General features: G+C 46.9%; 1 long non-coding RNA gene across 1 annotated transcript; it reads right to left on the reverse strand.

Annotated features, from left to right (window-relative positions):
* Positions 1 to 20,315: 20,315 nt before the first annotated feature.
* On the reverse strand, positions 20,316 to 44,851 carry LOC123574367 (uncharacterized). Its single transcript, XR_006699219.2, has 3 exons — positions 44,676 to 44,851; positions 30,748 to 30,998; positions 20,316 to 20,605 (listed from the first exon to the last, which is right to left on the reverse strand). It is a non-coding gene; the product is annotated as an uncharacterized lncRNA (long non-coding RNA).
* Between the last annotated feature and the right edge of the window lie 27,238 nt (positions 44,852 to 72,089).

The raw sequence follows: 72,089 nt of genomic DNA on the forward strand, positions 1-72,089 counted from the left end.
ACTTAAGAAACTCAGTCTTAAGTCTCAACCTCCTTCACCTCAGTTTCCTCAGCTGTAAAATGGAAACAGTAATAGAATTTATATCACATAGCTGCTATGAGGATTAAATGAGGTTGGTACCTGGCACACAAATGCCTAAAAATGATAGTCATTGATATAAAAAGAACAGCAACAACAATATGACCTTCTTTTTACCTGTCATGTTTTCAATCAGGGACAGCTCTTATTTGAGGTCCTGCCGTATGATATGGACAATGATAACATGAACAGGTACCAATATTTAGAGGTCCTAGGATGTCTCAGGTGCTGTTCTGAGCAACTTGTTCACAAGTACTGTCTCATCAGTCCTCACAGCAGCCTGTGAGGGGAAGGAAGTGTCACACGATGTAGGAAGTGATGGAGCTGGGATTTGAACCAAACATGCGTGACTTCAAATGCTTGCTCTTGATCTTTTGGAAGGTCAGTGGCCTTCAAAATTCTTTGAACACAACCCACAGTAAAAAAACAAAACACAAACAAACAAACAAAAACAACAACAACAACAAAAAACTTTTCCACAAGACCCAGGATCATACATATACACCACACACACACACACACACACACACACACACCACACACACACACACACACACACACACACACACACACCCCACACACACACACACACCACACACACACCCACACACACCCCCCCCCACACACACCCCCCCACACACACACCCCACACACACACACACCCCACACACACACACACACACACACACACACCACACACACACACACACACACACACCCCACACACACACACCCCACACACACACACACACACACACACACACACACAGACAGAGTTATTAGTAGGTTCCACAAAATGATACTCTTATTACATATGATGCATATAATGTTTTATTCTGTTCTATTTCCTTTTTCAAAGAAATTATTCATGACCCACTCCATTGTAATCCAGCTTTGAGACTCCCATTTTGGAAAATGCTGCCTGCACCCACCGCTGTGTGAGAAAGTCTGTGTGCCTTCTCATTTGACCATCCCCCCTGCCCCGGAAGGCAGGTAGTGGTGTGCCATCGTACAGGTGAGGAACTGAGATTCAGGGTGGCGTAGTGATTTGGCCCTGGCCCCCGCACATCCCCACGCTGGTACTGACCACGCAGCTCGTGAGTGCTCAGGTCTCAGCTGTCCCTCTGCCCCCATAAGGTCCATGAGGGGAAGCCCCATGTTGGCCTTGGCTCTTCATGACGGGGTGACCTTAGGCAAGTTATTTCAGTGCTCTGAGTCTTAGTTTACCTGTCTATAAAATGTGATAATTCGGGTTGTCCCCTTCTTCTTGCTGCAGCCCAGAGGGGTCCGGAGGGCGGAGAGGGGAGTGCCTCGCGAGGGGCTCTCACTCCCTGCAGGAGCCCTCCAGACTCTTCTCTGTGGTCTGATGTTGACTGGATTTCCCCTCTTTGTTCCCTAATTTTGTCTTAAAATCACCTCTCTCCTTCTCTCCTCCTTTTTTTTTTTTTTTTTTTTTGAGACGGAGTCTCACACTGTCGCCCAGGCTGGCGTGCAGTGGCATGATCTCAGCTCACTGCAACCTCCGCCTCCCTGGTTCAAGTGATTCTCCTGCCTCAGCCTCCCAAGTAGCTGGGACTACAGGCACGCGCCACCACGCCCAGCTAATTTTTTGTATTTTTAGTAGAGATGGGGTTTCACTATGTTGGCCAGGCTGGTCTCAAACTCCTGACCTCATGATCCGCCCACCTCGACCTCCCAAAGTGCTAGGATTACAGGCGTGAGCCACTGCGCCCGGCCTCTTCCTCTTATTTTTAGGTTTGTATTATCTACCTATTTTTTTTTTAATCTCATATTCCTATTTGGATCCCTTTTAATCAATCATCACATTTTGTATACTTTAAAAAAAGTATTTTATTATCATTTTAACATTTTGAATGGGAGAAACCCTTTTAGTTGCTTCAAGTGAATCCTTCTCACTTTACATATTTTTATGTAAAACTAGCACAGGGATGTTTGGGGACTGGGGCCAAATCGCTACTTCGATTCCTCACCTGTACAGTGGCACACCACTACCCGCCTTCCGGGACAGGGAGGACGGTCAAATGAGAAGGCACACAGAGACTTTCTCACATGGCGGTGTGAGCAGGCAGTGTTTTCCCAAACAGAGACTGAGTCTCAAAAATGGGTTACAATTTAGTGGGTCATGAATAACTTCTTTTAAAAAGGAAGTAGAACAGAATAAAAACATTATAGGCCAGGCACGGTGGCTCATGCCTGTAATCCTGACACTTTGGGAGGCCGAGGCAGGTGGATCACTTGAGTCCAGGAGTTCGAGATCAGCCTGGGCAACATGGTGAAACCCTGTCTCTACTAAAAATACAAAAATTAGCCAGGCATGGTGGCACACACCTGTAATTCCAGCTACTTGGGAGCCTGAGGCGTAAGAATCACTTAAATCCGGGAGGTAGAGGTTGCAGTGAGCTGAGATTGCGCCACTGTACTCCAGCCTGGGTGACAGAGTGAGACTCTGTCTCGGAAAAAAAAAAAAAGAATAAAAATATATGCATCATATATAAGGGTGTTATTTTGTGAAACCTACTAATAACTGTGTATTTTTATTTCACAATTTCTTTTTTTAGATTAAATTGAGTTTATTATTTATAAACTCACTATTTTCTACTCTTGAATTATTTGTAACGTGTTTTTGGAAAATTTTTCATCTTATTCTCATTCTTTATTTTGACCTTTTACAATTCTCTTATCCTATCTTTGTCATCTGACTCTGCTGTCTTTTTTTCAGAGATGGTATCTTGCTGTGTTATCCAGGCTGAAGTGTCACGGCACAATCATGGTTCACTGCAGCCTTGAACCCCTGGGCTCAAGTGATCCTGTGCCTCAGCCTCCTGAGCAGCTGGGAATACAGGTGCATGCCACTATGCCCGGCCATCTGACTCTGTTCCTTGTTTTCCCCTTCTCTTATTCCCTTTTTGTGATTCTTTCCACCTGGGAGTGGGCATTTACCACAAGAAACAGGATGAAAGGATGCAAAGGAAGTCATAAGAAGGGCCCCATTCATACCTCAGGATAATGGGGCACCTTGGCCCCCTATATTTGTATTGTCAATCTGACATGCCCATTTAAGGAAAGGGCTTCAAATCCCTCACCCAGGCAGTCTCACAGTGAGCTCTCCCCAAGCCACAGTCCTCAGTGTAGCCACAGGACTGATCCATTGGACTGGAGTTACCTCCTGGCCATTTATGTCAACCGAGCCTCAAGAAGGCCTGACCTCTTAAACCTGCAGTCTTCACTGTATCAAGTTCATGAGGAGTGATCGTGTCAACAGGGTGATGCTTGTTGGTGTCACCTCCTAATGTTACTCAATTTGCCCACTTCTTTCCCCCTCCCAGTTTCCAGTTCAAGTTCACCTTGATTGAGATTCAGGTTGGAATGGTGATTTGGCCCCAGCCCTGAGACATTGCCATGCTAGCGCTGACTATGCCAACTTGTGAAGGCTTGTGTCTCAGCTGACTTGAGCAACAGCTTCTGGACTTTTCCACCCAAGTCCACTGTCTTCAATTTCTCTTCACCCAGCAGCTGAAGCCATCTTTTTTGGAGCTCCATCTGATTTCATTTGTCTGCTTAAAAGCCTCCAAACTTTGGCCTTAAAGCCCTTCTCCCCTCCTCCCTCCAACTTCACGCTGTTTCCTCCCATTATGTCTCCTGCTGTGTCTCTTTCAGGACCCTCTGAGTGCCTGGCACTGGGCTGGGCATTGGAAACGCAATGAACACTCAAGGAGACTGCTCAGAGCCAAGCCCAGAGTTGGCCACTGCAAGGCCAGAGAGGAATCAGACTGAAGCCACACCTTCAAGGGGCCCCACAGACCCAGGGAAAGATGTACCCTCCTCCATAGCCTCCAGGGACAAGGAGAAGAGATGAGGGACATCCTGCTGCCAACAGGCAGCTCCATGGTGCTAAGGACTTTCAAGGTGCTAAGGGCTCAGGGCCATGTACACAGCAGAAGAACTCTAACTAGAGATGGAGACCTGAGGCCAGACATGTGCTGGAAGCTGACGTCAGAGTACAGGGTAGGAATAGGGGCCAGGAAGAGGAATGAGGATGGAGAAAAGTGAGGCAAGTGGCCACTAAGCCAAGGTGAGTGAGGCTAGGCAAAACAACTGGAGGTCAGGACAGACAGGACCATCCTCCCTGGAGAACACGAACCAATTACATAGGTGCATGGGCGAGGCTCATGTGCACTGGGTAAGGCCCCACCATCCTCAGCAGGAGGGTTTGCCCAACAACCACCTCTCCATTACTTACTCTATCCAAGACACTGGACTGTACCACCTCCTGTTTTAGTTTCTGCAACAGAGGAACACACTAACCTAGGATTATGGAAAAAGCATTCAGCAGACTGCCATTTCCAGTAATATGGCAAATTGGGTTACTTAGACCAACCTTCATGGTAGAGACAACAGAAATGGTGAATAAAATTTAAAATGTCTTCTTAAAAGCATTTAGGGGCTACAAGATAGTAAGAAGTTACCAGGCCAAAAGCTAAGTGAAAGTAGGGACTCTGAGAGCACTGAAGCTACTTGTGCCCTGTGGGCATTTGCTTAACCAGCAAACCTGAGCTTCAGTTTTGATACCATGGAGGGCTTTGGGGAAGAGAAGATAAAACCCAGTGTTCAGCAAAGATGAGGAATCTAATAGGACATCCTCCTTCATAAAGGTGGGACTGCAAAGGGAAAGTCTCAGTAAGTGTGAACCAGAAAGAAGACTACCTCACCACTCCCACACCCAGGGGCTTCAAGAAAAGTTATCAGAAGAACAGGAAGGAAAACAGCCATTCATGAAAATTAGATTTACAGCCCAAATTTACATCACCTCAACGGTCAGAATAACCATTATGATTAATTTAATTTAAAGTAGTCTTGGACTGTCTTTAGGGTACCTGGCAGAAGCTACTCAGATCTTTTCAACCCAAACCTCAAAGAAGTACCAAAAATAATTTTCCTGAGGAAAATGAACAAACAACTCAGGCCAAAAGTAACCAAGAACTTGAGTACACAAGGAAACAAGGCTCCAAGTGAGAAGAGCAGAAACAACAGCAGAAACATCTGCAAGATTTCAGATATTGGAATTATCAGGTACAGAATATAAAGCAATGATGCTTACTATTCAGAAGGAGGAAAAAGACAAGATTGATAATATCTACAGGGAACAGGAAAGTGTTTAAGAGAGAGAGAGAGACTTAGTAGATTCTAAAAAGAAGGAAATATCACATCTAGAAATGATAAATAATCAAAGGAAACACTCAGTGGATAAGTAAAACAGCATATTAGATATAGCTGAAGAGAGAATCAGTGGACTAGATGAATCCAACAAAGAAAGAAAAAGAGATAGGGAATATGAAAAAAAAAGTTAAGAGATATGGGAGATAAAAATGAAAAGATATAATATACATCAAATTAGAACTCCAGAAGGAGACGAGTGAGAGAACTGGACAGAGTTAATAATTCAGAAAATAATGGCTAAGAATTTCCAGATCTGAAGGAAGAAACCAATTTATAATTTTAAGATCAATAAATCCTATAAAGGTTAAATAAATGAAATACACATGTAGATTTGTCAGAGTGAAACTGGAGAACACCAAACACAAACAGAAATGTTGTTTTCTACAAGCAAGTGATTTATTTCTACAGGATATATAACAGTACATATAGGACTCACATTTTTTTTCTTAATATATAGGACTAAGAAGATTCAAATATTTTTAAAACTGTCAGTGAAAGGGAAAAACTAGATTACAACATATTCAAAAGATAAAAGCTAGATTAGCAGGTTACTTTCAAAAGCAACAGTTGGGAGCCAGAAGACAAAATTTTAGCATGTGTTGAGCAAAAATAACCACTGACCTAGAATTCTGTAGCTAGTGATAGTGTCTTTCAAGAACGAAGTAAAATTAAGGCTCTCAGATAAAAAGGAAGAAGAAAATTCCCACCAGAAGTGCCTCAGGAAAGGCAATGCCAAAGTTTGGACTAAAGGGAGAAGGAAAATGATTCCAGGACGAGGAGCTGAAGTATAAAAGCAAACAAAGAACAGGAGAACTGGGAACTACGTAGAAAAGACTAAGTAAGCATTAACTGCTTTAAGCGCTACTAATAATGTTATGTGGAATTAAAAGAAAAGATAGAATCTAAAATATGAAAACATCAACACATAAGTCAGGGGTTAAATGGATTTAAAGTGTTCCAAGTCCTTTTTATAGTTTAGGAGAAAGAGAAGGGTATTGATTTATATTAGCTATTGATAAGTTTTGAATACATGTGTTGTAATTTCTAGGTGAACTATTAAAATAATAGAAATAGAAAATATATCTTTCAAATTGAGGAAGTCATTCTGAATGGTCAAAAATATTTCATTAATATAAAAAAGGCAAAAAAGGAGAGCAAAAGAAACATAGGCAAGGTGAGTCATGCAGAAAGCACAAAATAATGTAGAAGAAATAAATGCGGCCGGGCGTGGTGGCTCAAGCCTGTAATCCCAGCACTTTGGGAGGCCGAGACGGGCGGATCACGAGGTCAGGAGATCAAGACCATCCTGGCTAACACGGTGAAACCCCGTCTCCACTAAAAAATACAAAAAACTAGCCGGGCGAGGTGGCAGGCGCCTGTAGTCCCAGCTACACAGGCGGCTGAGGCAGGAGAATGGCGTAAACCCGGGAGGTGGAGCTTGCAGTGAGCTGAGATTGTGCCACTGCACTCCAGCCCGGGCGACAGAGTGAGACTCCGTCTCAAAAAAAAAAAAAAAAAAAAAAAAGAAATAAATGCAAATATACCAAGAATTACATTAAATGCAAGTGGATTAAATGTTCCTGTTTAAAACACTCCAGATTGTTGAACTGGGGGTTGAGGATCTTTTTCCAGGGAAAGTCACCCTCTTAGCTATTGGCTGGAGGCCTAAGTTCTTCACCCCATGAGCCTCTCCACTGGCCAACTGAGTGTCCTCAAGACATGGTTTCCCTCAGAGCAAGAGATCAAGAATGAGGAAGTCACAGTGCCTTTTACAGATGTTGGCATTTCCTCTCTGGGTCTCAGTTTTCTCACCTGCATAGCGGATAAGTTGGACAGATTATGAATGGCAAGTGGGCTTCATCTTGTCATAGAAATGCATTTATGCAGTTAGAAGGGTTCTTAGACTGAACCTAAAGTCAGAGTTATAAAGTGCAGCAATTGATTAGCAGGGGAGCAGGAGCCTGGCAGCTTACTTCCCATGTGTATTTTACCCAGACTGAAGGAAGGATCATGAAACTCAGGGGAAAGCCTCTCAGTTTCCCTCCTTGACTAGATAGAATTCTTTTGTCAACCCAAGCTCCTTACCTTATCAGTGGCAAAAGCAGCCACTCTCCTTCTAACACAGGGGCCTTGTCATCCCAAGCCCCCATGTTTGACATCACTTAACTAAGGAGCATTGACCAGGGCTCTTGGGATAAACCTGGGTTCAGATCTTGTTTCTCACTTCACATCTGTGTGACCTCCTGCAATTTATTTCATCTGTAAGCCTCAGCTTTCTCAGCTATTAAATGGAGATTTCTCCAACTGAATGAAACATGGCATCTAGCCAACCAGTGCAAGAGTCATTGGCTCACACACCATGAGCCTGTCCTTGAGCTAGTGGTGTTTTGGAGGATAGAAAGAAATGGCCTAGAGTCCCTGCCTTTGAGGAACTTGCTGTCTATTTGAGGAGACAAACTATATGACACTATCAGAGAACATTTCAAGCAAGTACAAGTAACAAGCACAGTGCCTAACGATCTGGGGCAACTGGATATGCTCTAGGGGTTCTGAAGGGGGGTCCCCAGATCAGCATCACCTGGGAACTGGTGAGATATGCAAATTTTCAGGCCTCCCCCAAGACCTCTGAATCTACCACTCTGGGACCGTGTCATAACATGCCCTCTCAGAGACTCTGATGCATGCTCAAGTTTGGGAAGCACTACTCTGGGAATTTAGGACACAGAGGGACCAGGAGAGGCCTACTGGAGGATCTGGAATTTGATTCATAAAGAATGCCTGCTTCGATGGACAGAAGAAAGAGCAAAGGCAATTTCAGGGAAAGACAACAGCCTGAGCAGCGGTAAGGAGGCAGGACAACTCGGCATGCGCTAGACACAGCGAGGGAACCAGCTGTATGGAACAGAAAACAAATGTCAGGAAAAGTAGCAGCTCACACTGAATAAGGAGGCCCTCAAATGCCCAGGAAGGAGCTTGGCCTTGGCAGGGCAGGCCATGAGGAGTCAGGACAGGTTTTTCAGGAGAAGAGTGACAATAATCTAGTACCTCTTCGAGAGCCAGCAGCCACAGTCCTTTCCCAGGTCTCACTGCAATCCTAACTCAGACAAATACCTCTATTCACTGGCATCCTCCCAAGAGACCTCAGCCACTCGGCAAGGAGACCGCGAGTCAGGGAGGTCGGTTTAGCCCTGCTCCCTCCCACAGAGGGCCTCCGAAGCCCCAGCCCAGCACAGGCCTGAGCTGCTCCAGCAACCACCGGCCGTGAGCAGGTATTGAATTATGAATGGATGTTGCCCAGAAATAATTGCAAACATTATTGCCCCCCACACATGTGTGTCCTCCGCGGGGCTACAGCAATAGATTTTGTTGCTTTAACACTCCAGGGTCATTATAAATTAGAGCTAACACATTAACAGTGGGTCAAGGGACATGGGGAGAGGGAATCCCGTCTGCAAGCTCTAAAAGGGACAGATCCCTCAACGGTGTACGTTGGTTACTCTCAACTGTTCCTTTCTTTTGATCTATTCCACCCATCCCTATTAAATAACTAATTATTTAACATCTTTTAAAGCTTTGTTATATATTAGAACAGGCAGGACACAAATGAGTGCTTTTAATAATATAAAAGCCCATTAGCTTCATTTACTCTTAATGTTAAAATAAACATGAGGCAATTTAGATATACTATTCCAATTTCACGGAAACTTTGATGTTTTTCTTCTCTAGTCACATAATTAAGGGAAAAACTACTAATGATATTAAGTTTGTACAGTGTTAATGACAGAAACAGGCACAAGCTGAAATTGCAGCCATTAATATGAAAAAATAAAATATTTAACAGGGTAGATAGATGAGTGCAATTTTAATAAACCAAAATGAAGAAAATTAATTTTAGAGAGTTCCACAGTCTTTCACATGCTACCATTACACCAGTTGTCTAATATATTATTTTTGTGGTCTGGATTATTTATTGATGGTCCGGAGGAATGCCCTGGTTTTTGCATATTGTTTTGTGGATGGTGAAGGTTTTGCCTTTATTTGTTTAATTCTCTTCCTATTTCCTTCACTCTACCACCAGTCCCCAAACTGCAGTGGTTCTCTTACAGTGTGTGCTTTGACAGTGGGCCCTTGCCAATAACATGTAGGTGAGACACAAGGGATGGGGCAAAGTAACCTCCTGAGGGGGCCCAACAGGGGCTGGGTGGTCACAGGGGCTGAAATGTTGGGGTTGCCTCAGAGGTGACAGTGGCTACCCTGAGTCCGAATGGGGACAGCCACTGCTTTGTCTTCAGCTTGTCTTTGTGGATCATCAAGGAGTCTCTTGGGAGGCAGGGTCCTGTTCTCCAACTTGCCACGTGTTATGTGTTAACAGTGTTTGCCGAAAATGTATGTCCACTCAGGACCTCAGAATGTGACCTTATTTAGACACAAGGTCTTTGCAGGTACAATGCAGGTAAGAATTGAGGTGTGATCATACTGGATGAGAGTGGGCCCTAAGTCCAATGAGAGTGTCCTCATCGGAGACAGAAAGGACACCCAGAGACACAGAGAGAAGATGGAGGCAGAGATTGAAGTGATGCTGCCACAAGCCAAGGAACTTTCCCGAGGCCACCAGACGCTGGCACAGGCAAGGAAACATTCTTCCCTAGAGCCTTCAGAGGGAGCACGGCCCTGCTGATACCTTGATGCCAGACTTCTGGCCTCCAGAACCGTGAGACAGTACATTTGTGTTGTTTTAAGCCATCAGGTTACAGCAACCACAGGAAAAGAATGTCTGCTACAGAGTAGCCCCAGAGAAATGAGCATCCCTGGCCATCTCATTAAGGCCATGGAAAGGCTCAAGGAGCAGAAAGAGGAACAAAACTGTTGAAAAGGGAGAGAATGCAGAAGCAGAACTAGAGCCAGCTTTAAGGAAAGGAAGTCCAGCTGGCGGCAGGACATGGCACCCGTAGCACGCACAGCATGAGGCTACAAAGCCGTAGCAACAGGAAATCACTCAGGCAACCCGAAGACATCAAGAACGACCAACCCAGAGAAACAGGGAGGAGCTGTGGGGCCTGGGAGTAGGTACTAAGCAGGTTATCGAGCTGGTGGCTTGAGCCCAGGCAGGTAAGGTGCAGAGCCTGGCTCTCTCTGTGAGGCACAGGGTGCAGCTGGGGTTTTTGGGTGGAGCATTCAAAACCTGTTTGTCGGAAAAGCAGCATGCAAGTTGATGGCCAATAACGGTAGCTAAAAGAATGCTTACTGTGTGTGAAGCAGGCCTAGCATCAGCACAACCCAAAGAGACAACTGGTTTTTTGTTTGTTTGTTTGTTTTTCAAGACAGGGTCTCACTCTACTCGGGCTGGAGTGCAGTGGCATGATCTCGGCTCACTGCAGCCTCAAACTCCTGGGCTCAAGGGATTCTCCTGCCTTGGCCTCCTGAGAAGCTGGAACTACAGGCACATGCCACCATGCCCAACTAATTTTTTTATTTTTATTTTTTGTAGAGACGAGGTCTCCCTGTTTCGCCCAGGGTGGTCTTGAAATCCTGGACTCAAGCGATCCTTCTGCCTCAACCTCCCAAGGTGCTGGAATTACAGGCGTGAGTCACTGTGTCTCTGGCCCAGATAACTGGTTTTGATACCCTTACATTGTAGATGAAGAAACGGAGGATAGGAGAGGTGAAAACTGGCCTGAATTAGTATGCTGAGGGAGGGAACAGATACTTATGCCCAGGAATCTGAGCCAGGGTCCCAGTCCCTCAAGACCACACTAGCTGTGAGGGGGGCTTCAGTTCAATCTGATTAATGTTGGCCAATGTAGCAGCCCTGTGCATGACACTGTGGGGGACAAGAGCTGAATACGATAAGGCTGTGTCAGTACAGAGGCTGATTCATAACAGAAAAGCAGACCAGGAACAAGCAGCTCACACAGGGAGATATCTACTTTCTCCCATGCCAAGAAACCAAAGTCAGGCAGCTCCATGCGTTTTTAGTTCAATGCTTAGTGATGACTTCCATGATTCAGGCACTCTCCATCTGTGTCAGTTACTGGGCTGTTATCTCAGTTTCAAACTCACCCTTCTACACTGCTTTGTGACACAAGGACCGGGACTCTACAAACCACATTTTTGCTTTGCCAGCTGCTCCATGTTAAATCCTGGCAATATGGGGAGCTGGATCCCTCCAGCACGGCTGGAGGAGGGAGAAGGACTTCCTGTGCCTTCCTAAGGGTTTTACTCTTCCTGTCAGCATTGCTCCAGCAATGCTTCTTCGCCTCGGCAGAGGCAATTCCTCCTGATAGAAGGCTAAATCTAATCTGCTGCTTTTTCAACACACAGCCTCATTGCACACTGCCTCAGAGTCTGGGTCTGCCCTGCTGGGCTCATCCTCTAAGCTCAGGGACACCCACACCAACCGTGCAGCACCTCCTTCTCAGAGGTCTCCTTCTCTAAGTAAGTGTTAGTGACTCCCACCCTTTTCTTGTTTCTCCCAGCCCTACAAGTAACATCTGCTTCTTGCAGTTGCTACCTCCCTTTTCACCCAGCTAGTTACCTAGTTGACATGCTTTGTCCCTAGTTAACGTGATTCATAATAAATTCTCCTTGTTAACATAACTGATATGGCTTCTGACCCCTGCCTGGTTCTGCCCTCCCCAATATGCTGGTGACATCACACCTCATGGTCACATGGTGGCTGCAGCAATCCCAATGGACCAACGTTGAACAGGTCCAGAGGCAGAATATTACCTCTTTCCTCTTGCCCCATGTCTTTTTAAGCACAAAAGAAACACTCCTGCAAGTTATCCTAGCAAATTTCCCCTCACATTTCACCAGCCAGAATCGGATCTCATGCCCTCTCCTCAGTCAATCCCTAGCAAGGGGAATGAGAAACTGTGATCAGCTTAGACGAATCAGGATCCATCTCCCTGGGGCTGGGGCTGTGGTCACTCCTGTGGCCAGGCAGAAGGGGACCAGCTGAACAGGCTGGTCAGGCTCTGCAAGAAAGGAAGAAAGATCGAGGATGGGGACGGGTCTGATCTGCTGTGACTGCTCCACCATCCCGCCCTCTAGCGGGAGATGCTGGCACCTACAGATCCTGGTGGTAGGTGCTAGGATGGGCTAGGAGCAGAGGACTGGGCATGAGCTCTGCAGGAGATCCAGGAAGGTCTCACAGATCAGGTGGGGTGTGAACTGACACTCCAAGCCTGGGTAGACTTTCCCAGGCAACAGGTGAGGTAAGACTTTCCAGATAAAAGATAAGGCCTGTGTGAAGTCACAGGTGGGTGGTGAGAATGTGACACAACTGGGAACAGAAGGTGATTGAGTGTGATTTGAGCACAGTGGGACACAGGGGATGTGGCCTTCCGAGTCAGCAGGGATGGAACAAGGAAGGCCCAGTAGGGCATGTGGAGGCCTCGGTGGGTGGCTACAGTGCCTGCTTCAGGTCTGTAGAGGATGGAACCAGGGTTGCGGATCTGGAAGAAGGGCCTATGGGAGGTGAGCACCTTGGGGGCAGAGAACATAAGGACCCCACAGCCCCCATCTCTGATCCTATCCCTTCCTTCCTCCCTCCCTCCCCTTCTCTTCACACAGGCATTGCCTTTGTTGATATCACCGAACAGAAACCAAAGACGTAGGAAGTATAGGCTCTGTCCACGAGGAACTTAATGCCTTTTTTCCCTTTCATTTTTTTTTAATTGTAGTAAAAAATACATCTGATGCATCATCATAATCATTTTTAAGTGTACATTTCATTGACATTAAGCATATTCACATTATTGTGCAACCGTCACCACCATACATCTCCAGAACTTTTTCATCATCCCAAACTGAAACTCAGTACCCATTAAGCACAAACTCCCCATCCCCTCTTTCCCCATCCTCTGGCAACCACTACCATCCTACTTTCTGCTCTGAGTTTGACTACTTTATGGACCTAATATGAGTGGAACCATACCATATTTATCCTCTGTGTTTGGCTCATTTCACTTAGTGTAATGCCCTCAAGGTTCACTCGTGTTGCAGCCTGTGTCAGAATTTCCTCTTTTTTAAGGCTGAATAATAATCCACTGTATGGATATGCCACATCTTGTTCATTAATCCATCTATGGACACGGGTTGCTTCTGTCTTTTGACTGCTGTGAATAATGCTGCTATGAACATGGGTGTACATATACCTGTTTGAGTCCCTGCTTTCCATTCTTTTGTATATATACTAAGAAGTGGAGTTGCTGGATTGTATGGAAATTCCATGTTTAATTTCTTGAGGAACCAACATCCTGTTCTCCACAGCAGCCATACCATTTCACATTCCTATTGGCAATGCACAAGCGTTCCAATTTCTCCACATCCTCATCAACATTTATCTTCCGTTATTTTGATAATAGCTATCCTAATGGACATGCGCGGTACAGTTTAGCTTTTGAGCCAAGGCAAAGCCATGGGAAAATGAACCAATAATAAAGCAGTTGAAATATCAGCAGCCATGAGGGGGAGACAGGGACTGAGCAGATAATGGAAAAGAGGCGTCTGGGAGGGGTGAAGGATGCCTCAGATCCTGGAGGACATGGTATCCCATGGCAACCTTGGGGGCAAGCTCAGCTTTGGTCACTGCCTGGTAGAAGGGGGCATGTGGCCAAGAAAGGGGAGGGCAGGTCATGGGTGTTGTGTGCCGGTGGGGAAGGCCATGAATTCACAGACAAAGCCTGGCCCCAGGGCTTGTCAAAACGGAACAATATTCCCAACGAACTCTTGCCCAACCTGCAGACCCTTTCCAAGGTCTTGCTTTCCAGGGCCTCTTCCACATCCTCCCTTCTCTCTCTTCCTCAGTTACAGTCCCAGGGCCTCCATCAGAGTCTGGCACACATCAGGACCTTAGGGAATCATTATTAATGGAAGGAAGAAAAGATACGTGAAAGATGGTGTTAGCCCCCATTTCACAGACAGGGAAACTGAGGGTGGAGCTGATCTCATTCCACGGAATTGCCGCCCAGCCTGGGTTTTCGTGATGCTCCCTGAGCTCTGAGCTCACTGCTGGCTACAAGGAGAGGAAGCGTCCCCTTCAGACGTCTGTTGCACAAATGCTGCTCACAGGTAGTGCCCCAAACCATTCTACTTCCCTCTCTGCCCACTCTCTCCCTGGGCCATGCCAACTGGTTGCAACATTTCAAATGAAACTCCCCATGCAGAGACAGGATGCTATGATTTTTCACCTACCCACCCATTACAGAATATACTTACAGAATTAATTAAATAATTTACAGGAATTAATAGAATAAATTCCTTTCACTTGCATGGAACCACTTGTTTTGGGGCTCCACATATGCATGCACGTGTGAGAGTGTGAGAGAGAGCCCCCCACAGCTCAAATTGTGGACATAGTCATCTGTTGGCTTCCTCGACTCTGCTGGCCAGGAATCAAGCCCTCACCTGGAGAGCAGGATTCCACTGGCCTCACCCAGGCATTTAGGCTGTAATGTATAACAGGCCATGCATGATATCCCCGATCTCCACTGAGATGGATCCACAGGCCAAAGGGAAATGCATGAACTACTTTAACTGTTTGGGAATCCAGCATAATGAACATCCAAAAGTGTTTTATTCCTAGCTCACTGTTGCTTGCCTTTTCTTATATGACATTTAATTTTTTCTTACATTAATTCTTGCGTGGGAATGTTTCCATAATTTCAGGTCCGAGGAAAGGGCTAAGTCTCTCTGTCAACAAAGGGCTCAAAGTTTCACAGATTTGAGCTAGGCACAGTGGCTCACACCTGTAATCCTAGCGCTTTGGGAGTCTGAGGCAGGAGGATCACTTGAGCCCACAAGTTTGAGGCTGCAATGAAGCATGATCATGCCATAGCACTCCAGCCTGGGGTGACAGAGCAAGACTCTATCACCAAAAAAAAAAAAAGTAGATTGAAACCATTTGGCATTTTTCATGACATGTTCACTTCTGCTTATTAAACCATGTCAAGGAGGATGGGCAAGGATAATTTTGAGACTTGACAACCTGGGTGATGAGGTATGAGGGGCATGGTGGCAGAAAGAGCCCTAGTTGATGAGTCCAGCTTCTCTTTTCCAGCTGTTGTTAACTCTTGGTGTGACCCAGACAGAGTCACTTCACCCACTGATATAGTTTAGCTGTGTCCTCACCCAAATCTCACCTTGAATTGTAGCTCCCCTAATTCCTACATGTTGCGGGAGGGACCCGGTAGAGATAATTGAATCACGGAGGTCGTTCCCACATATTGTTCTCGTGGTAGCGAATAAGTCACATGAGATTTGATGGTTTTATAAGGGGAAATGCCTTTCACTTTGCTCTCATTTTCTCTCATCTGCTGCCATGTAAGACACGCCTTTTGCCTTCCGCCATGATTGTGAGGCCTCCCCAGCCACGTGGAACTGGGAGTTTATTAAACCCCTTTTTCTCTACAAATTACCCAGTCTCAGGTATGTCTTTATCAGCAGTGTGAAAACGGATTAATATACCCACTTTGGGTCCTGGTTTTTGTAGCAGACGTTATCAGTGCCCCATGAATATCCCCTGTGTTTCTCAACAGGCACTATTGACACCAGGGTCCGAATAATCCTTTGTTGTGGCCCTTTCTTGTAAACTGGAGGATATTTAGCAGCATCTGTGGCCTTCAGATGCCAGCCAGACCCCTGTCCATGCCATGTCCTCAACTTAGCTCCACGGCAAGGCTAAAACTACTTAAGTACAATTGAGTGCTATTGCCCTCTCAATGCATGGCCACAGCCAAGCTCAGCAAGGGTTTGTTCACTCACCAATTGCCTCAACAGGGAAAGCAAAGCAACAGGGGCAAGGAGTATCTGACCCAGTGACCCAGGGGAGCACCCAGTGGGTATAGCAAAGTGGAGAATGGAAACCAACACTGACTGAGCATTAAACTTACATTAGGCATGTAACATATATCATCCAACTTCATCCTCAGGATAATTTTTTGGGACCTCTGTTTATAATCTCATCTGACAAATAGTCAGTAGCGACTCAGAGATTATACAAGGTCACACAGATAGTAAGGCACTGAGCTGGGATTTGAACATTCATCTGCCTGGCTTCAAGATTCATGTTTGTTCAACTATGCCATCAATCAGTCTCAGAAAATCTGTACTTGTGGTTGTGTGATATAAGTCAACGTGAGGTTAAGATTTATCAAGCTAAAGATAATTTCAAAGTCATCTAGTCCAGCTACTCATTTTTACTGCTAGTAAACTGAAGCCCACAGCAGAAAAATGACTTGCCCAAGGTTGTGGCGGAGCCAAGACCAGCCCTTGGCTCTGGGTGACATCAAGGCCCAACCCCTTTCCTCTGTACCATACTCCAGGGAGAAGAAAGGTCGTGGACTTGGGAAATCAGGGAAGCTCATCCAGAAGGGAAGAACTCTGGACTAGTTAGGGAAGGGAAGGGAAGTCTCCAGGATATAAACTTTGTTGGGGCACAGAGAACAATACCACAAAGCGTGACTTTTTGGCACACTGAGCACTTTGCAGTAAGAAAAATAGGAAGGCCTTAATAGCTGCCTAAGTTTCTAACCTTCTCTTGTTTCTCTTCCCACAACCCCAGTGCAGAGGGAGGCTGTTTCTGAAAATTTCTTATCTGACTAAGGAAACTTCTTTCCAGAAGAAATGCAATTGTCTTAAGATCCCCTCCCCAGGAATCTCATCAAATAACCAGGAAAGATTAACCACTGGAGGAGAAACTAAAAGTTATCACCAGGCCCAAACAGGCTTTTCATCTGTTCTTCTGAAGGCACCTCCAAAAGGCTGCCTGGGAGTCTTTATCTGCATGATGAGACAATCTCTGCTCACAGTGAAGTCATGCCCCTCACTTTCCTGCCACCTCCCCCAGAGCTCAGATGAAGTGTGTCTCAGGCCATTGTCCTTTGGGCTCATCCATTTCCCCCTGAAAATCATTTACCATCCCTCACAATCACCTACATTCCCCCCATTTCTTTCTCCCCTATCAAGAGGGTGTTGAAGCCTCAACCATCTGGGTCTTCTTTGAATCTCACATTTTCAGGACTGCTATGTTCACATACATGTAAATAAATTGTTAAGCCTTTTTCTCCTATTTGTCTGCTGTCAGACAGTTCAGCAAAACATCAGAAAAGACAGAAAGAAGCTTTCCCTCTGCCCCATGACTTCATGCCAGGTAACAAATATATACTATCTCATTTAACCCTCTCACAGGCTCTTCAGATTGCCCCTATTGTAAAATTGTAAGAAAAGATATGAAGATTTTTGAAATGAGAAAGAAGAAAAGAAAGAAAGAAAGAGACAGAGAGAGAGAGAAGAAAGAAAGAGAGGAAAGAAAGGAAAGAAAGAAAGAAGGAAGGAAAGAAAGAAAGGAAGGAAGAAAGGAAGAAAAAAGAAAGAAAGAAAGAGGAAGGAAGAAAGGAAGAAAAAAGAAAGAGAAAGAAAGAAAGAAAGAAAGAAAGAAAGAGAAAGAGGAGAAAGAAAAAGAAAAGAAAGAGGGAGAAAAGAAAGATTACTGGATGTCCTGAATAGTAGACTTTTCTGGGTTATCTGTACCTTTTTGTCTTTGAGCCATTTTACAACTCTATACATTGTAGAAAACTAATGATAATAAAAATGTTCTTGTCTATAAAGAAGCAAATAAATGTTGTTTGTTGGAATGCAATTGATTATCGCCCTAAGGATACTGGCCAATTTTGCAACTATTTATGGATTCATTTCAAATTTCCTATATGTGTGTATGTGTGCTCTTTTGTATTCTCCTTTGGACTAGTTTTTAACACCTTACTGGTTCCTTCATTAATTAGTGAGTTAAATAAAATCTTTTTGACACTTATTCATCTTTATATTTGTATTAAAGTGACTTCTTTACCATATTAGTCTATTCTCATGCTGCTATAAAGGACTGGCTGAGACTGGGTAATTTATGAAGGAAAGAAGTTTGATTGACTCACAGTGCCACATGGCTGGGGAGGCCTCAGGAAACTTACAATCATGGTGGAAGGGGAAGCAAGCACGTCCTTCTTCACGTGGCAGCAGCAAGGAGAAGTGCTGAGCAAAAGGGAGAAAAGTTCCTTATAAAACCATCAGATCTCATGAGAACTAATTAATTATCATGAGAAGAGGATGGGAGAAACTGTCCCCATGATTCAATTATCTCCACATGGTCCCTCCCACAACATGTGGGGATTATGGGAACTACAGTCAAGATATTTGGGTGGGGACACAATTATCCTTTAACATAGATGCCAAAACTTAAAATTTAAACCAGGTGCAGTGGCTCATGCCTATACTCCCAGCTACTCAAGAAGCTAAGGCAAGAGGACTCCTTGAGCCCAGAAGTTTGAGGTCAACCTGGACAACATAGCAAGACTCCATTTAAAAGACAAACAAACAAGCAAACCTTAATGTTTAAGTACCTTGCCCAGAGTCATAGCTTGTAAAAGCTACAGACTAAGTCCCAACATCCTGTTCTTTCTGCTCTCTGCCCCCATACCCAGCTTTACAGCCTTCCTTCTTATAGCTTCTTATTCGCAAGGGTTATGACTGTGTGGTCATAACTCACTAATTAGTGAAGGAACCAGTAAGGTGTTAAAAGCTAATTCAAAGGAGAATTTAAAAGAGTTTTGGTTTCCTAAGTTTTCAACTGAGGACTCAAAACCTAACCCTGCTCAGCTCAGTTATTCATGTAGAGTCCTCTATATGGACGTACTTTGAGAAGAGTGAAAGCCCCATGCATGACTAAGTGTATTGTGATAAAGGAGACTCACGGGGCTGTGGACTTGGAATTAGAAGATCTGAGGGCAAATTCTAGCCCCACCACTTAGCAGCCCTGTGACCTTCATGAAATCACTCAATCCTGTCTTGGACTCTCAGTTGCCTTTGCTGTCAAACGGGGACCCCATCTGACAGTTATGCTGCCAATATCCCAGAGATATTTTAAGGACGGAGCAAGATAATGGATGTGCAAGTGCATTATAGACTATGGAATGCAATAGTGAGGTTAAGCATTAGTGTGATTATTACTGTTGTTAATGTCCTCACTCCAACTACTGCAGAGGGGAGGGGTGAGGAAGTTTGAATGCAGGAGCTCCTGGCCCCTCTCCCTGTGGCCTACTTCTCTGGGGACAAACCAGGGCTGTTAAGAGCAGGGGCTCCCACCTTGGACTCCCTGCCCCTCACCCTCCTCTCCACAACCCTCAGCCAAGCCAGCAGCAGTGGTCAAGTCCACCTTCATCTGGAGGTGCTTTCCCAGTGAAACCTGGGCCAGGGATACATTTTCCCAGGTCCCGCAGACACTGCTAAGCCAGTACAGATGTTCAATGAGAAGACCATTCACAAAACCCTTGCATCAGCTCATCCGTGCTTCCCAGTTACTCATAGCTGCATGATTTCTGAGCCCTGTCCACCTGGATATTTCCCTGAGATGACTTTTCCAGGTGTGAGCTCACTCAAGCCCAGCCAGCCGGGCAGGTGTGGAGTTCCTACCCAGTGCTGGTAAGAAGAGTGGGAGGAGGCCTGGCTTCCCACCCTCACCCTCCACCAGGAGAGAGCATCACAGAACTTCAGGGGCAAAGACAGGCAAAGGTGATCAAGGCCAAAGGACTCCAGCTCCAGCTGCTAGGTATCAAAATTACGTGCAAGAGCTTTCAAAAATTCAGATTAGGCCAGGCACGGTGACTCATGTCTGTAACCCAGCACTCTGAGAGGCCGAGGTGGACGGATCACTTGAGGTCAGGAGTTCATGACCAGCTAAACCCAGATGGTGAAACCCTGTCTCTACTAAAAATACAAAAATTAGTTAGGCATGGTGGCGCACGCCTGTAATTCCAGCTACTCAGGAGGCTGAGGCAGGAGAATCGCTTGAACCCAGAGGTGGAGGTTGCAGTGAGCCGAGATTGCGCCACTGCACTCCAACCTGGGCGAAAGAGTAAGACTCTGTCTCAAAAACAAAAACAAAAACAAACAAACAAACAAAAAACACAATCAGATTAGAGAGCCCACACCCTCTACGTCAGAACGTGAAATGGTGAGGCCAATAAGATTTATTTTTCAAATCTTCCCAAGGCTTCTAGTGCCCAGCAGACTAGTTTGCAAACCAGCCTTCTAAAGCAATCTTCTTTCTATTATTAAGAAGGAGCCCATGACACAGAGGTGTTAAGTTCAAGGTCTCTTGGGTCAGCTTTTGGATCCACTGTTGCAAAGGGACAGGTTCTTAGGGGGCTGGCATTTTCTCGGAGTGAAGCAGGAGCTGCTGCAGGGGCTGAGAAAGCGGGAAGGAGCTTTTTGCTGCATTCCAGAGCAAATCTGGCTGTGAACAAACGAGAAAGAGCTTTAGTGTAAGCCGGGCTGAATGGATAATTAAACAGATAGCAAAATGGAATGCAGTTGCACACACCTCCCGGGAGCTGGCTGGGGGGAGATAATATGCTTTCCTGTCGTCAGAAGGCACAGGAGGAAAAACAACTGGGCCTGGCCGTTGGCCATTTAACAATATTGCTTTTGTAAACAAGTTGAAAAATCCAATAACTGTAAAACTTATGGCATGTCCTTAAAAGCCTGTTGCTGTTTTCCCTATAAACGGAGGAGCGTTTCCGACTGAAGGTGTTCTAATTAAACAGTTCGCATCCCCAGGGGCTGCGAGGTCATCCTAGGGAAGGAGGGTCTGATCCCTCCTCGTGGCCTCAGGACCACAGGTGGGGGTGGCCAGCTCGGGTTGCAGCCAGGCAGCGTTTTGTTTGCTTTGTTAGTCACTGTGCTGGATTGTAGCTGAACAGCTCTCTTCCTTCCTGTTGTCTACAAGGACTCCAAAGAGCAATCCAGCACAAACTCAAAGAAACAAACTCTTACCATAGAAGCAGGGCAGTGAGTGCCCACCAAAGAGGCAGCCCTTCAGGCTGGGAAGAGAGAGAAGTCTGGATCCGTTCATCAGGAAACACTTTGGTGATGCAAGTAACAGAAAGGTAGAAAGTCTGGTTCTAGGCCTAGAGGAGCTCACAGTCCTGATGGGAAGAGAATGCACTCACACATGCACACTCACGCACACTCTCACACATACACCTTCACACATGCACTCACACACGCTCATACATGCAGACTCAAGCACATGTTCACATATGTTCTCACACACATGCACAGGCTCACATGCTCTCACACACACTCATGCACATGCTCGCATGTGGTCACACTCACACTTATGCACAGGTTCACGCACACTCTCCCACATGCACACTCATGCACACGCTCACACGATCACACTCATGCACATGCTTCAAACTCATGGCTGTGTTCACATGCTCACACACACATGCACACTCTTGCAGACATTCACACATGCTTACACACATGCATATGCTCACACATGCTCACACACACAAACTCACACATTCGCACACACACAATGCTCACACACACATATGCTCACACATGTTCACACACAAACTCACACATGCACACTCATGCACACATTCACACATGCTCACACACATGTACTTACACTCATACACATGGTCACACACACATGCACACTCATGTACATGGTCACACACATGCTCACATACACACACACAGGGTCACACATGCTCCCACTCACACACACTCATGTTCACTCACACACTCATGCTCACTCTCACACACACACTCACACACTCATTCATACACACACACATCCTAAAAAGAGAATCAAGGGGAAGGAGCCCAGCACTGGTAAGTGGAACAGATAGGTGGTGGTGGGCAGGGGGCAGGGCTCCGGAGCTGGGGGGTCTTTGTAAAGGAATGACAGAAACTCAGGGCTGGGTGGGATTCCAAAGGCCACTTGGTGCCAAAGTCAGCTCTCACTTTCTTCCTCCCCTTTTCTTATCTACGTGGATCACGGCCACACTTCACAGGTAATGGGCACAGTCCTCTGCAAGACTGTCCTCACTCCAGACATCAGCTGCAAGCTCACAGGTTCCGCAGGCCACCCACGCTCTAACCAGTTGGCTACAAATTTAGGAGTTCCCATGATTACCCTCAGGTTTGATCATTAGCTAGAAAGACTCACAGGACTCAGAAAGGCACTATATTTAAGATTATAATTTTTTAAATTGTAGTAACATACACACAGCACAAAATTTACCATCTTAGCCATTTTTAGGTGTCCAGTTCAGCAGTGCCAAGCACACTTGCATTGTTGTGCAACCAATCTTCAGAAGGCTTGTCACCTTCCAAAACCGAAACTCTGTACCCATCAAACAACCATTCCTCCTCATCCCTCCTTCCAGCTCCTGGCAACCACCCTGGAACAAGCAGTTTCAGTGTCTATAAATTTGACCCTCTCGGTGCCTCGTATAAGTGGAATCCTACAGCATTTGTCTTTTTGGCCATTGTAGTGTTATTATAGCAGAAGGTTACAAATCAGAGCCAACCAGAGAGAGAGACATGTACGCAAGGTATGGGTGGATTTCAAATGCAAAGCACCCACCACACACTGAGGGACACATCACCCTCTCAGCTTTGAATGTGACCAACTGAGAAGACTGCCGACCAGGGCAGCTCACCCAAGCTTCAGTGTCCAGAGTTTTTACTGGAGTTTCACATAGCCGTAATTGATGGAATCACTGCCCATATGATGGAATTCAATCTCCAGCACACCTCCCCTCCCCAGAGGTCAGGCTGATATGCTATGACTCAAAGCCCCAGCTCTCTAATGCCACGACTGCTTTTCCTGACATAGCCCATCCTTATCCTGAATTATCTCATTAGTGTAAATGATGGAGGGGTCCACCGTGAGTCATCTCATCAGCAGAAGCTACCAAGTGTGGTCTAAGAGGTTCACAGTGAATAGAAACAATAGGGCCCTATAACCCTCATGGGGGATCAGGGATGTTTTTCTAACAGCCCATCAGCCCTACTGCCTTGGTTGAAGGGTGACCCCCAAATATATTCCCACATCCAGGAATGTGTGAATGTGAGTTTATTTGGAATAAAAGGTCTTTTCAGATGTAATTGAGAATCATGCATGCACTCACACATGCTCACGCTCACACACATGCACAGGCTCACATGCTCACACACACACTTATGAACAGGCTCACCCACTCTCACACATGCTCATACTCGCACACGCACAGGCTCACATGCTCACACCATGGGAAGACAGAGACAGGAGTGATGCTGCCACAAGCCAAGATGCCCAGGGCCACCAGAAGCTGGGGGAGTGAAGGAAGGATTCTCCTCTAGAGCCTGCAGAGGGATCCCAGCCCTGCCGGCCTTGATTTGGGGCTTCCAGCCTCCAGAACCATGAGAGAATCAATTTCTGTGCTTTAAGCCACCCAGTTTGTGGCGATTTGTTACAGCAGCCACAGGAAATGAACACAGAGAGCCTAAATGATACCCCACACATGCCATGGCCTCCCCTCAAGACAGACCAAAAGAGGGACTAAAGGGACACTGAGGCAGGCACCCAGGCAGAAGGGACGTGAGAAGCTGGGGCAGATGGTGGCAACGCAGCCCACAGGCTTCTCCATCTTCTCCTTGGCAAGAGAAGCCCCCGGCCTCTGTTGCAGACTCTCCTCTGCACAGCCACCCACTGTGGGAAGGGCTCCGTTCTGGTTAGTGAAAGCTATTCATGGTAAACCTGCCTCCTTTGCCAGTGATGAGTTAAGGGATGGGCATATGTCCTGGTCAGTGAAATGTGAGAGGAAAGATTTCCTGGCTTTTACAAAGGGGTGTTGGGGAGGAGACAGTTCCTTCTTCTCTCCTGTACCTGTCAGGGCGGATGGAGCCACAGCAGCCACCTTGTGACCATGAGGGCAGAAAACTGGCTCACTGAGGAGGGCCGAGGGAAAAAACAGGAAAGAACTTGACTCCCTGATGATGTTGTCTGGCCCCTGATTCACCAGTCCCGCCCCCCGGACTTCTTGTAGTGGAGATAATTAATTCCTTCTTTTGGGGCCTTTTGGGCCCTGGACTTCTTGTAATGGTGATAATTAATTCCTTCTTTGGGGGCCTTTTGGGTGAGACTTTTCTGCTACTTGTGGCCAAAGCACCTTTACTCAATGGTTTTCAAACATTTTCAACCAAATCTCATTGTGCAAATATTTTACATTGGAATCCAGGTCCATACAGATAACTGAAACAAATAATTCACAAAACAGTATGTACAACACATTCGGATATTTTCTATCTATTTTTCTTTTCCTTTTTTTAATTACTGGTCACAACCTAGCATTTATTGATTGATTTCATGATCCACAAGTAGTCATGACACACAACTTGAAAAGCACAATCTGGGAAAAAAAACCAGAAATATTTGCCAGTGAGAGAGAGAAGTAAGTTGCCCCAGTGCAGGCAAAATCATACAGATCCTGCCCCAGACACTGAGATGGTGTTTTCAGGCACTGGTTGGGCACAAAGAAAGACAGAAGTGGAGAGGGACACAGGGGGTGAGTCAGAGAAACAGGGAGACGGAGATGGAGGAAGAGCCCTGCTTAGCCGGAGTTGCACACCCACAGATGCTGACACGGTCCCCTGAGAAGGGCAGAGTGGAAGGCAGGCAGAATCAAGTGGAAAACACAGAAGCCCGGGGTTGGGAAGGAAGAGACAACGAGATACAGGAAATTAAAAGCGAAATGCAGAGACAGAAGAGCAAGCAGGCTGGAAAGTGGAGGTTCTAAGGCCAAGACCCAAAGGAGACACACCCCATTCTAAACCAGAGCATGAGGGGCCAGTGCATGGGCCAGAGTCTTAGTGACCAGAGTCCAGCTGCAGGACTGGGCTCAGCCACTGATGAGCCTGTGGCCTTGGTCAAGTCACTTCACCTTTCAGCCTCTGATTCCTTCTCTGGGAAACCCAGCTAGCAGTCCCTCCTTCGCACGAGTGTGGAGAAAGTCAGGCTGCAATGCGAGCCCCAGGACTTAACAGCCTGTAAAGGATGGATGGATGTCCGTCAGGAAGGGCGGTCCACACAGACCCCTGCCCTTGGCCGGACAGAGAGTCTTTCGCTGCCACCCACCCACGGCGTCCCCAGTGTCCCTCTCCCGACAGTCGCCTCCCCCACTTCTCTGCCCAAAGGAGGGAAACCCATTTCCCTGGGAACAGCTGTGTTTCCTCAACAAACAAATGTTCCCTTAAAACGTTTCTGAGGAAGAGCGGATGGTAATGAGCGAACATCTGGCCGAGCGGCACACTTTCGTTTTTGGCAGCTCCGGAGCCCGCCAAGTGACTATTCCCTAATGTTCACCACATCCCAGCCCCTGCTATTCCCAATCAGGCTTGTACCACTACGCCTCAATTAAGAGCAGATGTGGGGCTGAGCGAACGAGGAGGAAAAAACACCCTTCCCCAGCCATCCCTCTGCGCTGCTCAAAATCCAGGGAAGTGGTCTGAGAACTCACAGCGACTCCAGCTTCTGTCTTTCTAATTCATACATCCATCCATCCATCCATCTGTCCATCTGTCTGTCCGTCCATCCATCCATCCAGCTTCCCCTGCCGTGGCCTTTGGAGATACAGATCTGAACGTAAGATCCTTGCCCCCTGTCTCCTAGATAGACATTCTTCTTCCCTATAATACAGGCATTGGCACACAGGCTCTATGAAGGGCCAGATAAAAAAATATCTGGCTTTGCAGGCTACATGGTCTTTGTCACAACTCTTCAACTCCACTGTTGCAGTGTGAAAGCAGCCATGGACAATATATAAATGAATGGGCATAGCTGTGCTCCAATAAAGCCTTATTTACCAAAATGGTGGCAGGCTAGATTTAGCCCATAGATCATCATCTGCTGACCCCTGCTATATGACAATATCCGAAGTTGAGGTAGTCACATCTTGGGGTATCTGCTTTAACTGTCCCTCACCCACTGCACTTCATAAGCCCTACTATCTCCTCCCCACCCCACTCTGGTGGACTCAGTTGATTGACCCACACTGGGAAGACACAGGTGGTGATACCCAATCCAAGCTGGGCTACTCAGAGTCTTTCCCCAGGCCTTAGGAATTGGACCAAGTGGGTCAGTTGGGTCTGCAGCTGATTTACACTGGGAACCGAGGGACCACCATCTTCTTCCTGCCTCCTAGACAGAGATGCAGAGAAAAGTGGGCTGTAGACAGTGCAAAACTGCTTTGGTCTGAATATTTGCCTGTCCCCTAAATTCATGTGTTGAAACCCTCACCCGCAAAGTGATGGTATTAGGAGGTGGGGCCTGTGGCTAGATCATGAGGGTGGAGCCTTCATAAATTGGATTAGTGCCCTTATAAAAGAGACCCCAGAGAGACCCTTGCCCCTTTCATCATGTGAGGACACGGTGAGAAGGCACCATCTCTGAACCAGAAAGCAGGCCATCACCAGATACTGAATCTGCCAGCAGCTAGGTCTTGGACTTCCCAGCCTCCAGAACCATGAGGAATAGATCTCTGTTGCTTATAAGCCCCCCAGTTTATGATATTTTGTTATAGCAGCCCTATGGTTCTAAGACAGGAATGAAATAACCCATGTGGAAAGAGGCTGCCTGGCATCCTAATGCTCTTTCAGACTGTCCCATCCTGTCCTGAGCCCTGCCTACATTCTGGCCCTGTGTTCCCCAAAGCCCTCTGGATCCTTCTTGAAGAGTCTACTTTTCTGTTTATACTGGCTAAATTGGTGCTTCCTTCAATTAACCAAGCAAGGCATTCTGAACCACTTTCTGCCTCTGCACTCCATTCATACAATTAATTGGCTTTTGTGCCAGGACTTGCCCCGCAGTAGATACCTATGCAACTAAGATATGTCCTTGCCCTCCAGCAGCAGATAGGTAACAAAATAGGGAAGATGGACATCTGTGTTCCTCACTTTTGCACAACCCACAGTGTACTGATAAGGAGTGCATAAACCGCCAAGGAGGAAGGGGTATGGATTAGCAGGTGAAGGAAATCTGAGAGTCTTGGCAGAGGAGGGACCATCTGTAGGCCTTGGAGAGTGAGTTGACTTTGGGCAGAAAAATAAAGGGGAGGAGGTGGTGCTTGAGTATAGAGCAACATTTTCCAAATTAGGTTCATAGAACACTAATCCCAGGAGGGGTTTTGTGGTATCCATCTTCCCCTTCTTTCTTACCCATAGACTTCTGATTCCATCCAACTGATAATGTGCTCCTTAGAAATACTCGCATTCCCAGGCTCCTTTGCAGCTAGAGTGATCATGTGATACTTTTGGCTAATGAGATGTAAGCAGAAGTCAGCTGGAGGATGATTCCAGGATATAAAGGTTCAAACTCACCTTTGCACCTTGCCTTCTCCTTCTTCCTGCCTGGAATGTAGCTGTGGTGCCTGAAAGGGCTGAGACCATTTTGCAACCATCAGGATGAAAGCTACATGTTAAGGAGGGCAGAGCAGGAAACTGGAAGGAGTCTGGTTTCCCAGTGCCATGTCTGAGCCACCACATCAGCCCTGGACTGCTTATTTCTGTACAGGTTCCTAGCCACTACTGAGGGAGGTGATTCTTTTATTTGCAACTCAACAAAATCATTTCTAACAAATGCAATGTTTAATGATAAAAGAGTTCTAAGGACCAAATCAGTTTGTGTATATGAATTTCCACTGTCAGAGAGTCACAAAATAGGTTATTACAGGTTCTGAGAAACCTTAACGTGAAGATCACTGTCTAACCCAATGTTTCCCAAAATATTTGTTCACCAACACCTCCACTGCCAGGATGCCAATGGGCATCCCATGGAACACACTTCAGGAAACAAGCTATAGAGGAAGGAGTATGGGCTTCTGAGTCAAGAAAAATCTGGGTTGTAATGCTGCGTGGCTTCAGGCATCTCACGTAACCTCTCTGAGCCTGAGGTTCCTACTACATAAAACGAGGGAGGGACATTACAGTTTACAAGTAATCCAGGTAAAGGACTCGGCACCGTCTGTGTCTCCCAGTCAGTCATCAACGATTCTCATTAGCTGCTAGGATCATGTTTTGGAAGGAACACAGCATCAGAGACAGAAGTCCCTGGTTTGAGTGATGGTTTGCCGCTTTCTTTCTCTGTGACCTTGGGCCAGTGGTTGCACTTCTCCGAACCTCCGTGTTCTGAATGGCAGAGGAGGAATTATAATGTCTACTTGGGCAAGAGGAGATACGTGGAAAAGCCTGGCCCAGGGAGGACATTCCCCCAGTGCAGGAGCCCAGAGCTCTGCCACCAGACCCTGCCTCCAGTCCCTGCAGGCCAGCCCTCTGCCCCAAAAAGGCTACAACATTTGGCTTCTGCATTTTCATTTGTAAGGCATCTGCCTCGCCTCCCTGCCCACTTGTCTATCTTCCCTCAGGGATCGCTACTGAACCCTTCTGGGAGCTCCCCAGTGCAGAGCCTCCACTTCAGCCAGCTGTCTCCTCATCAGTCTGCAGCGCCCAGTGCAGCCTCCCAGCCTCGGCTCAGGCCAGGGTCCCCTCCAGCCCTCCCAGGCAGCCACATCACGAGGCTCAAACAAAAGCACAGGTGCGTGGCCTGAAGACCCAGACTGCATCTTCACGCTGTGTGTGAGGCCTTGGGGAAATGGCTTCCCCTCTGAGCCTCAGTTTTCTCCTCTATAAAAGGAAGCGGTTGCAACACATGGAATTGAAAATGAAGATGATGAGACTGCCTTCACAGAGTTGTGAGGAAGATTAAATGAAGAGAAAAGCATATCTGCACGTGCATTGATGACAACATGCAATATTCATTGGTTACTATTATTTACATTTTATTTTCTCAGCCTTACTTTTGAGGCCTTTCGTTCTTCTTAGTTCCCCTCCCCCCTCTTCAGAGTGAGCTTGACTTTTTATTTGACATGTACTGAGTGTTAACTGTGTGCTGGGTACCCTGTTCGTATCATCTTATTTCATCTGCCCCCACATTCTCTGAGGTAAATCCTCTTTTTATTCCTATGCTCCAGTTAAGGAAACAAGCTCGGAGAGGCTAAGTCATTGGCTTGGGTCAGATGGCATATATATAGCAGATCTGAGGCTTGAATCCAGGTATTCTGGTGTTAAGGCTTATGCTTCTCACTACAGCACTATCGTGCTTCCCTCCCGGCTGTCAAAACCTGTCTATCAATCCTGACCCCAGGTGAATGAGGCCAATATTAACTTGCTCATCTGTCTCAGGAACAGATCTCATGCCTTATTAGTCATTGACATGTTAGTGTGAACTGAAACCTACTTTCTGAAGTTCTTTTCTGACTCATCTCAGGCAGAGGTCCCTGCTGCCTCCTTTGCACCCCCAAAGCTTATGTAATTCCCCAGCATAGCCTTGCCACGTTGCATTGCAATGGTACCTGTCTGTCCCTCTGAACTGAATTTGTGGATTGGTCAAGGATTATATGTATTCATCTCAGTGTCCCCAGTGACCAACACAACACCTGCCACTAAGCAGACACCCAATTAAATCTGATGAATGAACAAATGAAGCGAGTTAATCATACCTCCTAATGAAAGCCATATGCATAAATGAATCTTGAGGCAGTTTTCATTTTAGTGAAATGACAGTGATAGGTACTTAGAGTCGGGGCTGGTCCTACCAGGAAGGGGCTATAAATTAGGGAGCCCCCAAAGTTCCCTTCTATTCCCAGAAACGCTCCCTCACCTCATTGCTGCTCACTGTTCGAGCTTTCCTTTCACTGTGGGCAGATTTTCCTTCCCCTGGGAAGCCCTCTCCCTTCCTTTAAACTTCTGTTCAAGTCCCACCTCCTTCCAGAAGTCCTCCACCCAAATCCTGATCCATCCCCCTTGTCTCTGAACTCCTGGGTTCGATTGCAGCTCATTTTGCAGCCAGACACTAACAGAAACCAACCATGTATTAAACAGGGAACACATCGAAAGGCTCTTAAGCAGTGCTCAGGGCTGATGCGAAGGTGGGAGACTCAAGCATAGGAAATGAACAGGGGTGAGGGAAGCCAGGCGTTCTGTCCCCAGCTGGATCCACACTGCAGGGATTACCTGGTGAGGTGGCCGCCACTGGCCTTGGGCCTTGCTGCGAGGATGAGCACAGAACTGCCTTACTTCTTCTCATCACTCACTTACAATCCACCTCCAGCTTGGAAGAAGCAAAGGGGCAAGCTTAGATCAGATGCCCGCATCCTCGGCACAGCAAAGTGGGGCTCTGTTCCGTCCAGGGCCACACACCAGGGTGTGTTGCACAAATACAGCAAGGGCTCGGGACCACGGGAGTCCACCCCTCTGGCTGCCCAGCCTTCATGCCCATCCCTCTCCTGTTCTTATGATTTGCCAAGGCGTGAGTAATGACCACATGCAAGAGGTTTTTAGGAAGCAAACTCAGCAAGGCTTGCAGATGAATTGGATATGGGATGAGGGGAAGTACTAAAGCCGCCTCCTGGGTTTCTGGCCTGCAGAGCTAAGGGGATGGAGATGTCATCACAGAGGTGGGACCACTCAAAGGGGACTTAGTGTTGGAAACAGGTCAATAGCTCACTCTCCATACACCCGCTCCAAAGCTCCCAGACTCACCTCTTCACCCAGAGCAGTTTATCCTGACTCTGCTCCATGCTGTCCTTTGGCCACACCACTTTACCAGGCCAGTATTTCCCATTTATGTTCCCTCTTCCTCAGCAAGCTCTCTCTAACCTCAGCCATTAGTGCTTTTTCTTTCTTGAGCAATATATAGCCTGTAATCCCAGCACTTTGGGAGGCCAGGACAGGTGGATCACTTGAGTCCAGGAGTTCAAGACCAGCATGGGCAACCTGGCGAAACTCCATCTCTACAATAACAACAACAAAAAATTAGCCAGGCATGGTGGCATGAGCCTGTAGTTCCAGCTACTTGGTGAGGCTGAAGTAGGAGGATCGCTTGAGCCTGGGAGGTCAAGGCTGCAGTGAGCCAAGATCGCATCACTGCATTCCAGCCTGGGTGACAGAGCGAGACCACATCCCAAACAAACAAGTAAACGAAAAACAATACATGTAGGCCGGGCACAGTGGCTCACATCTGTAATTCCAGAGCTTTGGAAGGCTGAGGTAGGAGGATTGCTTGAAGTCAGGGGTTGGAAGCTACAGTGAGTTACAATCATGCCACTGCACTCCAGCCTGGGCAACAGAGTGATACTCTGTCTAAAAAAAAAAAAAAAAAAAAAAAGGCCAGGCACGGTGGCTCAAGCCTGTAATCCCAGCACTTTGGGAGGCCCAGGCGGGTGGATCATGAGGTCAAGAGTTCGAGAGCAGCCTGGACAGCATGGTGAAACCCTGTCTCTACTGAAAATATAAAAATTAGCCGGGAGTGGTGGTGCACGCCTGTAATCCCAGCTACTCAGGAGGCTGAGGGAGGAGAATCGCTTGAACCCGGGAGGTGGAGGTTGCAGTAAGCTGAGATTGTGCCACTGCACTCCAGCCTGGGCGAAAGAGGAAGACTCTGTCTCCGGGCGGGGGGGCGGGAAGAAAATCCAACATTATACTTTATTGCATCCCTACCATGCACCTGGCACTGTACTGGGGGCTGAACTCACTTCCCACCCATCCTGCCTATGGGCTGGGGAGGCAGGGGCAAGCTTGCTCATCACAGGCAGAAACTCAGGTCCAAAGCTTAGAAAGAAACTCACCCAAAGGTTCACAGCCACCCACATCAGGGGCTGGACTCAGACGAGCATCTTTGTCCCTTGTCCCAGCACAGCCCACCCCATGTGGGGCTGCTTCTCTACAGCCGCTGGGAAGAGAAGCTTTTTCTAATTGGCTAATTCTGTGGGGAAAGTTGAGGGGGTGTTTGGGGGCAGGTAGGGATTGGCGTGAGAAGGGGTGATTGAGTCTGCCTTCATTCCGGGATCCCCAGGCCAGGCTTCCTTCTGGTGGTGCTTCCCTGCAGGAAGAGAAAGCATGGGGCCATTGCATAGAGCCCTCTCTGAAAGCAACTGCCCAGGCTACCAGAGCCTGCTCTTGAGGCAGGCGCCTGAGCCCCCAGCAGGGCCAGCTCCACCGGGCAGGGAAAGGGCCCTGCTCTCCCTCTCTCATCCCCACATCTTAATGCCAGAGCAGGGGCCATAGGGAGAAAAGAGGGACTCTGCAACCTGTACAGCACTGAGGGCCCCTTAGGCTGGTCAGAGAGGAGAGGGGAGGATGGGGAGAGGAAATCAGAGAGGGATGGAAACGGCTCCCCACCTCCCTGTCCTGTCTCCCTCCCTCCATCTTCTTTCCCTTTAAAATGTAGGAGCCCAGGGCCCACGGCGAGGCCACAGTGCTGAGCCACACTACCTGGCTCCAGGCTGGGCAGGGGACCCTGGTCTGTGTCCATGTCCAGTGGGTGTCAGGGGCAGGGGCCGCTGCCAAGCCGTCTTCCCAACTGCAGCATCCCCCAGAGCTCCCAGCTGCCCTGAGAGGCCTGATGGTTCCCTCAGGACACTGAGGAGCCTGAAGACGCAGCTGCTACCTTGATACGAAGCTCTTCCAGCCCACAGCGTCACCACGCGTTCTCTGTAAGTTATGTTTTAACATAAGACCTTCTATTTGGACTCAGTGACGTGCGTTGAGCACAAAGCAGCTGCCAGGCTCCCTGAACACACGCATTTGTGGAGTCTCCCAAGGAGGCCAGGACTGGCGAAGGATCTTCTCTTACAAAGGAGGACTCGGCACCCGGAGCGGCAAGGCCAGGCCCTAGGGGCACTGCGCTGGGCCAGGGTGTCACTTGGCGCCTTTGCTGTCCCCTGAGGTTCAGAACTGCTTTTCCCAGAACCCCCTTCTCTGTAGGGTTCAAGTTGGCAAGATTTGCAAGGTGGAAGTGAAGTGCAGGGCTTGGGGCCAGGCCAGGGACAGGCACAGAGGTGTCCCGGGGCCCTGGCTTGTCCCTGCCTAGGCACTAAAGAGCTCCTGTTTCTGACTGCTGACCCTGCCGCCCATCAGCGACCCCCAGGCCACCACCAGGTGCCTCTACAGGGTCACAGTCTTCCAGGCCTCCTCACGAGCTCTCCCTCCACAGCTCCAAAGGCCAGGGCCTGAAACCCAAAGAGGCCCAGCGAATGAGCACCCTACGACTGTGCAGGCAGGTTGTACGGCGTAGTGGCCACAACACAGACAGACAAATCCCAGCCCCATCGCTTACCTGCCTATAAGAACTCAGCAGGGTCATGGCTCCCCATGGAGCCTCAGTTTCCCCATCTGAAAAATGAGGGTAATTGTCTCTGTCTACAGAGTGGATGTGAGGGTTTGAGATCATGTCCTAAAGCACCTGGCCATGGAAGGCGCCCCACTCAGTGGCACACTTCACAATGACCTCCTGTCAAAGAAACACTCATATTACCTGTTTTCTAGAACATATGCCCTTTGCACATGAATGTACATTTAAAAAATAATAACGAAAAAAATGAAACTTGAACTCCAAGTCTCTGCTGCAGCCCTAGCCCAGCTCCCTGAGAGCCTGGTCACTCTCAGAGGAACTCACTGAGTTCCTGCAGCTGGTCTGAAACCTTCTTCACACTTGGGTCTAAGAAACATCCCAGTCCTTCAGTTTTCTAAATCTGGCTCATCTGTATCCCCATGCCTTCCATATCCCCTTTACAAGAGCCAATTAATTTCTTTCTTCTTCTTTTTTTTTTTTTTGGAGACGAGTCTCTCTCTGTGGCCCAGGCTGGAGTGGCACGATCTTGGCTCAGTGCAACCTCCGCCTCCCAGGTTCAAGCGATTCTCCTGCCTCAGCCCCCTCAGTAGCTGGGATTACAGGCACCCGCCACCATACCCAGCTAATTTTTGTATTTTCAGTAGAGACGGGGTTTCACCATATTGGCCAGGCTGATCTCGAACTCCTGACCTCAAGTGATCTGCCTGCCTCAGCCTCCCAAAGTGCTAGGATTACAGGTGTGAGCCACCACGCCTGGCCCACAAGGGCCAATTTCTAGAGCATTTCTGCAGCATCCTATATCTCCACCCCTTCTTCAATCCTACAAGAAGCTGTGCATGGACTTGGTGTCCCAGGACATGGGGTAGGGCTGGGCCCACAGCCCAGGCTGTGACATTGACATTGATGCTGCCCCTTCCTCTGCAAATGTCTGCTGCAGGACCTGTTCTTTGTCCTCTGGCCCCTGCTTCATGGAGCCAGCTACTGAGATGTTCCACTCTGCTGGCTGTGTACAGAGCCACCAAAGACCCCTGTCCAGTCCCCTGATCCCCACCGCCAGCCCAACAAGGCCCTGCCTGCACTGGGGAGCAGGCACAGGACCCCATCTCAGGAACTCACAGCCTCCTCATCTCCTCTCTCAGCAGAATATCCAGAGCTACCATCTTCTTCCAGGTACCTTGTCACCCTCTCCCTGATCTTAAATGCACCCTATCCTCCCAGGCCTGCCCCCACCCCAGGAAAACCAGATCCATCCCAGGATGACCAAATCTGGTGGCAGCACCCAAAATACACAAACACTGTCACCCTTGCTCACCCCTCACCCGCCTCTGCCCCACCCTAGCACTCAAAGGCTTGGATTCCCCTTTCCAGAAAGAGGGACTGAGATGCTGCTTTCATTTTCCTCCATCACAAAACTAAACTATGATCTTAAATATCCTTTTCAACAATTCACTTTGTAACCTACACACTCAGGCCCCTGGGGCCCAGCTGCCTGCCCAGGATGCTGGAATTCCAGAGAAAGAGCTGCTGCTCTGCTAGCTGGCCACCAAATGCCCAGCCCCCAAAGGTGGATATAACTCCCCTCGCAGACAGGACTCACTCTGTGATTTGTCAATGGCGGCACTAACATGAGTTTGCATTCATTGCTCTGACAAGGGTCATGTCCAGAGCGGAATGGGTGGGAATAAACCATTGAAAAATCCATTAGGAAGTGAGTCCACAGGTGGCAGGGTGACTGTGTGATTTATCATTCACCCGGGATATCATCTATACTTGGTAGGGTGACCAGATGATGTATTTTCCAAACAGAGACACTTGTGAGCGAGAACGAGGGGTCAGTAGTAATTACGCCAGGCAGCAGATGTAAATCAGGCTTTCCCCAGGCAGCTTGGACATGTGGTCACCCATTAACTGGAAACTGGGACCCATTTTTTTTTCTCTCATTAGCTCCCATGAAAGTCTGGGCAAGTTTCATGGTTTCCAATGTAGAAATGAAGAAACTGAAGTTACGAGCAAGGAGGTGATGTGCCCAAGGCTGGGCAGAGGTTAGGAGCCCTCCCGCCGGGCTCCGTCCTCTGCAGCCCTTGTGGCTGGCCCAGGCCCTCATCACACTGGCTCACAGCTTACTTCATGTCCAGAGAACCTACCAGGGCAGTTCTCAGCGGCAGGGCCAGAAAGGGATTCTGGAACTCTGGAGGTTGAAGACACAGGTATCTTTATGATCAGGTGAGGAGAAACCCTGGCCAGAGACAAGGGGTTGGATGAGATGACCTCTGAGGACATCTACAGCTGTAGAGGAGGAACCCAGTGTCAGACCCCACTTGGGGCAGCGTGCTGCATTGTGCCTTAATAAGCACAAGAGGGCGCCCTCGCACCAACAAAGAAACATGTCTTGACACGTTCTCCCAAAGCTAAAGCAAAGGCCCGTTCACTTTTTGTTACCTGTTAAGTTTTAATTATTTTTCTTTTTGAAACAATGTCATACATGCAGAAAAGTTGCACGTATAGTACAAGTAATTCTCCCCCTGTCCCCCAACCATTAAGAGTAACTTGCTGAAATCACTCCCCAGGTTCACCAAATTCTTTTCTTTTTTTTTTAGATGGAGTCTTGCTCTGTCGCCTAGGCTGGAGTGCACGATCCCTGCTCACTGCAACCTCCGCCTCCTAGGTTCGAGTAATTCTCCTGCCTCAGCCTCCCAAGTAGCTGGGATTACAGGTGCACACCACCACGCCTGGCTAATTTTTGTATTTTTAGTAGAGATGATGTTTTGGTCTCGAACTCCTGACCCCAAAGTGCTGGGATTACAGGCGTGAGCCACCACGCCTGGCCACCAAATACTTTAGTGCCTGTTTCCTGTAAACAAAGTCATCTTCTAACTAACCTTGCTGTAGGCATCAAAATCAGCAAATAAACAGTGAAGCATCACTGCCACGTAATCTCCAGCCGCTGCACTGTTTTGCCATTTTCCCCATGATGTTCTTTGTAGCAAAGAATGCAGGTCAGAATCATGCTTCTTGTAGTTGTCAAGTCCCCAGTCGGCTTCCGTTTACAACAGCTCCTTGGCATTTCCTTGGCGTTCCCACCACCGCACTATTATGGGATGTCCCTCGGTTTGGGGTTGTCTGATGTTTCTCATGACTAGATTCAGGTCCTGCATCTCTGGCGGGAATTCCGCAGGGTGGTTCTGTGACGCTGTCTCCTTGCTGCAGCCCACAGGCGGGGCAGGGTTTCCATCTGTTCCATTCCTGTTGATGTCCATTCTGATCACTCGATGAGGGTGGCATCTGCCAGACTTCTCCCTGCGACTTATTCTTTTGCTCTTTGTAATTGGTATGTATTTTTGTGGGAGGCCCTTTGATGCCATGTAACTGTCCTGTTCAATTTACTCCTTTATTTGTTCATGTGAATATGGACTCATTGTTTCTTATTTTACTCAATGGATTATAACCTGTTACCGACATTACATATTTTGGTGCTACCAATGGGAGCCCCTTTGGGGTGGTGTCTGTGCCCTTTTGACATGTCCCCATCATTCTGTGAGCGCTTCCTTGCTTTCTGGCCCCACAAGATGCTCCACTTTCATCTTGCACTTTCTCTGCCCCAGTTCTGAATCAGCCATTTCTCCAGGGAGTCCCGGTCTACAAGGCATTTCAGAGATCTTCAAGGGAAGCTCAGACCTAGACGCCGAAGTATCCAGAGAGGCGCCTGTGGGACCTCTGCACTTGCTGCCCAGGGCTGCCTCAGGGCTCTGCTCCTTGTATTCTGGTGCAGTGCCCCTTGGCTGTCCCGGCAATGACTCACCCAGGCCCAGTGGCAGCTCGTGCTGCAGCTCTGAAAGGCACAGTAATCCTTGGAAGCAACCACATCATGCTGACTCTGCAGAGATATGGAGTGCATGAGCTGTGGGGCCACAGTGGCCTCCATCTAGATTTCAGAAGATGTCATGTGATAACCTGAGGGCCTAGATAGAAACCTGCCACAGGGGCAGAGCTGCCACAGCCGCCACAGAAAGTCCCACTGGTGCAATGCCTCCTGGAGCCATGAGGGTGGAACCACTCCTGAGACCCCAGAATGATGGAGCTACCAGTGTGCACCACATTCCCAGGAAGGATGCAGGCATGAGACTCCAATCCATAGAGCCGCATTGTAGGCTGAGCCCAGCAAAGCGTAGGAGTGGAGCAGCCCAACCCTACTCCAGTATGCTCAGAAGGTGGGACACGGAGTCCAAGATTATTTTCCACTTTAAGATTTAACATGAGCCCTGTTGGGTTGTGGGCTTATTTGGGACCAGATACCTCTCTTTTCTTGCCTATTTCTCCCATTTGGAATGGAAATGTGTATCCTATGTCTGTCCTACAGTCATATTTTCAAAGCACATAACTTGTCTAATCTCATAGGCTCACAGCTGGAGAGGAACTTGTTTCAGGATTCATCACGTCTTGAGTATTACCCATATCTGATTTAGATGAGACTTTGGACTTTTGGGGCCATTGTGATGGAATGAATTTTGTATGTGAGGACATGAATTTTGGAGGCCAGGAGCAGAATTATATGGTTAATCCCCAATGCAACGGCGTTAAGATGTGAGATCCTTAAGAGGTTATGAGGCCATGAGGGCTCCGTTGTCGTGAATGGAGTAGTGTTATCATGGGATTGGGTTTATTATCATAGGAGCGGCATCCTCATCAAAATGAGCTCAGCCCCCTTCCTTCTCTTTCTTGAGTGCTCTCTCACCCATGTGCTGCCTCCCACCATATTATATCAAGGCAAGAAACCCCTTACCAGATGCACACCCTTGATTTCAGATCTCCCAGCTTCCAGAACCATGAGTCAAATAAATACCCAGTCTCAGGTATTCTGTTAAAGCAACAAAACATGGACTCAGACACTGGACCACCCCAGACCGCCCCCCTCCAAGAGCACACCCACTTTGTGCTGCTCCACCTAATGGACCATTGAAAGGAAGAGAGAAAGTGAAAAGGAAGAGTTATTTTTATAATTTGTTTATAGGATCCCGTTCTTGTTTCATGATTATAATCTCATCTGTTAAATTAAGTGTATCTTAAAGGCATCTTCTTACATATTTTAAGTTTGACCTACGGGTTTCTCTGTTCATAGTAAACTGCAGCCTAATTGGATGTGTAAACAGTCTATAACCTACTCTCGTGCCAATCACCAAGTTTTGGTCAATTAAAGATGGCCAACTGTTCGAACCATGTTTATATAAGGCAAATGCCAAGCTGTAACCAATCCAACTGTTTCTGTATCTCATTTCATTTGTATATCACTTTCCTTTTTCTGTCCATAAATCTTCTTTGACCAAAAGACGATGCTGGAGTCTCTCTAAACCTATTCTGGTTCCAGGGCTGCCTGATTCATGAATTGTTCCTTGCTCAGTTGACCTCTGTTAAGTTTAATTTGTGGAAGATTTTTCTCATAGCACATCTCATATATTTCTGGAGTAATGACAAGTTTTCTTTGTTTATTTTGCAATTTCTTCCCTTGCAGAGTCTTACTCCTCCAAATTGCTTTTTTGTTTGTTTGGTAGATACACAGCGATCTTTCGTGTTAGAGGCTCTCTTCAGCTGCCTGTGAATCTCTGGCTGTGGGCTCATGTGTGATGATGAGGAACGAGTCAGCTAGCTAGAAGTGGGTTGTCAACTGCAGGTGCCCCTGTAAGGAGATCTGCCAGGTCACTTAGTTGGGGAGCTCCTAATGTCAGCATCCCCGTCTTTTTGAGGTGCTCAGATTCTTCAGGAAGGACTATTCCAGTCTCCTGACTGAAAGGAGAAGCCTGGCTGCCAGGGCTTGGGTAGAGATTAGGGGTGGAGGGCTAGGACGGAGGTGATGTCAGCACCAACACGATACACTCACTTAATTCTCCAGCAGGTGATATGGGACCTCTGCCCTCAACTTTTGCTGGTACCCATCTGTCAAGAGATCCTCCTATATTACCCCTTAAAGAAAATAACCTCCAATCTTTGCGGGGAGTGAGAGAGCTAGCTGTAGACATCAATTTATTTAGAGGTAGAGAGAGAATCTGAGGTCTGTCTTTTTCTTAAACAGACTTTCAGTCAGTTCCCTTATTTAGCCCCTCTTCATTTCCACTTCCAGAGGCATCTGGAGCCTCCAGTTTCTGGACCTTCTAAAAATTCTGAATGTAAGCCTGGTTGACTCTTGCTTTTCCCACTACTGGGTAAGTATTCAATTTTCTTGGGTTTCATATACAGTGGCCCATCTGCTTTCCATCTTCCAATATTTTGTTGCTGTTGTTTCTTCTGCTTCCCAATCTTTACAGATATACAGATATATTTTAAGCCACTATTTACTGTTTTTCTAGTGAGTTCTGAGAGGCAGCAAAAGTAGATGTCATTGTCCAATCATCTACTTTTCTAGTCCTAAGGACAGACTGACTCTTCTAAAAATTTTTTTCCTTTTATTTTTACTTGACACATAATAACTGTACATATCTATGGGATACAGAATATTTCAATACATATATTCAATGTGTAATGATCAAATCAGAGTAATTAGCATATGTATCACTTTAAACATTTAGTCTTTGTGTTGTGAACATTCAAAATCCTCTCTTCTAGTTTTTTGAAAATATACATTAAATTACTGTTAACTGTATTCACCCTACAGTGCTACAGAACCCTAGAAGGTATTCCTCTCTAGTAGTTGTAACTTCATATCCATTAACCAACCTCTCCTCTACTGTTCCCAGCCTCTAGTAACCACAATTCTACTCTTGACTTCTACCAGCTCATTTTTAAACTCCCACATGTGAATGAGAAGTTGCAGTATTTATTTTTCCATGCATGACTTATTTCACATAATGTAATGTCCTCCAGGTTAATCCATGCTGCTGCAACGGACAGGATTCCATTCTTTTGTAGTTCAATATATTCCATTGTGTGTACTACATTTATCCATGTATCTGTCTATGGACATTTAGGTTGATCCCGTATCTTTGCTATGGCGAAAAGTGCTTCAATCCAATAAACATGAGAGTGCAGATATCTCTTCAATATACTGATTTATTTTCCTTTGGATAAATGCCTACTAGTGAGATTGCTGGATCATATGGTAGTTCTATTTGTAGGTTTTTGAGGAAGCTCCATACTGTTCTCCATTGTGGCTTTACTAATTTACATTCCCACCAACAGTGTCTAAGAGTTCCCTTTTCTCCACATCCTTGCCCGTATTATTATTTTTTGTCTTTTTTTAGCATGATAGTCATTCTAACTTGGTGAAGTAATATCTCATCGTGGTTTTGATTTACATTTCCCGGAGGATTAGTGATGCTGAGCATATTTTCATATACTTCTTGGCCATTCGCCTATCTTCTTTTGAGAAATATCTATGCAGGTTCTCTGATCATTTTAAAATCAGATTGTTTTTTGCCGTTGTGTTGTTTGAGTGTCTTGTGTATTTGGTATATGAGTCCCTTATTGGATGAATAGTTTGCAAATGTTTTCTCCCATTCTACAGGTTGTCTCTTCACTGTGGATTATTTCGTTTGCTCTACAGAAGCTTTTTTGTTTGATATAGTCCCTCTTGTCAATTTTTGGTTTTGTTGCCTGTGCTTTTGAAATCTTACTCATACAATCTCTGCCTGGACCAATGTCCTAAAGCATTTCTTCCATGTTTTATTATTCTAGTAGTTTTGTGGTTGCGGGTCTTACATCTAAGTCTTTAATCCATTTTGATTTGATTTTTGTGTATGGTGAGGTAAGGGCCTAGTTTCCTTCTCCTGCATATGGCTATCCAGTTTTCCCAGCACCATTTCTTGAAGAGGGTGTTCTTTCCCCAGTGTGTGTTCTTGGTGCCTTTCAGACTGACTTTTTGATTGCCCTTTGTGTTCATCCCAGCTGCTCAGCTGGACTGTGAGGCTTTGGCTAGATAGAGAAACTTGGTACCTCTTTGTTGAACAGAGGTGTCCTTTCTACAAAGGATTTATCCAAGAAGGGTCCTCCCAGCTCAGTGCCACCTCCTCTAGGAAGGTTTCCTTGACCACCCTACCTGGAAACACTTTCTCATTTAATCATTCCTTTAACATGCCACAAATTAAAGTGGCCCTAGCTAGGACATCCATCCTGCTGACCTCATCCTGTCCCTGGAGACCCTAGAACCATCCCCAGGCTGCTCCTGAGCCCTGGGCAGCCTTCTTCAGGGTCAGGATGGTGCCAAAGAATGGGCTCAGCTTTGGGGCAACCATGACTGCATTAGGTCCCAGTGTGGCTACTCCCTTGTGTGCCCTTGGGCAGGCTTCCAACTGCCATGCCCACAAATATAAGATGGGAATAATTAATGCTGTTCTTCCCCTGCTCGTGTTTCTCAGCACCTGAGTGATTGCATGAGACTCATTTTGGCCAATGGCTTTTGAGCAAAAATGATGTATGTCATTTCCGGGCTGGCTCGTGTCATCACTGATGCAAGGCCCTCCAAGCCCTTTCTCTGCCATGGGGACCAGCCGTGTTTCTGATGGCAGCTGCTCTGCCAGTCTGGGTTGCAGAGTCAGAACAAAGAGGACATGGAACAGAAGTCCCTACCAGCCTTCAAAAGTCATAAGTGAGAGACAAACCTGGTAGAGGCCATGGAAATGAGAGGTTGCTGGAGGATAACTTAGCTTCCTTCACTGATACACCTCGTGGAGCTGTAAGGAGCGAGTGGTGGCCTATGTGAACCCGCACAGGGCTCTGCCTGGCACTATGTGGGTATTCAAGAAATGGGATCTTTTTGGTGGCTCCAGGAGACCTGAGAGGCAGAGACTATGTGACTCAGGCAGATGTTCCACATCCAGACACAAGAGTCAAAGGACACCTAGGGGGTCCAGAGGGGCCCCTCAGGGACAAATAAATACACACTTATTCTGCTCCCAACTCCAGGCTGGGCTCAACCGATGGGTACTGTGCAACTGCCTCTCCGAGGAAGAGAGACTCTCACTGAGTCGACTGATGGGCAGGGGAAAGGCGTGTGACGGGAAGAGAGGGTATGTGACAGCACAGGGGAGATTATAGGGACTGCAAGCTTGCCCCATCCCCACAGCAGAAAGGCAGTGGCAGAGACCTGGCTGAGTGGCGGTCCCCTTTCTGGCTTTTCAACACCTGACTGGAGCTCTCAGACAGGGTGTCCCCACCACTCCCTCACCCAACAGACTGAGCACAGGCACCTGAAATTAGGCCCAGCGTCACCGTTAACTGGCAGTTTGACCCTAGGCCTCAATTTCCTCTTCTGTAAAATGAAGATCATACACACGCTTGCCCTGTGTACCTCACAGGAGCCCTGTGAGACTCAAATATGAAAATGGGTATGACAGACCTTTCAAAACATGGCAGTTCAATTTGAGAATGCAAGTTGATTTCAGAGAGTTAAATCTCACACTTCCCACGGAGCTGAGCAGAGCAGATCATTTTATCCCCATTTCAGAGATAAGAAAACACAGGCACAGAGGTTAGGTGACTTGCTGAAGGTCCCACAGCCGGTGGGTAGCAGAGTTGGGGTCACGCTCTGGGTCCTGTGAGTCTGAATCTAGTCTCTGCTTCACCAAGTCATCTCCCTACAAAAACCCCCGTGGAAAGAAAATCCCTGTGGATCTGAGCCCACTGGAAAGGTCTTCCCCAGCCCTCAGGATCCACTGTTCTGGAAGCAGGTAAGGAGACACGACCCACAGGTATGGATAGGAGTCCTGCCTGTGGCTAACCTGATGCCGTGGTGTTCAGGGGACAGAGTGAAGCCCATGGTGGCCCGAAGGCTGGAGTCGAACAATATGGGGCAGAAGCAGCTCACTGGCTGCACCTTCTCACAGTGTCAGGCTCTTTCTGATCATCAAAGTGGCCTTGCCCTCAATTTCATGTGCCAAGGAGCTGGGTGACTCACGGAGCCCTCAATCCGCAGTTGTTAAAATATGTCAGGCCTCCATCTGCTCCCCAGTCTCAGCCCCCGGGCAGCCACCTGTGACTATACCTTCCTTAGTCAACAACCAAGTCAATATACTGGGGACATTTGGTGGGTAAAAGCTGTTGAGGATGTTGGGGGGCTGTGTGCTTTTTCTGGCACCAGGATCAAGGTGGCTAACACAGGCATGCATAATCGTGGGAGCAACCCCTCCTACTTAGGCAGCCTTGCTAGTCTTCAAACATTTTTGTACACATGATCTCGTTGATCCCTGCAAGTATTTTATAAGCTGGGGAAGACAGAAATATTCACCCTGGGGCACAGAGAGGCTTACCCAGGCAGAGACAACAAACAGGTGGAGCTCAAGCCATTCCGCAATTCCTTTGCTAGTGGCAGACATCATTAATCAATCACGCCACTCCTTCCAGTTCATCTGGGATGAGGCCTCAGAACATCTCAATAGAACCCTTCAGGCAGCCACTACCAATCTATTAAGGACTGCCATCCTAGGTGTAGTAGACGTCAACTACCTAATCAGCTGGGTGACCTTGGGCAATTCTTACTGGTCTTCCCAATGGAAAAACAGGAAGATGGACTAGAAGTCCTGTGTTTCTGTGGGATGGCCTGTTGGTAAGTCCTGTCTCATCCTTCTTTGCTCCTTTCCACACAGTGGTAGCTCAGCATCTTGTTACCTCTTGCATGGGACCCCTTGGTGATCTCCTTTCTGGGCTCTAGTGCATTGGGGAAACTGTTGCCTGTTTACCCTTCCTAACATTGTCTGCTCAAGAACTTCCACAGGGAGGGGAACATCATGTACTGGGGCCTGTCAGGGGGTGGCGGGTAAGGGGAGGGAGAGCATTAGGACAAATACCAAATGCATGAGGGGCTTAAAACCTAGATGACGGGTTGATGGGTGCAGCAAACCACCATGGCACATGCATGCCTATGTAACAAACCTGCAAGTTCTGCACATGTATCCCAGAACTTAAAGTAAAACAAATAAATAAATAAAAGAACTTCCAAAGGCTCTCCATGCCCTTCCCAAGAGAGTCCCACTGCAGAGTGGCCATGCTCTGGCCTTTCTCTTCATCTCCAAACTCAATGCCAAGATTCCTCTTTACCCATCTCAGCTTTCAGCCAAAGGGCACATCCATTTGTTCCTGTATGTGGCCCACACTATCCCCATCCCACCCCTGGGCCTTTGCCCATGCTGTTCCCTGTGCCTGGGGGTGCCTGCTCTCACCACCATTCCTCGTATCTGCTTCTTAAAACCTCCTCCATCTTAAAGGTCATCTTAGTCAATGCTACCACCTGCTTGACAACTTCATGAATTCTCCATAACAGGGGGTGCCCACTCCTTCCTCTGAAATATTAGTGCTTTTTTTTTTCTCTTTCCACATGCCTGTTCCTGCCCCTCCCTCAACCTTCCGACTTACTCACCTAGGAAACTCCAGGTGACTCACAGCCAGCACGCTGGGCAACAAACAGGAGACTTGCCTTCCTTTCCAATAGCAGTCATGATGGAGGCATTTCCCGAGACCTACTATGCACAAGATGCCAGGGTGGTGGGGAGGAGCATCTGGCAGGGGCTCTTGGCAGCCACTGGAGTTCTTTCTTCCTAGGGAGGGATGCAGCCATCAGAGGGGTGGCGTTAGTTGTGAAGGGGGATGGGCTTTGCAATGTCTGCACTTCTAAGGGGTATGAAGAGAGGGAAGAGAAAGACTGAGGCCAATGAGGGAACGTAGCTCCTTTCTTCTCTCTAGAAAGTCCATGTCTCCCTCCTCCCCAGGATCCCTCACTAACCATGCACTCTTACAGAGAACTTGCTGGAAACAGTGAGGACCCAGACTCTGCCTTAACCATAGTAACAAAAGTGACAGACACTCACAGGCCTTAGTGCTCCTGCTCAGGCTGTTCCTACTATGGGGGCTGTACTTCCACTCCCTCTCCTCAACTCCCCTCTAGGTCCTCCTACCTCAGTGCCACCTCCTCCAGGAAGGCTTCCCTGACCACCCCACCTGGAAATGGCCTGTGCACGTGGACTTCCTTAACCCTTTCACTTAGCCTCTGGTAGAGTATTCAGCCAGTCCCACCTCCCTGTGGTCACTTATGTTCAAGTGACACTGCCATCACCTAGTTCCATAAGGTCTTTGAGGCTAAGGTCTGTTTCTGAGCCTCCCTGACTCCCCTGGGCTTAGATATGCTGACACATTGGGCAACCAGAAAGATCTGTCGTGGAAAATGAGCAATGAGAACCAGGTGTGAGGCAGAGGCTCTGGAGGATGTCTCACGGTGTCCTTTCTAGGAAGTTGTCTAACCCTTGCCCTGCCTTCCAGGGGAAAGGGACTGGAAAAGCCAGCTGGGCCTCAGAGAGCAGGAGAAAAAGACTTTGGCATTCTCTGCTGCTCCTCCTGGCTGAATACCTTCATGCCGAATTCAAGGGAGTGATCATAAAAACCAAAGCCTCCTTGACTTATTTCTAGGGCCAAAGCCAGGTGTCTGGACTTCCCCTCATCCCTGCTCTCACACCTGCAACACCAATGGGCCTCAGGCTATTTCACCTGGAGTAGGGAGGACCCATGAAGATGCCAGCTAACTCAGAAGGGCTGTGTGGCAGCCCTGGGTTAAATCCTAGCTGACACTAACCAGCTGGCAACTGTGGGCAAGGGGCTTAGTCTTTCTGAGCCTCCATTTCCTTCTTTTATATTTTACTTTTATTTTTTGAGACAGGGCTTGGCTCTGTCACCCAGGCTGGAGTGCAGTGGCACAGTCACAGCTCATTGCAGCCTCAACCTGCTGGGCTCAAGCAATCCTCCCGCCTCAGCCTCCCAAGTAGCTGGGACTACAGGTGTGCACCACCACACCTGTCTAAATTTTGTATTTTTTGTAGATATGGGGTCTCACTATGTTGCCCAGGCTGGTCTCGAAATCCTGAGCTGAAACGATCCACCTACTTCAGCCTCCCAAAGTGCTGGGATTACAGGCATGAGCCACCGTGCCCGGCCCCATTTCCTTCCTTTCTTCCTTTATTTATTTATTTTATTTATTTTTATTTTATTTTATTTTATTTTATTTTATTTTATTTTATTTTATTTTTGAGACAGTCTCGCACTGTTACCCAGGCTGGAGTGAAGCAGTGCAATCTCTGCTCACTGCAACCTCCGCCCTCCCAAGTTCAAGTGATTTTCCTGCCTCAACCTCCTGAGTAGCTGGGATTACAAGTGCCTGCCACCACACCTGACTAATTTTTTCTATTTTTAGTAGAGACGGAGTTTCACCATGTTGGCCAGGCTGGTCTTGAACTCCTGACCTCGTGATCCACCCGCTTCGGTCTCCCAAAGTGCTGGGATTACAGGCATGAGCCACCGCGCCTGGCCTCCTTCCTTTAAAATGGAGCTAATAATCACAACAAGACAACACCATAGGATTCCACCCATGTGAGGTTCCCAGAGTAGTAAATTCATAGAGACAGAAAGTAGAATAGTTGCTAGGCGCTGGCGGAGGAGAGGATGGGGAGTTGGTGTTTAGTGGGCCCCGAGTTTCAGTTTGCGCTGATGGAAAGTTCTGCAGATGGAGGGTGGTGATGGTTGCACACCAATGTGAATGTTCTTTCTACTGAACTGTACACTTAGAAATGGTTATGAAGGGCTGGGCGTGGTGGCTCATGCCTGTAATCCTAGCACTTTGGGAGGCCAAGGTGGGTGGATCACGAGGTCAGAAGATCGAGACCATCCTGGCCAACATAGTGAAAACCCATCTTTACTAAAAATACAAAAAATTAGCCAGACGTGGTGGCGGGCATCTGTAATCCCAGCTACTCGGGAGGCTGAGGCAGGAGAATTGCTTGAACCAGAGAGGCGGAGGTTACAGTGAGCTGAAATCACGCCATTGCACTCTAGGGTGGGCTAAAGAGTGAGACTTTGTCTCAAAAAAAAAAAAAAGAAAAAAAAATGGTTATGAAGATGAATTTTCGGTTACATGTATTTTATTCCAATTAAACATTTTCAAAAATCTTTTAAAAAATGGAGCCAGTGAGAGCACTTATCTTTACCTCAGGGGGTTGTGGTGGGAATCGATGAGCAGATCCCACCATCACTGTGTCTGGTGTCTGGAATGGAAAGGACACTTAATAAGTCCTGTCCCCTATCCCCTGCTTCCCGGTCTCTCTCCCGGGAGGGGAGGCCAGGGTCCCTGTGGCTGAGGCTGCAGCGTGTGTCAGGAGGCGGTGGCCCAGCTGCTCGCAGTGGAGGCAGTGAGCTCCCTGACAGAGGCAGTGTGTGACTGGCAGAGGCCAGGCCAGACAACTACACGTGGCGGTGGATGTGGGCCCTGAGCTCCCTTCTCACCTGAGGGTTCAGACAGTTTCTCAGCTCGACCTGTCTTGCCCTACCCTGCCACCATCTTCAGTGGCTGCACTAGGGTGTCCTGGTCATTCTGTCCTCTGCCAACCAGACCACGTCTGGGAGCACCCGCCACACGCCTCCCTGGGCCAGGCAGGCTGTAGGGACTATGACCAGCCTCCAGGAGGGTCAGGTGGAGGTGAGCGAGGGAGGGAACAGTGGCAGAAGCAGTAAGACAGGTGGCACCTCCTGGGTCCTGCGTTGGGGACAGAGCAGGGACAGGAGGAGCAAGGTGAAAAGAATGGTAAAAACTGCAGGGCAGGCAGGCATGGGCTCCATCTAGCCCTCCTGTCTCTGAACCGGTCTCATCCTCTGGAAAGGGGCTGATCATAGCGCCTCTTCCATAGGGCTGTGACAATAGATGACACTATGCAGAAAGCGCTCGGAGCACAGCGGACCCTCAACAAATGGTGATGGATGTCGGTTGTTAGTTTTTGAGTGTTGAGTGATGTGTGTGTGTGTGTGATTTGTTTTTGACAGAGAGAGTCAGAGAGAAGAGCCCAGTCCTCACCTCAGGAAGCTGGCATCCCTCCTGGGGCAAGATGTCTTCCATCTTGAGGGCATCAAGATTGCCCTCCCCACCGCTCAGCCATTACCACTGCCGCCTCCCTTCTTCAGAGCAGGATAAGAAGCCCAGAGACCCAGATCCTCAGAACTTCTGTGAGCCCCTAAAGAAGTCCCCATTTCAATAGTCCTTCTTCGCTGTACAGTCCTCCTTCCCTCTTCTCAGCCCAAGAAGAGCCCCTCCCTGCCCACTCACCATAGAGGGTCCTTGGCTCCGCTGACCTGCCAGATGTAAATGGAAAGCACGCTCCATTTTCTTTGTCCCAGGGGAATTTACTCAAGCATAGAAAACTCTCAGTCAAGAGGAAACCTCTGCTGCTTGTCAGAAAGCAATTCAGAAGTGACAAATTCCCAGGAGGAGTATTGGAAACCCACCCCAGGACAGCCCCTGGAAGGTAACAGTGGAGAGTACAGTGGTAATCAATTCTCTGTTTAACTTTCTGTGAGCACCCCCTAGTTCCCAGTCAGAAGCCAGGAGGGTATGGTTTAGGCGAGGTTAGGGTTCAAATGAGACTGAAAGCCAGGCTCAGCCCCTACAGTTTCCCACTGGCATGGTGACAATAATCATCACAACGATTGTACAGTAACACCGACAATAAGAAAGTTTATATCTTTCACCCACTTTTTGATGAGATGGTTTGTCTTCTTGTTACTGAGTTGTAAGAGTTCATTGTAAATTCTGAATGGAAGTACTTTCCTGGGCATATGTTTCACCAAAAAACAAACAAACAAACAAACAAAGGCTAACATATATTGTGTACTTTTGTGGGTTGCAACAGTGTTCTTAGCGCTTTGTCCTCAGTTAGTTCCCTCAGTCTTTACCATGACCAATGTAATTGACACTATTATTACTCCCATTTTACAGAGGAGGAAAGTGAGGCTCAGAGGAGGGAAATCCAAGCCACATAGCTGGCACATGGAGAGTGAGGTCCCAGAGCCCACCTCACAGCCCCCCAAGTGCAATCATAAAGGAGACAAACCCCTTGCCTCAGACACCTGTGGGAGTCAAATGAACCAGTGTGTACAATGGTACTTAGTAAACTGTGAGTGTGAGTTAGGAATAAAATAATGGGTTCCTGGATGGGCGTGGTGGCTCACGCCTGTAATCCCAGCACTTTGGGAGGCCAAGGCAGGCAGATCACGAGGTCAGGAGTTCGAGACCAGCCTGACCAATATGGTGAAACTCCGTCTCTATTAAAATTACAAAAATTAGCCAGGCATGGTGGCGCGCACCTGTAATCCCAGCTACTCCGGAGGCTGAAGCAGGAGAATCACTTGAACCTGGTATGCAGAGGTTGCAGTGAGCCGAGATCATGCCACTACACTCCAGCCTGGGTGACAGAACAAGACTCTATCTCAAAAATAAATAAATAAAAATTTTAAAAAAAGGAATCCCTCTCTAGAGGTCTCCCCCAAACCAAACACATAATCCACCTTTTTCTTCATGAAGTCAGCAAGGTCAAACCTTCTCAGAGGAGGCCAAGAAAGGAGTGGGCTGAGTGGGAACTGGGCTGGACTCATTAAAACCAGTCAGCATTGCTTTGATCTGAACAGAGCTGGTTTGATCCAGTTAGATTTATCCAGAACCCCTTAGAACCAGTCAGAATTTGTTTTAAAAGGTCCAAATTGGTATGATCCAGTCATATCATGTTAGAACCAGTTTACATCCTGAGATGATCGACGTTGGAACTGGCTTGGACTGGTTAGAAGCAGATTGAACTGCTTCTGTGACTGGCTGGAAGCAGCCACTGGCTCTGGTTTTACACCAGCACGCTTCAGTAATGTGTTTATTCAAAGCTGGGTTGCAGTGGGATGAGATGTGAGTAGGAAGAGGGAAGTGGCTTTGGAAGGTCAGAGAGTTACAGCCAAGCTTGGCTCTGCCTGGGGAGGGCCTTGAATGCCGAGCTGAAGTGCATATGATGTCACGTCTATTTTCAAGCCATACATAACCCTGCAGGGTGCTACACAGGCTGCTTGCTGTAAATCAATTCGCCTCTCACCCAGTGATTAATGGGAGGGAAGCTTTCATCACTTGTTCTGGGTAAGTTATTGCATGTGGAAACACATCTTTGATTTTATAAGTTCTTGCTAGAGCATGAAATTTCTTGGAGGAGGTTCCCTGAGGAATGTGGAGCCCCGACAGTCCTGTTCCCTGTCCCCTCCCCGCTCACAGATTCCACTCCCCACTTCCTCCTTGCCCACTCCTCCTCCTGCCCAGCTTTGTCTCTCCGGGAGCCTCTGCCACACCTCCCCAGGCCAAAGGGCTCACCAGGGCTCGGAGAAAGGGCTGAGGGAGGCGGAGTTCGCTGCCACCTTCCGCTTAGGAGAGCAAGGACTTTGTAGACAACAGGTGTGAGGAAGGAGGGAGGAATGGCACAGGACAGAGACCAACTTGTTGCTCTCCTGGACCAGATATAATCCAGATAGTCCAGGCCAACCTACTGAGGGCAGGGAACCTAGGAGTGGAGCGGGGCCAGGACGCCCAAGGGGCTTCCTGCATTAGCTGCTCTACAACGTCATGGTGGCTCCAGATGTGAGTCCAGTTAGAAATCCAGACAGTTAGAAACTCTAGAGATGATCCTTTGAAATGCACATAGTTCAGACCCTCATTTTTGCCAGAGTCCCTGAGTGGGAGGGACTTGCCAGGCTACATGACCCAGATGAGAAGCTGCTCCAACCCCCAGTCCAGAGGGCTGCCTCCCTAAGGAGATGATGTCTGTCTTTTGGGCTCTTCCATCCACCCTGCCTGCACCTGTAGCACTAGCCTAACACTTCTCAAAGCCCCTTGGGGACCTTGTGAGCTCAGATCACCATGACACTGAAGCACACGGGCCCTACGGGCTCTGGAGCCAGACAGACCTGAGTCTATGACCCTGCTTTACTAGCTGGAGAGTCTTTGCCTCTCTGAGCCTTAGCTTACTCGGCCACAAAATGGGATAATACTAGAAGTCAGCTCATGGCATGGTTGGGAAGTTTAAATGAACTCATATGCACAGTTGATGATATTGCATGTTCACCTAATGGTGGAATCAATAATATGTACTGTTAGCATTTATGATAATAATTATAACTATCATTGAGCCTTTGTCCTTGGTCATGGAGGCACTAGATGAGGACTCTGAGGACTTGTGTTAGAGTCCCTGCTCAGACACTGTCTCGTGCGCTATGTGGCCTCAGTTTCCCCATCTTTAAAGTGGGGGTAAGTCCTTTTGCTCTGACTGCCAAAGTAGTCATGAGAATCCAGAGATGTGAATGGGCTTTGAAAGCTGAAGAGTGTCAAACACAGTCTGTTCTGCTGGACACAGAGAATGACCGCCCATCCCCCTCCAGGATGCTGCCGGCAGTGCGGTCGGTGGGCGCAGATGGCCCCAGCTGTCAGCTCTTTCAGGGTCTGCCTGAGTTGCAGAGACCCACCTTGCCTGAGGTCATGCCTTCCCTGGGGCAGCCCACAGCTGGAGACTGAGCAAGGCCGGGGATAAAGATTCAGCCATTTGGGTCCACCGTGGGACATTCTGATGGGCGCTCGCTGAGGCTTCACCAGGCCTGCCCTGAGGTCCAGCTTGTCCCTCTGCCCATCCTCCTTCCCCCCTCTTCTTCATGAATTCATGTGTGTTCATCCCTCATATACATCTTGCACCCCAAACGTCACCTCAGTGTCTGGGGGAACCCAATCTGCAAAAGCTACATAATAAAAGGCTGCCTCTTGCTGGCACAGCCATGCTTACCACACAGAGGAGGCAGCCTCAGGGCCTGAACACCCCTCCTCTGAAATGGGCTCTGGAACACCTGGCTCAGAATCCTACAAATCTGGAAATACAGTTTGCCAGCGGTTAGTCAGTTTAGATGGAGGCTCTCCAAGTGAGTTTTGTTAGGGTTGCGGGGAAAGCTGAAAGGCAGAGCGGAAGGTGAGGACAGCTGCAGTCCTAACGCACCCCTCTTTCTAGAAGCCCGTACAGAGAGACCCTCAGCAGTGAATGTTCTTTTGCACAGCAGTGACCTGATACTCATTGGTCTACCAAGGCCACTGGTCAAACCACTGACCTCTGTGGGTGGAAATAGAGTTTGCCAATTCACCATGAAATGAGGGAAGTTGGGATGATATCATGAATTTTAGGGAATTAATTATACTCATCATAAGGTTTTGCTGTTAAGAGAACTGCATAATGCTGATTATAGATTGCAGAGGGCGTTTGTTTTGTGTTGTTTTTAAGGTCCTCACTTGGCAAAAGAACGAAGAAAAGGAGCTCTGCATCTTAGAAATCCAGGTCTGGGATGTACCGAAGAGTTCCGAGTCACCTGGACGAGGCTCCTCACCGAGCTGAGGTGGAGAGCAGGGCTCTTTAGCCATGGAAATTTCTGGGGCAGCCAATGGCTTGCAACTGCTCTTATTGGGGTCTCACCCTGTTCATAGCTTGGACTGTAGGCAGGGTGACCTCAGTGCCCTTCCAACTCCAAGATGTCTGCGGTGAGACTCAGTGCTCTGCGTAAGGTGGTGGGCTGTGACAGTAAGCGGGACTTAGGTACCTCCCCCTCTGCCCCCTTCATAGGTCCTCCACACCTGGAAGGGGTCATGAGGGCCAGGATGGGTCAACAGCACCCCTCAGTGAGCTGTGGGCCTTCCCACCATCACTCCTGAGCTAATTGCCACCTGCTTGCCTGCCAGGTGCCTGCCCGCGTGTCTCCAGCTCTGGGCCGCCATTAACGACATGTTGCGGCAGTTTTACGAAGCGTGGCTCAGAACAATTTTACACCTCATTTGATTTATGTTCTGGGATTCCTTCCTCTCTCAGAGGTTCCCTCCCTCTGGAGGGACAGCGTGTGTCACCCATCCTAGTTCCCCTGTGCTCCGACAGAGCAGACAGACCCCAGGTCCTGAGCAAACAGCACCATGACCTCCCTCCCAGGCCTTCTGTCCAGGTGATGTCCTTGAGCCAGGACATCTGTGACTGAGACCTCCTCAGGTGGCTCAGTAATGACCAAGAGAATCCCAGAGCAGGGAATGACCTCAGAGATGGGTAACCAAACCCCAATCTACAGGCGAGGAAACCGAGGGTTGGAGAGAGGCCTCGGGTCCCTCGGGACCCTTCTGAAGGTCACAGAGCCAGTCCATGGCTGGCACCTGCCTCCTTTCTCTGTGGCAGAGGACAGGGTCTGCACTGGTTGCTGAGGCCAGCCATGAGCCGACCTTCCAGGCAGCAGAACCACTAGACTAGACTCTCCATGGGGCAGTGATCTCGCTGAGGCGGAGGAAGGGCCAAGCTAAAGGATTGCTTGTCCACCTCCCTCATTGCAGAGGAGGGAAGGGAGGCTTAGAGAGCGAGAGTGACTTGCCTCAAGACACACAGCCAGTTAGGGGCAGAGTCAGGACTAGAACCCTGGCTTCCAGAACTCCAGGATTTCATCACTTTCTCCCTAAGAGGCAAGATCATTTCCATGGCTGGATCCTCTCCTTCATTCATTTTTGGTGGCCTCCCAGGAGCCAGGCATGGTGTCAAGCTGGGAGGATATGGTGAGGACATGGCAGGCCCAGTGGCTGCCCTCACAGCCTGCAGCTTCATGGTGGAGGTCAATAAGCACTTGGGCTATGATGGCGCAGGGCATTGAGGCTGTAAAGACAGAGTGTGGGTGCAAGAAGCAGACCTTTTCCCCTCTACATTTGGGGAACTCCCCTCACAATGACTCCTGGTTGAAGGCCAAGCCCACCTCCCACTATAGAAGTTAGTATGGCCAGAAACTCACCATCTCAGCCTTTCTGAGGTATGTGACCAAGGTTCATCCAACTAGAAGTACCTGTCCCAGTTTAGACTCAGGAGCTGATGACATGAGGAAAGAGAGGGCAAGGGTGTTCTCTGTGGCCACAGGGCTGGGGCAGTTATGGCGAGGTCGAGGGCCCAGGGACGGAGGCAATGCAGATGGCATTGGTGGTGCAGACCACAGTGTCCTGGGTTCGGCACTGTTCTGGAGGAGACCCGTCATGGAGCTTGACGTGGATGATGGTCCTGCTGTGTAGCTCTAGGATAATGATGCTCCAGTCCACCTAGAGGACACACGAGGCTCTCAATATCTTTAAAAACTCTACCTTTTGGTCTGGAAACTTTCAAACATGCACCAAAGTAGAATAGTACAAAGATGGCTACCCACCACAGAGCTTCAACAATCATCATCATCATCTGCCATTATTGTTCATCTTCCCTCCATGCCTCTCTACACACATTTTTTTCTCAAATAAATTTTAATTAATATACTTCATTTTTCAGAGCAGTTTTACAAAATATGGAGCAGACTGAACCAGAAGTTCCCATATGCCATATCTCCCACCCGGCACATAATCGCCCCCATCGTTAATATCTTGCATTGGTAGGGTACATGTGTTATAGGTAATGAACCAACAGCAATACATTTATTATTATTATTTTTTTTAATTATTATCAACAAAAGTCTGTGCTCTATTCAGATTTCCTTAGCTTTTATTTAATGCTCCTTTGCTCTTCCACAATTCCATCCAGGATCCCATATTGTGCTTAGTCTCTATGTCACCATAGGCTTCTCTTGACTGTGACAGTTTCACAGACTTCCTTTGTTTTTAATGACCTTGACAGTTCTGAGGTGTACTGCTCAGGGATATTGTGGGATGCCCTCTACTGGACTTTATTTTTCCTCAGGGTTAAACTGGGGTGATGAGTTTTTGGAAGGAAGATCACAGAGGTAAAGTGCTATTTTCATCACATCATATTCAAGGTACATACTATCAATCATGATTAATTGCTGTTGATGTTCACCTTGATCCTCTGGATGAAGTAGTGTTTGTTAGCTTTCTCCATGGTAAAGTTACTCTTTTTTCCCTGCTTTCCATATGACTCTTTGGAAGGATGTCACTATGCACAGCACACACCTACAGAGTGTGGAGTTGTGCTCCCCTCCTTTAAGAGTGGAATATCTACATATTTTATTTTATTTTATTTTATTTTATTTTATTTTATATTTTATTTTAGACAAGTTCTCACTCTGTCACCCAGGCTGGAGTGCAGTGGCGTGATCTCAGCTCACTGCAACCTCAAGCAATTCACCTGCCTCAGCCTCTCAAGTAGCTGGGATTACAGGAACACACCACCATGCCCAGCTAATTTTTATATTTTTTATGGAGATGGGGTTTCACCATGTTGCCCAGGCTGGTTTCAAACTCCTGGGCTCAAACGATCCGCCCGTCTTGGCCTCCCAAAGTGCTGGGATTGTACGTGTGAGCCACCAAATCCGGTAATACTTTATTTTAAAGCAACTTCCAGACAACCCATCATTTCATTCATTAAATAGTCCAGTATACATCTGTAACAGATACAGACTTCCACGCACACAACTATGTTAGTATTTTCACCCAACATCATTAGCAATAATTCTTTAATATCATTTACTATCCATGTTCAGTTTCCCCTAATTGTCTCTAACATGTATTTCTATGGTTGGTTGTTTCATGTCAGGATTTTCATTTTGATTAGGGTCATTTCTCCTAGAGAACTTCAAACATTCTGGTCTTGGCTGGTTGCTGTATTATGGTTTTATTTAACATCTCCTCTGTCCTCTGTATTTCCTGGAAACTGGCAGTTATGTCAGAGGCATGATCAAATCCAGGTTCATTATTTTGATAAGAATCCATTGTAGTGATGCATTCAACGTGAGATGTCCCTCTTTTCGTGTTGCTATGATTGATCAGGGGTTGAGACTTGTCAACATTTCTCCTCATGGATTTAGCAGCTGCTGATAATTGATGCCTAGACTCATGGCCTCTTAATAAATTCCTTTTCTTCTTAAAGAAAGAAGTTGGCCAGGCACGGTAGCTCACGCCTGTAATCCCAGCACTTTGGGAGGCTGAGGTGGGTGGATCACTTGAGGTCAGGAGTTCGAGACCAGCCCAGCCAACATGGTGAAATCTTGTCTCTACTAATAACACAAAAATTGGCCAGGCATGGTGGCACATGCCTGTAATCCCAGCTACTCAGGAGGCTGAGGTAGGAGAATTGCTGGAACGTGGGAGGTGAAGGTTGCAGTGAGCCTAGATTGCACCACTACACTCCAGCCTGGGCGACAGAGTGAGACTCCAAAGCAAAAGAAAGAAGAGAACAGGAGAGGAGAGGAGAGGAGAGGAGATATATTTCTTGTGACAAAAAATCTGATGGATAAATCCTGGATGCCCAGTCTGGTGCTTTTCAAACTCCACCTGGCAGATGCCTGCCTAAGTTCTTGCTCCTGAAACAGGTATAGCATGGAGGTTTAGAGTGAGGACGGTGGAGCCAGAACTGCCTGAATTGAGGTCCCACCTCTACCACTTATTAAATGTATGCTCTGGACAGCTTTCCTCGGTTTCCTCATCTGTAAAATGGAGATGCTGCTGGTAATAGCAATGCCTAGCTAATAAGGTTATAATCAGAATTAAAGTACTTAATATACACAAAGCCCTGTCTAGCACACAATTAAGCACCAATAATTGTTAACTGATAGGATAATAACACTAATAATTTTTTTTTTTTGCGACAGAGTCACACCCTGTCACACAGGCTGGATGGCACAATCTCGGCTCACTGCAACCTCCACCCCCAGGGTTCAAATGATTCTCCTGCCTCAGCCTCCCAAGTAGCTGGGATTACAGGCACCTGCCACCACGCCCAACTAATTTTTGTATTTTCAGTAGAGACAGGGTTTCACCATGTTGGCCAGGCTTGTATCAAACTCCTGACCTCATGATCCACCTGCCTTGGCCTCTCAAAGTGCTGGGATTAAGGTGTGAGCCACCATGCCCAACCAACAATAGTAATTTTTAATTTTATTTTATTTCCTAGTTCTCCTCTGACTCCACATCTTCTACTTGGGTAATTCCACTATTCCTGTGACATTGACTATCATCTTCCCTGATACCTCAATGCCAAGAACTGACTTGACTGAAAGATACACCGTCAATATAGTAAATTTATTATGAGGGGTGGGGACAATCTAGCGCACTTTTGGTTGTGGCCTTTCCTAGTCATACGGTTTGATTTGCATACATGCCCTAGGGAGAAGGACATGTGAAGAAAAACTTGGGCCTTGGCCCAAAACCCTAGGTGGTGGAAACTACATTACCAGGACAAGAAAATAGATTTGTCTCTGACACCCTTGGGGGGTGGCCCCGGGCAGGCAGAGAAGAACTCACTCTTAGATAAAGGGGGTCAGTAGCCATGGTGATCCACCAGGACGAGGCAGAGAAAGTGGTCCAGTGTCTGGGTTATTGAGTGGCTATTCACAGACACAATGCTAAGGGATCTGGACATTTTCTTTTCCTTTTTTTTTTTTTTTTTTTTTTTTTTGCAGTTACAAGATTTAATAGAGTGAAAACAGAGCTCCCATACAAAGGGAGGGGACCCAAAGAGGGTGGCCATTGCCGGCTCGAATGCCTGGGTTTATATCTGGATCATTGTCCCTCCCCCTGTGCTCTCAGGTGATAGATGATTGGCTATTTCTTTACCTCCTCTTTTTGCCTAATTAGCATTTTAGCAAACTCCCTTTACTACCTGATTGGTTGGGTGTGAGCTAAGTTGCAAGCCCCATGTTTAAAGGTGGATGCGGTCACCTTCCCAGCAAGGCTTAGGGATTCTTAGCCTAGGAAATCCAGCTAGTCCTGTCTCTCAGTACTCCCTCTCAACAGGAAAACCCAAGTGCTGTTGGGGAGGTTGGCTGACGACCGCTCTGACTGCTTCCTGCTGAATTGGGGTATAGTAGGGGGTCATGAAGTTGAGATTTCCTTGGGAGGGGTGCCTTCAATGTCATTAACATCAGAGCATGAGCTAGTAGGCCAGTCCAGGGGTCCGCAGTAGATCTTAGTCATGGACCGCATCTGGGGTTCCAATTGAAGAACCATTTGTAGTTTTACAGCTTTGATTCTGGAAGAGACAAACTTAACAAGGAGGTTAAAGATACAGGGATTGAAATGTATGGCCTGAAGTGCAGGGGATTATTTCTTTGGCACACTTCACAGGCCCTCACTATCTGCTTCATAGTTTTGAAAAGGCCTGGTCCCGTAAATAAGAATTTGGCCATCTGATAGGTGCTATCAATGCCTAAGTGAAAGATTTGGTGAAGGGTTTTAAGTAATTTCCATTGGTTAGCTGCAGGCAAAAGTATTTTTCCTTCTTTGGTGGCTAGCCATCCTGAGGAGAGGAAACTATGTCCTCGTGAGGTTCCCCATTCTATTTCTTCTGCTGAGTACTGGGACTTGGTTTCCCAGAGGGGATTACCCCATACTAGGGGTCCTTCTATAAGCATTTCTAATGGAGGGTCCCACTTTGTGGCTCTTTTGGCTTCAATATCGCTTGGCAGTTCCCTTCTATTTCCCTTTCCTTTCCTTTCTGATGACCCCAGCAGTGTAAGACTGCCACCTCTTTAGGTTTCTGTACACCCAATAATAATCTCCTAATGGCTTCCTGATGTTTGATAGGTGTTCCCTCAGAAGTTAGGAATTCCCTTTCTCTCCATATTGCTGCGTGGGCATGGAGGACTAGGTAAGCATACTCAGAGTCTGTATATATATTTCCCTTTTTTCCTTCTCCTAATTCTAGTGCCCGAGTGCGGGCTATTAGTTCTGCCAGCTGAGCACTAGTTCCTGGAGTGAGGGGATTACTTTCAAGTATTCCATTATTACTGATCACTGCATACCCCACTTTTTGAAGTCGTTTTTCTACAAAGGAACTCCCATCAGTATACAAGTTGAGGTCGGGATCAGTCAAGGGAAACTCTAGAAGATCCCCTTGAGCGGCATAGGTTTGAGCAATCACCTGTTGACAGTTATGTTCTATCTTTTCTTCATTGTCTGGAAGAAATGTGGCTGGGTTAAGAGTTGCACAAGTGTGCAGCTGCAGCACTGGACCTTCAAGTAATAGAGCCTGATATTTAAGCAAATGGTTGTCTGACAGCCACAAGTCTCCTTTAGCAGTGAGTATGCCATTCAGATCATGAGATGTCCACACAGTAAGATCTCTTCCCTGTATTATTTTAACTGCTTCAGATACTAAGACTGCTACTGCTGACACTACCCATAAACAATGAGGCCAACTCTTACATCAATTTCCTTACTCAGGTATGCCACAGGTTGCAAGCTGGTCCCTCGGACCTGTTTAAGGACTCCTAGAGCTATTCCTGTTTTTTCTGTGACATATAAAGAAAAGTCTTGCCCCGTTGGCAAGCTTAACACTGGGGCTTGGCTTAGGGACTGGAAAGCCACTTCTGCTTCAGGTGTCCATCTTACTGAATGGGTATTGGCTTTCTGAGTTTCCTTAATTAGTGTATATAATGGCCTGGCTATTTCACCGTGCCTGTGAATCCATATTCAGCAGAAGCCTGTTATGCCAAGGAACCCTCTTAGTTGTTTTAGGGTTTTGATATGAGGACAAGCCAGCATAGGCTGGATACGTTCCTCATTGCGGGCCCTGGTGCCTTTGGATAATTTTAGCCCTAAGTATTTAACCGGCTGTGAGCAGAGCTGAGCCTTTTGTTTGGAAACCTTGTAGTCACAAGTGGCGAGGAAATTTAAGAGCGCTTGGGTGGATTGATGGCACAAGGTTTTTGAACAAGTGGCTACAAGTAAATCATTCTCATACTGAAGGACAAGAGCGTCCAGGTATGAGAACTGGCTCAAATCTTGGGCTAATGCCTGGCCAAATAGATGGGGGCTATCCCTGAGCCCTTGGGGTGAAACAGTCCAGGTGAGTTGAGATGTTGGGTTTGAAGGATCTTCAGAGGCAAACAAAAATTGAGAGTCAGGATGTATAGGGATGCAGAAAAAGGCATCCTTAAGGTCCAGGACTGTAAACCACTCTGCTTCCTCTGGTATTTGGGAAAGCAGAGTATAAGGGTTAGGTACAGCTGGGTATAGAGGGACAACGGCCTCACTCATAATCCTGAGATCTTGCACTAACCTCTGCTGTCTTTTGGGTTTCTGTACTCCTAAAATTGGAGTATTGCAGGGGCTATTGCCTGGTTTTACTAGGCCTTGGGCTTTTAGGTCCTTAACAATCTTTTGGAGTCCTTGCTGGGCCTCAGGTCTAAGGTGATACTGCTGTTGGTAGGGAAAGGAGGCAGAATCCTTTAACTTGAACAGAACGGGCATTCTTTGCTCATCCATATTGTTCTTCTGTTGCCCAGACTTCAGGATTAATTTCTTCCTCAAGCAGGGGACAACAAACGGGTGTTCCTTCTCCCATGTTCAGGTGTATCATGGCCTCTGCTTTTGCTAGAATGTCTCTCCCTAACAAGGGGTTGGGACTTTCAGGCATAATTAGAAAAGCACATAAAAAGAATAAAGTTCTCCAGTCACTACTTAGTGGCTGGGAGAAGTATCTACTGACTGGCTGTCCTAGGACCCCTCAGATAGTGACAGATCTGGAGGACAGCTGTCTGGGATAGGAGAGTAAGACTGAGAATGCCTCACCAGTGTCCAGGAGACAATTAACTTCCTGGCCCTCAATGGTCAAGCATACCCGGGGCTCTGTGAGGGTGATGACATGGGCTGGCTCTTGCCCCGGGCACCCTCAGTCCTGCTGCTGGATCATCTGGTTAGTGGCTTCTGACTCAGAGGATCTTCGTCCCCTGGGGCAGTGGACCTTCCAGTGATTCCCTTGACATAGGGGCATGGACAAAGGGGTGGATTATTTCTATTCGGACAATTTTTTAAAGTGTCCTTGTAGACCACACTGGAAGCAAGCCCTATTAGGCATTCGATTTGCCCAGCTTTTCCCTTTTCCAGAGCCTCCAAAGTCTGCTTGCCTGAGGGCTGTGACTGAAGCGGTGGCATGTTTTTAATCCCGTTTGTCCCGCCTGCTCCTCCTGATCTCTATTATAAAAAACCAAGGTTGCCAAGTTCAATAGGGTTTCTAAGTTTTGCTCTGGGCCTAAGGTGGACTTTTGGTTTTTTTCTAATGTCTGCAGCTGCCTGAGTGATAAACTTATCCTTTAAGATTAGTTGGCCTTCAGTAGAGTTAGGTGACAGAGAGGTATGCTTCCTCAGTGCCTCCCTTAGTCTCTCCAGAAAGGTAGTAGGATTTTCTTCCTTTCCCTGTGTTATAGTGGATATCACTGAGTAATTCACAGGCTTCTTCCGAGTTTTCCTTAGTCCTTCTAGCACGCAAGTTAGCAAATGTCTGTGGCACCAGTCTCCGTGTTCTGATTCTGCGTCCCAGTGAGGATCTATACTGGGAACTGCCTGCTGGCCTGCGGGGAATCGTTCTCTTTCCTCTGTTGTCATCCTATCATTGACCTGACTGAGATACCAGAGATCACCAAACTCTCGGGCTGCAGTTATGGCGGCACTTCTCTCATTTGGGGTTAGTGTCTGATTTAGCAGTAACATTATGTCTCTCCATGTCAGATCAAAGGATTGTCAAACAACATGTTTAACCCTTGTAAAACATCAATATAACCATCAGGGTTATCTGAGAATTTACCTAGGTCTATTTTAATTTGCTTCAAGTCTGAGAGGGAAAAAAGTACATGCACTCTGGCTGGGCCGAATTCTCCTCCTCCCACCACTTGCAGGTGGCATAATCGGGGAATATCCACACTCTTTGGTTCGTTGTTTACCCCTTTGTCTATCTCCTTTTGGACCATTTGGGTTGAAGGGGGATCCTTATTAGTTGGGGAAGGAGTCGGGGTGGGGGGCTGCCAGGTAGGGAGGTAGACTCTGAGGGCTTCCTGTAGGGCATAAATCACACTTTTTACATAATTGCAAGTTGTCTCTTAATGAAAAGAAAGTTTGTACATATGCACTTCACTCCATTTGCCTTCTTTTCTACAAAAGAGGTCTAGCTGTAAGATGGTGTTACAATTTATACTTCCCTCAGGAGGCCAGGTTTCTCCCCCTTGAAGTGGGTATCTGGCCAGGCGGTACTGCAGAAGAATATAAGTCGTTTCTTTCTTAGTGTCTGAGGGTCAAATTGGTCCCAATTCTCCAGAATACATCTTAAGGGCGTTTTTGCCTTGGAGGGAATGTTTCCCATCTGAAGAAAGAACATAGGGATGCCAGCACCCCTAGTCATTTTCTGATGAGCATCAGTTCAGGATTAATTTCTGAACTAACGAACATACAGCGTGCTCTATGGTCCTAATGCTTATTCCTTTCCAGGGTGCGTCACCACCTGTGGACCTCTGCTTATCGGGTTAGTTACGCTCACTGATGTAGTAGTCCTGCACCTGTTTTCCCTCCTTTCTTGACCACAAGGAAAGGGGTCCAGGCTGCTGTATTCTAGTGGTCCTTTACCAGTGTGCCCAACATTGCCTTTGCGCTCTGAGGTGAGTTCTAGAGCTGGGCTGGATTCCTGAATATTTCATAACAACTCAGCTGCCTCATCAAGATGCATTCCCATAAAACAACAGTTGTTATGCAAACTCATTTCAGAGAGGGTATAAGTAACCTTTTGAGTCAGGATTGAGATAGAGTTTTTTGATTCTGTAAGTACTTTAAGGCTTGGCTGAGTGCAAACAGTTCCCACGTTTGAGGAGACCAATTTTTAGGCAATTCTCCTAACTCTGCTTTCACGAGAGTCTCCCTATCAATTACTGAATACCCATTGTGTTTTTTTTCTCAATCACCTGGGAGGAACCATCTATCGTCCTGTCCTGAAGGGAGTTCCTCCTAGATCTAGTCAGACCTTTGTATGGTAATTAAGATTTAAATTCCCTGTTAGGAAATTTGCTGGGTTAAGGGAATTTTCAGTGGTTAATGTTAAATCACCTTTTTCTAACAGAATAACCCCATACTTTAAGATTTGAGTTAGTGAGCTACCTTTTTGCTTTTTTGACTTAGGATAATTCTGAACTGGTGAGGTGTGCTCACAATGAGGTTTCCTCTAAAGGTTATTTTTCTACTTTCTTCTGTTGGCAAAGCAGTTGCCGCTACAGATTGAATGCATTTGGGCCATCCATGGGTTACTGGGTTAAGCATTTCTGATAGGAAGGCTATAGGTTGTCAGCGGTCTCAGTGTTTTCAGGCTACGCCCTTGTTTACACTGACAACAAGGTAGTATTGGAGTGTTATAGGGTCACGGAGAAGACCTTCAGTTATCAATTATAGGTTTTAAATTTACCCTGGCTTTTAAAGGAATAGGGCACACTGTTTTTTCTTTACTACTTCTATCTTTATCTTTCTTTCTCTCTTTGACTCCCTCTTTATCTCTCTCTCTTTCCCCTGTCTCTCTCTCTTACTTTCTCTTTTCTCCTACCCCTTTACAAACTTGGGGCCCTGGCAAGGGTGGAGGGGAACAGGTCCCACATAACTGCCTCTGTCAGAGCTGTACACCTAAATTGGGAGGGAAACCAGAGACAAGACTCTCTGGGTTCATAGCCTAGGGGCCTAAGGACTCAGAATAAGCTTCCTTAGATTTTTGGAGATAAAACTTGCTAGAGGAAATGAAAGTCTGAACCATTAGTACGTAGGAGGCAGGGATAGGAGGAAGTAGATTCAGAGGTAAGGAGAATTTTGGGGCCACATTTTCAAGAAAGTCGTGGTTGGACCCAGGAGGTATGGGTCAGAAGGAAAGGTAGGGGCGCACGCATAGGCGACTGTTGAGTAGAGACTTCTGGCTGTGCCACGATCTCAACCGGCTAACCCCAGGAGTTTGGGATGACAGCTTTTTACCTCTAGTCAGCCCTCTGCTTCCCCAGGAAAATTGAAAGCTGAAGCTGGTTCCAGGCAGACCAACACTGCCAACCCAGAAGGGCTGGGGGTTGTTAGAAAGCCCTTTCCCAGACAGCCTCACACCTGAGTCTTAAGTCCGGCGGCCACGCTAATCATTTTTAACCAGCCGGCAGGTGCCCGGCATTTTCCTCCAATTCTAAGGAAGGATAGGACAGAATAGCAAGTGAAAGTGGTCCAATATTACTCACTGCTTTGGAGATCCCTTCATAGTTGCCAAAATGTTACACGGTGGGGGGTCCTTGCTCCCAGGGCTCCCAAGATGATGGCGGGCCACTTCCAAGATGGCGGCAGGCCTCTTGTTCTCTGACCTGGGGTTCTTGGCCTCATGGATTCCAAGGAATGGAATCTTGGGCCATGCAGTGAGTGTTATAGCTCTATTAGAAGCCGTGGATCATGGAACAGAACAGTGGAACCCAACAACTAGTGTTCAGCTCGATTAGGACGAACCCAGGCTCTTAGCTGTGCAGGAGCAATGGCAGGCCTTTAGCCCGATCGGGAGCAGCAATGGGCGCCTTGCCGGATCAGGAGCACAGCGGACACCCTGCCAGATCCGGAGGGGTGGAAGTCAGTGGCGGGTCAGCAATGGTGGCTAATAGCAGCAGTGGATGGCAAGCAAAAGCTCAGCTCAAGCCGTAACAAACATGGACCAGAAGAGTGTGCTGTTGCAAGATTTAATAGAGTGAAAACAGAGCTCCCATACAAAGGGAGGGGACCCAAAGAGGGTAGCCTGACATTTTCTTTTAACACAGTTCTCTTAGTTCTCCCTAAGAGCAGTGATCTGCTCTTAGGCAGCTCACTAGGAATCCCACTATAAGGGCATGTAGAGAGAGACCTGTGGACAAGGGATGTGAGTTGTGCTGACAGGTAGGCATATCAACACTATTGCTGGAGGCAGCTCTTTGTCACTGTAGTTCCACTCTTGGAACTTTGTCACTGTAGTTCCACTCAGGTTGCCCCTGAAGGGCAGGGGGTGAAGGGAAACCCTCCCTGGGGCAAAACTTTGAGCAGGGCGCCTGGCTGTTTATCTTGCCTGGAAGAAAAGACGACTAAAGGATTGGATTAGATCTATATTGATTTATGGACAGAGGCCAACAGTTTGGTCAGGGACTTGGAGGAAATGCAACTGGAAATTTGAAGACAAGGAGGTCTGGAAAGGAGATATTTAGATGGACCTCTCCAAATGGACTCAAAGGTGAAGATATTTTTATTCCAAGTGAATGCTTAGCAAAGAGCAATCTCAGCAGAGCATGATCTTAATAATCAAGTGGGCAAGATGACCCATTCTGTATATGTCAGCAGACTCATAAACAACATTCTGTTACGTTGTTTAAACCAGACTGCAGCCACTAAACTAAATTCCCAAAGGTGGAATCACTTGATCAAAGAGGTGCACATTTTAAGACCTTTGGAATGTATTTTTCTCTAGAAAAAGCATATGAGAAAATCTGTTTATCCTCACCAATATCAACATTAGATATTACCATTTAGCATTACAAATGTAAGAAGTAAAGTGGTATTTATTGTTTTAACTTGCATTTATTTGATTACTTGTGAGTTGATTGTTTTTGCACATGTGTCTTACCTATTCGTATTATCTCCTTCTGTAAATTCCATGGGAACTAAGACCTCCAAACCAGCATTCTGTTATGAGTGCTGTTTACGGACAACATTCAAAACCTCAATTCATGCTATTGTGCCTACAGCTCATATCCAGCATGGATTGAGGTTTTCCATGGGCTCAGCAACATGGACTTCCATTTATCAAAAGCAATCTGGCTATCACCATTGCTGAATACCCAACCTACCTACCAACAGCAGAGACCAACATGGAGCCCCTAACATAGCACTCCCTAAAGGGCCAGCCAACACCTGGTGGCAGGTTGACTAGGTTGGACCACTTCTATTTTGGAAGCGGTAGCCCTTTTTATCACTGGACTAGGTATGCTTTATGGATATGAGTTTGCCTTCCCTGCCTACAATGCCCCTGCCCCCATCACCATTCATGGACAGAATATCTTACTAATGTCACAGTATTCCACACAGCATTGCTCCTGACGAGGGAACTCATTTCACAGCTAATGAGGTGCATCCATGGGCTTGTGCTCATGTAAGTCACTGGCCTTAAGCATCCACCTAACAGAACAGAGAAATGGCCATTTGAAGACTTAGTTATGGTGCCAGTTGGGGGGAGCTTTTTGCAGGACTTAGGTAATGTCTTTTGAGATGCAATATGTTCACTGAATCTCAGTATATGGTGCAGTTTCTTCTGTCGTCAAAACTCAGAGGGTGCAGACAGACTTCAAGAGGTAGAAATGGCAGTGGCTTCTCTCACTACTATTTCTAATGACCCACATTTTTGTTTCCTGCCCCTGCAACTTCGGGATTCTCTGGTTTGGAGGTCTTAGTTCCCATGGAATTTACAGAAGGAGAAATACGAATAGGTAAGACACATGTGCAAAAACAATCAACTCACAAGTAATCAAATAAATGCAAGTTAAAACAATAAATACCACTTTACTTCTTACATTTGTAATGCTAAATGGTAATAATATCTAATGTTGATATTGGTGAGGATAAACAGATTTTCTCATATGCTCTTTCTGGAGAAAAATACATTCCAAAGGTCTTAAAATGTGCACCTCTTTGATCAATTGATTCTACCTTTGGGAATTTAGTTTAGTGGCTCCAGTCTGGTTTAAAGCCCAGTGTTTGGAACCAGACCAACCTGGGTATGAGTTCTGTCTCTGACACATACAGCTGTGTTCATTGGGTAAGCTGGCTCTCTTCCAGATAAAGTAGAATAAATACACACCAAATATATGGTAGCTATTATCATCACTTTTGCAGTTATCAGCGTTCCCAAAGAATTAGCCACATGGATGTTCATCATAGTATTGTTTTTAATAGTAAAAACTTGGAAACCAGTTTGGCACCATGGTTCACACCTGTAATCTCAGCACTTTGGGAAGCCAAGGCAGGCAGATCACTTGAGGCCAGGTGTTTGAGACCAGCCTGGCCAACATAGTGAATCCCTGTCTCTACTAAAAATACAAAACTTAACCAGGCTACTACAAAAATTAGTCCCTGCAGTCCCAGCTACTTAGGAGGCTGAGGCATGAGAATCGCTTGAACCTAAGAAGTGAAGGTTGCAGTAAGCTGAAATCACACTGCTCTTTTCTAGCCTGGGTGACAGAGCAAGACTCTGTCTCAAAAAAAAAAAAATTGGAAGCCACCTAAATATTCATTAATTGAGGATCATCTAAAAAATTACAATGCATCAGTTGAATAAAATACTATATATCAGCCAGGTGCAGTGACTCATGCCTGTAATCCCAGCACTTTGGGAGGCCGAGGCGGGTGTATCACCTGAGGTCAGGAGTTCGAGACCAGCCTGGCCAACACGGCAAAACTACATCTCTACTAAAAATACAAAACATTAGCCAGGTGTAGTGGCAGGCGCCTGTAATCCCAGTTACTTAGGAGGTTGAGGCAGGAGAATCGCTTGAACCCAGGAGGCGGAGGTTGCAGTGAGCTGAGATCATGCCATTGTACTCCAGCCTGGGTGACAGAGAGACTCTGTCTCAAGAAAAAAAACAAAAACAAAACAAAACAAAAAACTATATATTGATTTAAAATGTTTATAGAAGTATTTAACAAAATGGAAAGATATTAACAATACACTATTAGGTAAAAAAGCAAGTTTTAAAATATATACTATATAATGTCATTTTAGTGTTTTTTAAAAGTTATATATTATGCATAAAACTAATGCTCACATGATGTAAAATATAGTGGACATAGTTATTATTCTGCTTGGGAGATAGGAAATTGGGTGATTTTCATTTTCTCCTTTGACTACTCCATATTCTCCACATTTATTTTGGAAATAACTATGTATTGCATTCGTAAAGTTAAAAAAAAAAAACCCTCCCCTGTCACACCAATGTGGTTTTTAAGATTTCAACTTTTAGATTCAGTGGGTACATGTGCAGGATTGTTACAAGGATATATTGCATGGTGCTGAGATTTGGGGTATGACCATACCATCACCCAGCCTTCCCCTTCCTCCCTCCCCTTTCTCATAGACCCCAGTGTCTATTGCTCCCTTTTTTTTTTTTTTTTTTTTTTGAGATGAAGTCTCACTCTGTTGCTCAAACTGGAGTTCAGTGCCACAATCTCGGCTCACTGCAACCTCTGCCTCCTGGGTTTGAGTGATTCTCCTGCCTCAGCCTCCCAAGTAGCCTCCCAAGTACAGGCATGTGCCACCATGTCCGGCTACTCTCTGTATTTTTAGTAGAGATGGGGTTTCACCATATTGGCCAGGCTGGTCTCGAACTCCTGACCTCGTGATCCACCCGCCTCGGCCTCCCAGAGTGCTGGGATTACAGACGTGAGCCACTGTGCCCAGCCTATTGCTCCCATCTTTATGTCCATGTGTACCTAATGTTTAGCTCCCACTTACAAATGAGAACATGCGGTATTGGGGTTTCTGTTTCTGCATTAATTCCCATAGGATAATGGTCTCCAGCTGTACCCGTGTTGTTGCAAAAGACGTGATTTCATTCATTCTTTTTTTTTTCATTCTTTCTTTTTCTTTCTTTTTTTTTTTTTTCTTAAGACAGAGTCTCCCTCTGTCACCCAGGCTGGAGTACAATGGCATGATCTCAGCTCACTGCAACCTCTGCCTCCTGGGTTCAAGCATAGTATTCCACTGTGTATATGTACCATATTTTCTTTATCCAATCCACTGTTGATGGAAACCTAGGTTGATTCCATGTCTTTGCTATTGTGAATAGTGCTGTGATAAACATACAAGTGCATGTGTCTTTTTGGTAAAATAATTTATTTTTCTTTGGCTATATACCCCGTAATGGGATTGCTGGGTCAAATAGTAGTTCTATTTTTAGTTCTTTGAGAAATCTCCAAACTGCTTTCCACAGTGGCTGAACTAATTTACACTCCCACCAACAGTGTATAAGCATTTCCTTTTCTCCACAGCCTCATCAACATTTATTATTTTTTGACTGTTTAATAGTAGCCATTCTGTCTGGTGTGAGATGGTATCTCGTTGTGGTTTTGATCTGCATTTTTCTGATGATTAGCGGTGTTGAGCATTTTTCCACATGTTTGTTGGTCGCTTGTATGTCTCCTTTTATGAAGTGTCTGTTCATATCCTTTTCCCACTTTTTAATGGCATTGTTTTTTGCTTGTTGATTTAAGTTTTTTATAGGTTCTATATATTAGACCTTTGTCGGATGCATAGTTTGTGAATACTTTCTCCCATTCTGTAGATTGTCTGTTTACTCTGTTGACAGTTTCTTTTGCTGAGCAGAAGCTCTTTGGTTTAATTATCTCTTACTTGTCAATTTTTGGTTTTGTTGCAATTGCTTTTGAGGATGTAGTCATAAATTCTTTGCCAAAGCCAATGTCAGAAGAGTATTTCCCAGGTCTCATCTAGGATTTTTTAGTTTTAGGCCTTTCATTAAAATATTTAATCCATCTTGAGTTAATTTTTGAATATGATGATAGGTATGGGTCCAGCTTCAATCTTCTGCATATGGTTAACAAGTTAACCCAGTGCTGTTTATTGAATAGTGAATCCTTTCCCCATTGCTTATTTTTGTTAACTTTGTCAAAGATCAGATGGCTGTAGGTGTGCAGCTTGATTTCTTGGTTCTCTGTTCTGTTCCTTTGGACTATATGTCTGTTTTTATCAGTACCATGCTGTTTTCATTACTATAACCTTGTAGGATAGTTTGAAGTTGGGTAATGTCTCTCCAGCTTTGTTCTTTTTGCTTAGGATTGCTTTGGCTATTCAGGCTGTGTTTTGGTTCCATATGAATTTTATAATAGATTTCTCTAATTCTCCAAAAATGACATTGGTAGTTTGATAATAATGGCATTGAATTTATAGATTGCTTTTGGCAGTATGACCATTTTAACACTATTGATTCTTCCAATCTATGAGCATAAAATGTTTTTCCATTTATTTGTGTCATCTATGATTTCTTTCAGCAGTGTTTTGCAGTTCTCCTTTTATTGATCTTTCACCTCCTTGAATAAATGTATTTCTCGGTATTTTTTGGTATGGCTATTGTAAATGAGATTCAATTCTTGATTCAGCTCTCAGCTTGAACATTATTGGTATATAGAAATGCTACCAAGTTTTGTACATTGATTTTGTATACTGAAACTTTACTGAAGTTATTTATCTGGTCTAGGCAAACCAGTGTTTTAAATTCAGGCAGATAGAGAGGGGAACAGGTGAACTCTGCATACCTGATCCCAGACAGGATGCATTCTCCTGCATCTGGGAGGAGGCTGACTGGCCAGTAGGAGATTTTAGCTACATTAATTCTGTGACTTTCAGTTCACAGCCCCTCCTTGGCACGATCCCATCCCTATTCCAGCTGTCCCCAGGATGCTGGGTCTGCAATGGCAGGGAGAGAATTCCCTGGCTCTGCTCACTGACAGGATGGGAGAATGTCCCAGCAGCTGCCTCCATACCCGAGACCAGACATGCCATATTAAGGGCATCTGACTGGAATGTGGCTGCTTGGGAGAAACAGGCCCTGACCCAACACCCCAGGCCTGTGTGTATTGGCTGAGGTTCACAAAGACGCTGGCCTTCAGTTCGGCAGATCGAAAATATTTTTCAGTGAAGCCCCAGTATTTGACTGGAGAAACAATAATATTCCTTCTCTGGATGTCAAACATCCGGATAAACAGAAGCCCTTTTTTTCCGCCTCCTCTCTTCCCTGAGTGTTACAAAGGATGCTCTGACATAGGCTTTTGGAAGGAACTCACCCAGCCAGGGTGAGGGCCAACCTGAGCCACAAAGAGTGCTTATTTTTTTAAAAAAGAGGGAAACATGTGGCCCATTTCAGGTTTGCTCAAAGGGCCTGGTTTCTTCAGGAGCAAGGGTGCGAGACCTACCTCTTGAGATCGGATGACTCAGAGTGGTATGGTGGCTGCCACTGACACTTGTGGCCTGGGGGTCCAAGCCCCATCCCCAGCAGAAGACTGGGGCGTGGCTGGGGAGGGGCCTAGCAGGGAGAGGTTATCCTACCCAGAGGTATGGTTGTAGGTGCAGCCAGAGGCAGGGTGCGTATGGGGTCAGGAGTAGAAAGGGAGGTGGAGGGCAGACATTAATTGAAGAACTCCTATTATTTGCATTGAACTGGAACCCAAGAATTACCAAGCCACAGAAAGTCAATCTCACCCAGCAGATGGACAAATCCAGTGGATGTGGCTAAGCCCAGAGGTTAAATGAAGGCATTCCTAACAAGTCCTCTACCAAATAGAACACATTCAGGAGATCCATTGGAGAATTTCTGGGAAAGAAAGGAGAGGGGATAATGACCCAAACCCTTCTCAAGTCTCACAAGGGATCATAAAAACTTTCCCAATTCCTTGGGTTCCTTTGAGCACCGCCTTAGCCCAGTTTAGCCAGTGACCCCTCAGCTGGGCTTTTTGTCCCATAACTCACTGGCTAGCTCCATATCACTGGCAGAGTCTGCTTCCTGACACGGGCCCTGGAGCCCCTCCCAGAGCCAGGGCCACAACACCTCCTTCCAATGCTTCATCCTGGTGTCTCATCCTGAGACAGCTGACAGCTCTCAGGGCCAGACCCACTGACCTGTCTTCCCTTTGGTGAGACACGTTGGCTTTCCCATCTTGGTGTCAAACCTTAACTCTGTAATAATCACATTCTCACAGGCAGAACTAGTATTCACTCAAGTATCCTTCCATCAGAGATGCTCAAATTGAAGACTTAAGTGCTCTCATGCAATGGGATAAACTTGAACCTCTTCATCAGAACTTCTTGGAAACCCTAGTAGAGAGTCCTCCATGTTTATATGGACTGGATTTAGCCCAACCTCTGGCAATGTATAGAAATTCTGACTCCTTTGCAGACTTCATCACTGAGCCCTGATTCCACTGTGAAACACCATCACCAATCTTTCCCTTACTCTCCACCTTCACTGTCTCTTCTCTGGTTCAAGCCACCTTTATCTCTTTGCCTGGGTTATTGCCATAACCTCCTCCCTGCTTCCACTCTGGTCCACATCCAATCCCTTTACTGCACAGGCAGTTCCTCTGCTTAAAACTCTTCCCTGGTCTGCCATTGCCCTGAGAATATGAAGCAGGCTCCTAACCCAGTGGTCCTACCGTCTG

This window comes from Macaca fascicularis, chromosome 7, assembly GCF_037993035.2.
Source record: "Macaca fascicularis isolate 582-1 chromosome 7, T2T-MFA8v1.1".
Lineage (NCBI taxonomy): Eukaryota > Metazoa > Chordata > Mammalia > Primates > Cercopithecidae > Macaca > Macaca fascicularis.